The 72,089-nt window shown below is 39.1% G+C and overlaps 1 long non-coding RNA gene across 1 annotated transcript; it reads left to right on the top strand.

Annotated features, from left to right (window-relative positions):
* Positions 1-51,852: 51,852 nt before the first annotated feature.
* LOC124273784 lies at positions 51,853-55,243 on the top strand. The gene is made up of 2 exons (XR_006897738.1): positions 51,853-52,757; positions 53,097-55,243. It is a non-coding gene; the product is annotated as an uncharacterized LOC124273784 (long non-coding RNA).
* The last annotated feature ends 16,846 nt before the right edge of the window (positions 55,244-72,089 follow it).

Here is a 72,089-nt window from a genome sequence, read left to right as displayed (position 1 = left end):
TTTAAGACATAACAGTCATTATCATGTCATAGTACAACATTGTTGGTGATCTGTTTTAAGACATAACAGTCATTATCATGTCATAGTACATCATTGTTGGTGATCTGTTTTTACAGACATAACAGTCATTATCATGTCATAGTACAACATTGTTGGTGATCTGTTTTAAGACATAACAGTCATTATCATGTCATAGTACATCATTGTTGGTGATCTGTTTTAAGACATAACAGTCATTAACATGTCATAGTGCATCATTGTTGGTGATCTGTTTTAAGACATAACAGTCATTATCATGTCATAGTACATCATTGTTGGTGATCTGTTTTAAGACATAACAGTCATTATCATGTCATAGTGCATCATTGTTGGTGATCTGTTTTAAGACATAACAGTCATTATCATGTCATAGTGTTGGTGATCTGTTTTAAGACATAACAGTCATTGTCATAGTACATCATTGTTGGTGATCTGTTTTAAGTCATTATTATCATGTCATAGTACAACATTGTTGGTGATCTGTTTTAAGACATAACAGTCATTATCATGTCATAGTACAACATTGTTGGTGATCTGTTTTAAGACATAACAGTCATTATCATGTCATAGTACATCATTGTTGGTGATCTGTTTTAAGACATAACAGTCATTAACATGTCATAGTGCATCATTGTTGGTGATCTGTTTTAAGGCATAACAGTCATTATGTCATTGTTAACATGCGGATGATTATAATATCTGTGTGTGCATGCTATGTTTATAAAACTTGGGTTGCAATTCATAACACTTATTTTGTGAGATCATTGCAACTCAATTACTAATTCTTTACAGTTGAAAACCATGGTTTCAAACTTCAAATAGGTAATAATCAGTTTCTGATTTAAGACCAAACATTCTGTACAACGTAAAAGGCAACACAGAGATGGAATGGTTATGAATGGATTACTGGAAATCAAAGCTGACACCAGGTGCACAGATATGTTAACTCTTAACATATTGGCACACATTTCAAGTAGCATTTGTAAAGTTTGGGATTAAATATCACAGATCCATCTCTCAACTGAAAGTTCAAATAATTATGATAAGGCCAGACCAATTTTTTTCTTGTTTTACGGATCTACTAGTCGTATGTTTTCAAGAATAAGAAAATAATAATAATAATAATTTTCCCTGCTCAAACAATTAAATCCTTACATTTTTATTGGCCAAAAATGTAAATTTACAACAAATTTTTTTTTGATTGTGTTTTGCCCCTTATACACTTCATAAACTGCCAGAAGCAAAATACTTTTAATATTTAGAGGGAATTTTACTTTAACTGGTGATTTTATTTATTTATTTTTTTCCCTCCTGCCTTTAGGTTTTCTGAGGAAAAAAATCCGTAAAACAAGAAATAAAATTGGCCTGTCCTAAGAAAACAATAAATGTTACAAACAACAAGGTGACATATGCCAATCAGGAAGCAGTGTTCTCTGATATACTGCACTGGTTTCAACTGGCTGCTTTCCTTCCTGCTTTGAAAACTATTTTGACAAACTTTTAGATAAGTGAACAAAAGAAGGTTCTTGCATGAATGCCATTCAGAAATTGGTAAATTTCAGACATTTAAGATGTGTTACATTCTTGAAGGTTTATGAGATGTCAGAGATTGCAGTATTTCACTACTTCCCATGCAATCGACAAAATGTATTCAATTCAAATATTATCTCATTAATGTTAGAGTTAGATGATGATTTGATGGAATCAGTCATACAGTCCATATCAATCTGAACGTCCCATCGGAACCTTTTGGAATGAGATTGGCTGGAAGCTGAAACCCAGTGACACACCAGTCTTGAGCTGTTTACTGTCGTATGCAGTCAACAAGCTGTAAAAGGTGCAGTATTGCATTCTTCAGATATCTAGGAATATTCATGATGGCCATGTTCCATGCTTTGATGACTTTTGGAATATTACAAGTGAATGTGTCTGTTCAAATTTATGATTATTTGTTATCAGAATATTGACAGTATTCTTACAAGATAACTCTTTTAACGACTGCTTTTGAGGACATTTTGAGCTGCCTAGTAGAAGGTGAGCTACAGTGATCTGGTTCTATTCCCAGCAGCATATTACTTGTTGATAAGAAGCATTACACAGATTTATAAGAATTTAACGTTTCTGCGTTGCATGTTAGAAGTTGGGAAGTACAATATTGACCAGCTTTATGGATAACAGCTTCAATTACTTTGGGTGTGCAACATTTCGATACAGATTCCATTACTGTTGTCAAGCAGGAAGCATGTTGAAGATGACTGGTTATTTGGAATGTTCTTCTCTTTAATAAGTTACATTATCTTTTGGAGGAAAATGAAAAATATATTTCCTTGCTTTCATGGTGCATTTTGTCAAAGCAGAAGTCATACTTTATGAAAAGTCTTGGTCTTAAGTGCCAAAATTGCAGTCTGAAGGAATTGAGAGTGAAGTAATAAACATCTGTTTACATCATAGTGATGATGCTGACACACCATTAGTTATAACCGTGGCGATGATGCTGACACACCTATAGTAATAACCGTGGCGATGATGCTGACACACCTATAGTAATAACCATGGCGATGATGCTGACACACCTAGAGTAATAACCATGGCAATGATGCTGACACACCTAGAGTAATAACCATGGTGATGATGCTGACACACCTAGAGTAATAACCATGGTGACAATGCTCAGACACACCTAGAGTAATAACCATGGTGACAATGCTCAGACACACCTAGAGTAATAAGCATGGTGACAATGCTCAGACACACCTAGAGTCACCATGGCGATGATGCTGACACACCTAGAGTAATAACTATGGCAATGATGCTGACACACCTAGATTAATAACCATGGCAATGATGCTGACACACCTAGAGTAATAACCATGGCAATGATGCAGACACACCTAGAGTAATAACCATGGTGACAATGCTCAGACACACCTAGAGTAATAACCATGGCGATGATGCTGACACACCTAGAGTAATAACCATGGCGATGATGCTGACACACCTAGAGTAATAACCATGGCAATGATGCTGACATACCTAGAGTAATAACCATGGCGATGATGCTGACACACCTAGAGTAATAACCATGGCGATGATGTTGACACACCTAGAGTAATAACCATGGTGACGATGCTCAGACACACTTAGCGTAATAACCATGGCAATTCATAGACCCTTAGATAATATAGGACCTTAGATAATGGTCATATTTCACACCCTGAATAGAGATAATCAACTTGCAGAACAAAAAGACATGTATGAATGTCTGAGGTTCACAGACTTTCAAAAAAATGTCCTTACTTTTTCGTCAGTAAGACTGATTCTCGGCCAGCGACACGATCAGTTTCTTCTTTAGTCATAAAAACAGTTTTTTGCCCATGTCTTAGGAATAGATTTAATTACAACTGCACTAGTTTAGTGGATTGGCTGCAAAACCACTTTATAACATTTGGCAGATGTCTTATATCTATAAAAAAATAGCATGAATTCGAGACTGAGTCTACTTCATGGAGTCTGGTTGGTACTTAAATGCAATGGTATTTTCCTGAAGCCTTCTAAAGGTATATTTGTGATCTCAATCAGACTTTTTAAATCACCAAGATATACATGTATGTGTCTGCATTTCTTGGTTCAGAATCACACATTGAAATATAGATTTTGTGTCTACATTGTGCTGTGACTGATGACTTTAAGTCAGTTACAGTGTAGCCAGGATCACAATCAGGCAGTAACCACTTTGTGTAATTGGAAGACTTTTCTCCTCGCAGTTTCCGGGACAAAAATAATGTTTGTGAAAATAATCAAACGTAGGGTTCCTAACCTGACTATTGTTCTGCCACTTTGTTTTCTTTCTTGGAGAGATGTTGGTTTTGTTTTTTGAAGATCGAGCGACTCGGCTCATCAGGTCGTCGACAGCAATTTAGAAGTGATGCATGTAAAAGGGGAAAGTTAGTGTATACCCGGAAGCATCTTGTTTCACGTATAGCAGACATTGTCATCCATAAACTTCCCCTTAAGTCTCATATTGTTGATACAGATAGAAATACATAACAGTAAAATAGTCTCAGAACATTTTTAACAAATTTTTCCAAATATAAAATGTCAGTGCCCAGAGAACAAGTTGTCTTGATAATCTGCTGACACTGATTCCAATGGCCATAAAAGACAGAATGGTATTGTAAATTATATGACCCTGAAGGTCCCATGTAACACTAATATGCCATCAACTGATTGTTAGAGGTTCATCCTAATTTTCAGAGGAGTTCTAGTTTTAATATTTTTGTAGTTGAACTGTTCAAGGTATCTGAGACATTATTTGTCACGTTTTCTAAGCATGAATGTACGGTACGACACATTTTATTTATCTCATCACGTAAAAAATTATGGATATCTTACATGGTGTTTTTCATCATCTTAAGGTTCTTTGGGATGGGAGGCAGGCAGTTTGGTAGACTAACATCTTGTCTCTGAAATGGACATATTTTACCCCAAAAAATAAGTTCCTAAATTATAATCATAAGATATTATAAAAAAACAGCCCAGAGACTTTCTCCATTTTTAGACTAATGCCACATAATCTAGACTTGCATAGGCTTTCATGGATATATTTGTTTCAGGGTCTGTATGACAGACTGGGGGTTTGGTAATGAGGCAGTTATGGCTTTTAGAACTTTATGGTGAACATGTTGAAAACATCTCCAGATTGAAACAGACACATTTGATGTCAAATGTCATTCCCAATTCAACTTTACCATATGTTCACATGTTATTTTCACGTGAACAGTTGACTTACCTTTAAATGTGTTTGTGGAGGGTGCCATTGTTTGTGGGGCAGTATTGGCTCACCATTTCTGAGAGAGATTAATAACCTCATGCTTGTGGTATAGTTGGAAAACGAAATAGGCTCTGATTTATCAGGGATATTTTGTGATACATTTATAAATAATATTATTCATTCTGTCAACTGTATTTTGTTTTCTAACTATGATTATCGCCTATATGCCGTTACTAGTTTACTTGGGCACTTTGTTTCTGCAGAACTGTCACTGTGTGAGGGAACACACTCACCTCGGTAAACACTCTCAGACAAGAAAATGGCTTGAAATTTTACCAGTACTATAACAAGCTTACCTTGTCAGGCGAAACAACTTAATCACAATTTTGTCCAAAATAGCCCATTTTTGTAATTGATGGAAATATCTGTGGATTGGCAATGTGAGGCTAATAATACTTTGATAGAGATGTTCAATCATAGGGATGTGGCAGGGTTATTCAGTTCGTTAGTGGCTGGTGCTAGTGTCCGTGCTATCTGGTGATGCTATCTTGACGAGGCAGAGCAAGCACAGCTTATCTGACAGTTGCGAGAGATGTCCCATCCCTGTGAACTCGCTCATGTCATGTACAGGTAGTTAACAAGCTGCGCGGCCAACTTCTTGCCGCTACAGCCGGTTCCAGAACTCCAGAGTTTGTCAGGGTTTCGCTGGTTCTATTTATATTTGGTACTTTGTGTAAATTGTATATTTTTTCTTTGATTACTTGTCTAACCTGGTGGAGTGTTTATTGAGCTATGTAGTACTGGTGTACTAATATACACCTTGAAAAAAGTGAAGCACCTCCTTTCTGTATTTTAATATCACGATAAAGTGCCAGAGAATAACCAGACTCATTAGGAATACACAACGCCATTTAGAAAGTGGTCAAATGTAACAAATGTAACATTTGTTACAGACTCATTAGCACCAATAAACAGTTTCCATTTTGTTAAAGGCAAACTGGTGGTGAAAACTTTATGAAAAGATCACTTTTCAATAATCAGAAATAACACACAAATATGAAAACATAATTCTTTTGGGAAAACAGCTTGTGATTTATTCCATTTAGCAGTGTTTCAATTCTTACTCCAGCTTGAAAACCAATAATCTACTTTGAAACATCAATAATGCAATAAACAAGTTGTTATCCATAAAGTTTTTGTTTTTGTAATTTCTCATCAACTTGACTCACCAATACCTGTCAGAAAGTCAACAGATGTTTAAGTTGTCATGGTTACGAGGATACTTTTGTTGATCCTGGTTATCGGAAACATTATTAGACAGAACTAAACAATACCCTTCATAAAATATATATCACTGCAAGCCAGGATTTCCCTTGTTCACACAAACTAAAGTTTTCATGAGTTACACAGAGATACAGAAATGTGATATTGATTTTGAAATATTACAAGCATTTCATTGTTTGAAATTGTGTTCAGCGTTGTATCCTAGAGGTAGTTCACGTTAGGGCCAGAGAACACATCCCCGTATATATAACTCTCAACATTTCCAAATGAGATCTTGAATTCTTATATATTCATTTGCCTGTATGTGAACTCTAACTTTTATACTTATGCATCTAACATGATTAAAACTGTGAATCATGTACATTTTTGGTGAGTTCTATTTATTTATTATTTTTATGTTTGCCTAAACAAGGCATTTATTTTTACAGTTTGCTTTGCAGTGTGAAACAGTTTGTAGCAGTGCTACTGCAATGCTGTGAGAAAATGGTAAATGTTCAGAATTAATGTCTCAATGGGATGCTTGGTAATCTTATCATCCGTTCGTTTTGTGTGACAGACACATTGGAAGTGTTTTCACTAAAGTAATGGAAACAGTTTCAAGCTGACCTCCCACACAAATTAGACCGATGAAATAAAGACAGATGGAAGTAAAACCCAACAATACATCTCTTTGTTAAAAATGTTCTGAAAGCAATCTGACTGTCCATTCAGCTTCCTCCCCATCTTGGATGCAGAGCCTCCATTGACAAGTCTCTCAGCATCATATATGTTCTACTGGGATGCTCCTTATTAATGGCTGTTTCCTGAAGGGAGTCGAGGGCTAATCCGTACTTCCTCAAGAAGAATGCTGACCAAAGTATGCACTCATACTGCTCCTGTATTACCAACACTTCTAATAACCAGATGTGCTCACGTCCCAAGGAATCGATATAACAATCATTGAAAGACCACCCCCAATCGTCACACACAAATACCGGTTGTCAATTAATTGGATTCTTGCTGAATAAACACCTTGGAGATAGCTCAGTTTCAGGATTGTCCCGTCCAGTCCTACCACTTGACCAAACTGCAGGATCATACAGACTGCACATGCTGCCTATATGGGTGTTTGCCTAGGGATGACCGTGTCACTTGGACTGTACAGTGTATTGATTGAGTGGCTTGTTTATCTGACTTCTGTTGAAAATACATATGTTTACCATTTGTTACTTTGAATGTTATTTTATCAAAATCTGTCAAACTGTCATCAGTTTCTGTCATGTTTTTGTGTTCACAGATCAATGTACCTGTTGGTCATTGTAATTCCTGTTTTCTGATTTAGTCGTGAGATGATAGCATTCATTTCCCAATAAATGTAAACAGTTGGGTCCCACCCAAGGAGCGCTTTCACTGTACTAAACAGAATGTCATCGAGTTTAAGTGAATTCCCTTTCTACTCACCTGTTTTTCATGAAGTTATCAATCCTAGTAACACTTTAGTGGTTGGGGGGCATTAGACATACCAAGGCCATCTTCCACTAACACAGTCATTGCACTCACAGTTCAACAAATTCAGGTTCATTTTCAGTTATCAAGACTTCCATTTTTCCAGTTATCAGAAGACTAATGTTTGAATCTGGCAATTACTGAGCATGTCATCTAGCTGACCTATCGTTCTGACTTGTAACAGTTGCAGTTCTTCTTTCTTGCCTTAAGTGACAGCCCCATTTGACTTTGTCATTACTCTCCATTGATTGGTTACTTCCTTTGTTGGCATGTCAATTTGTGTGTATAAATAAAGCAATCATCTGATTCGTGTCGACCTAAATTTGAGGCGGTGGTCTAGCTTAGTAGTTACAGTGTTCACTCATCATGCCGAGGGTCCGGGTTCCATTCCCCACATGGTTACAATGTGTGAAGCCCATTTCTTGTGTACAACACCTTAATATTGCTGGAATATTGCTAAAAGCGGCATAAAACTCACTCACTCGTCCTAACTTGTATATTCCTACACCCAGACTGTGTATCAATGTTATGTCTCTTGTGTCTGTTTTGTTTTGCATAATGATAATAACACATGTATTGATTGTCAGAGTTTTAATTTTTTTTATAGAGTTTGCACATTTGCAGTTTGATTCATACTTCAAAGATACACAGTCAGTCCTTGATTTCTGTTAATGTCCTTGAAACGGATTTTTAAGCATAATTATTTTAAAAATCTGTCACTGTGATAATCAGATGCAGCAATGATTTGCATAAAATAGTGGTTATACTTTGTTGATGTTGCAGTCTACAATAATCCATATATACTGTTAAACATTTGTAAGGACCAAGGAGTTTTGGAAAAGATATTTAATTATGTAAGTAACATGATGTGTTCCAAGTATCAAGCATCCCGCAGGCCTGTTAGAAGGACACTTCATATAATAACAGTGGAATCAACCCCTTGTAAGAAATTGTCTTTGCATAACAGTTATAGTGGCCATTCAGGGCCAACCTGAACATACAGGTGGTGACACAACACAAGTCAAAGTCATGTCTATGGTCTCAGTAGCAGACAAGATGACCCCTACCATGAACTACAGCTTGACAACACCTCCATGCTGTCAGTGAGGTGCTGGATCTGCTGCTGTGGGAGATGTTGCCAATCCTCCATGAGTGCTGCTTTGAGTTTCTGTTTGGTACCAGGTTGAACCACTCCATTTGACAATTCTTGTTTGAGCAGGTTCCATATATGTTCTGTGGGATTAGGATCAGGGGAATGGGCTGGGCACTCCATAAATGCAGTTGTTAGTGTTTGCAGATACTGTTCCATGACACTTGCATGGTGTGACTGTTCCTTGACCCTTGCTTGGTGTGACTGTTCCATGACCCTTGCCTGGTGTGACTGTTCCATTACCCTTGCTTGGTGTGACTGTTCCATTACCCTTGCCTGGTGTGACTGTTCCCTGACCCTTGTTTTGTGTGACTGTTCCCTGACCCTTGCTTGGTGTGACTGTTCCATGACCCTTGCTTGGTGTGACTGTTCCATGACCCTTGCTTGGTGTGACTGTTCCATGACCCTTGCTTGGTGTGACTGTTCCATGACCCTTGCTTGGTGTGACTGTTCCATGACCCTTGCTTGGTGTGACTGTTCCATGACCCTTGCTTGGTGTGACTGTTCCATGACCATTGCTTGGTGTGACTGTTCCATGACCCTTGCTTGGTGTGACTGTTCCATGACCCTTGCTTGGTGTGACTGTTCCATGACCCTTGCTTGGTGTGACTGTTCCATGACCCTTGCTTGGTGTGACTGTTCCATGTCCCTTGCTTGGTGTGACTGTTCCATGACCCTTGCTTGGTGTGACTGTTCCATGACCCTTGCTTGGTGTGACTGTTCCATGTCCCTTGCTTGGCGTGACTGTTCCATGATCCTTTCTTGGTGTGACTGTTCCATGACCATTGCTTGGTGTGACTATTCCATGTCCCTTGCTTGGTGTGACCGTTCCATGACCCTTGCTTGGTGTGACCATTCCATGACCATTGCTTGGTGTGACTGTTCCATTACCCTTGCTTGGTGTGACCGTTCCATGACCATTGCTTGGTGTGACTGTTCCATGACCCTTGCCTGGTGTGACCGTTCCATGACCATTGCTTGGTGTGACTGTTCCATGACCCTTGCTTGGTGTGACTGTTCCATGACCCTTGCTTGATGTGACCGTTCCATGACCCTTGCTTGGTGTGACTGTTCCATGTCCCTTGCTTGGTGTGACAGTTCCATGACCATTGCTTGCAGTGAGCTGAATCCATCCCACACCATGATGGACCCACCTTCATGTCTGTTACATGTTACAGTTTATGAGATCTAAATTTATTTACTGGTTCTCGTGTTGTATCTCTTATTTCATTACAGCCTATTAAAACCTTGAGGAATGTCATAGGGCGGTGAGAGGGGGTTTCATTTGTCAGCTCATCAAGAGATCGAATCCTCTTCACTAACACATAAAGATCATATCTCTTACCTCACTACAGCATACCAAAATCTAAACAAACAGTTAAGAATAATGTCATAGGGTTTGGAGAGCTGCATTTGTCAGGTGTACAAATAAAAAGTGAAAAATTTGGATTTTTGCAAAAGTAAAATTCCATTCCATCCAACATGACCTTTGTAGCAGGTCTTGCTGCAGTCTGAAGGTCATTTGATCCTTTTGTCATGGCTTCCTGATGTTCACGACCAGACATGTCAACACACATTCCACTGACAGCAATGGCATGTCTCCATTTAATACGAGTGGCACCAGCTAAGGAATATGTCTTTGACAAGCCACATAACTGGACATTGCACTTTCAGACGCAGTGCCGAGCTTTGATGTCAAGTGCACTTATTACAGGATGGTTCCGCACACTTCCAGTGTGCATCCACTTATGTAATTTTCGAGGTATAATATGCATCATACTTGCATTCAGGAATAGATCCGGCCTAATATGTACGTGAAATGACTATCCGTCTAAAAGGTTGAGTCATCGTTTGAAGTGAGAAGGCCATTGCAAGACATTCACAGCTGAAGTGGACAATTCTCCTGAAGGCATTCTGTGTCAGGGCATGGTACATTGTCTTTGTGTGTCTGTGGACTTAATCAAGCACATTCTCGAATCACAGTGAAGAGTTCTGCTGCAGCTGTGTGTATTTTTCTTTACAGAGATCAACAGCTTGGTAGGGCTGTAAATGAATGGTCTGGGAATTTATTCATGGAAGTGAGAAAAACAACCAACCCTTAATTATCCCCTGCAACGCGTTTTGCGGGTTTTTTAAAATGGGCTCTGTCCGTGCGTCCGTCCGTCCATCCATGCACTTTTGTCTTTTTCGGAGCAGAACTCTAAAACCGTTCACTATTTCTTCACCAAACTTGGCACATAGATAGATCTGGTGGTGTACTTGTTCCTTTTGGTAGTTTTGGAATTGTGAGTAAAATATTTATGGCGTTACCATGGCAACAATTTCGACTTAGACTGAAATTAGTGGTAGTGCTCTTTTCCGGAGCAGAACTCTAAAACCGTTCACTATTCTTCACCAAACTTGGCACATAGATTGGTCTGGCGGTGTACTGGTGCCTTTTGGTAGTTTTGGAATTCTGAATAAAATATTTTGGCGTTTCCACGGCAACAAGTTCACTTTGACTGAAATTAGTGATAGTGCTATTTTCTGGAGCAGAACTTTAAAAACCTTTCAGTACTCTCCTTCCACTTTTCTATATACACACCTAAATATTTGACATAATCATAACTCGTAGACATAATCATGAAGAGTATTTTGCCATTGCGGGGGATATTGATGACTTTGTCTTCTTGTTTATGAATGCACTGTTTATTCAATTGGGAAAAAAAGAAACCAACAAAACTAAGAAAACCAACTAATCCATGAAAACCAACTAAACCAGTAGTTCAGTGTTAGCCCTCTCACCTGTCACACTTGAACATGGATTCCCTACTGAGACACAGTGTACTGATTTGGAGTGAGCCAGTCATTCATTTCCCCTCTTAGGGCTAAGAGGAAACAATTCACTTCATCTTTCATCATATTTTGGTTTGACATAAAGGATCAAACATCTTATCTTGCTTCCTCAGGGCAGATGCTCTATCTACTGAACCACCAGTCACATTATGTTAACATAAGGATGTAACTGACATACTGGTCAATTCAACTCATCCAAGAGCCCACCCACCAGCTCACAACTGTATACCCATCCACCTACAACTGCTCACTCTCACCCTGGGCGGAGGGGTAGCCTAATGGCAAAAGTGCTTGCTCATGCCGAAGGCCCAGGTTTGATTCCCCTCATGGTACAATGTGTGAAGCCCATTTCTGGTGTGCCCGGCGCATATTGTTGGCATATTGCTATTGAAAAGCGGTGTTAACTAAAGTCACTCACTCACTCTCACCTTAAACCCAGCAACCCAACCAACCTATCCACCCCACTAACAGCTCCCTCTATCGACCCTTTCACCCACTCACCACAAACCCAGCAACCCACTCACTCACCCTTGGTGTACTAGTTGTACAATGGTGAGGAAGCCCTGGACCTGATTTCTTGAAACAAACTTAAGTTTTTACTCAAATTTCAAACTGAGTTTGACAATTTGAAACAGCTGAATGTCTAACTCGCGTGTATTTCGAAAGTCAAACTCACCACAAACCCAGCAACCCACTCACTCACCCACCCTGGGTGTACTAGTTGTACCATGGTGAGGACACCTTCTCCTCAATCACCCCAATCCAGATAATCTGCTGTCTGTATAAATGCTCCCTCCATTCCAACATAAATAGAGATAAGCTCACAGTGATTGCAGTGGCAATCTTGAAACAGCATCATAGCGCTGGCTGATGTTGTTATTGTTTATTGAGTTGTGTCCAATCTGTCTGCTGAATGTTGACATACAGTATTAGGCTAAGCTCACATTCCGGGTCAATTAACACATAATTCAATGGAGCTGTCTATCATTTCACATTAAGCACCAATTTGCCCTCACACTTCCAAGCTCCAGCGCGTCTTCATCTGTCACTAAATCCCATACTCCTAGTTCTGCCAACATTCCCAGAACTCAGTCACACATTTACTTCAGTCCCCCCAGTGCCAGTCTTGATCATTCTTCATGCACTCACTCACTCCAAGTCTTTATCATTCCTCCATTCTCTGACTCACTCCCACATTTCCTTCCTCATTTCTTCTATCCGCGATGTTGCTGGAATATTGCGGCGCCAAACTGCTTCAGTCCATCTCCTCCCCTTACATCTCTCCCCACTCCCTGCAAAGCCAGCAACCCACTCACTCACCCTGGGTGTGCTAGTTGTGATCAAGCTGTGGGGTCACTCACAACAATTTGACAAACCCAGCAACCCACTCACTCACTCTCTTTGCTTAGTGAATTGAATATATCATGCCTTGACTGATGTGTTGTTGAATATATCATGCCTGGGCTGATTTGTTGTTGAATATATCATGCCTTGGCTGATCTGTTGTTGAATACATCATGCCTTGGCTGATCTGTTATTGAATACATCATGCCTTGGCTAATGTGTTGTTGAATATATCATGCCTTGGCTGATCTGTTGTTGAATATATCATGCCTTGGCTGATGTGTTATTGAATATATCATGCCTTGGCTGATGTGTTGTTGAATACATCATGCCTTGGCTGATTTGTTGTTGAATATATCATGCCTTGGCTGATGTGTTGATGAATACATCATGCATTGGCTGATCTGTTGTTGAATACATCATGCCTTGGCTGATCTGTTGTTGAATACATCATGCCTTGGCTGATCTGTTGTTGAATATATCATGCCTTGGCTGATCTGTTGTTGAATACATCATGCCTTGGCTGATCTGTTGTTGAATACATCATGCCTTGGCTAATGTGTTGTTGAATATATCATGCCTTGGCTGATCTGTTGATGAATATATCATGCCTTGGCTGATGTGTTATTGAATATATCATGCCTTGGCTGATGTGTTGTTGAATATATCATGCCTTGGCTGATCTGTTGTTGAATATATCATGCCTTGGCTGATCTGTTGTTGAATATATCATGCCTTGGCTGATCTGTTGTTGAATATTTAAAAATCATGCCTTGGCTGATGTGTTATTGAATATATGATGCCTTGGCTAATGTGTTGTTGAATATATCATGCCTTGGCTGATGTATTATTGAATATATCATGCCTTGTCTGATCTGTTGTTGAATATATCATGCCTTGACTGATCTGTTGTTGAATATATCATAGCTTGGCTGATGTGTTATTGAATATATCATGCCTTGGCTGATCTGTTGATGAATATATCATGCCTTGACTGATCTGTTGTTGAATATATCATGCCTTGGCTGATGTGTTATTGAATATATCATGCCTTGGCTGATGTGTTGTTGAATATATCATGCCTTGGCTGATGTGTTGTTGAATATATCATGCCTTGGCTGATCTGTTGTTGAATATATCATGCCTTGACTGATCTGTTGTTGAATATATCATGCCTTGGCTGATGTGTTGTTGAATATATCATGCCTTGGCTGATGTGTTGTTAAATATATCATGCCTTGGCTGATGTGTTGTTGAATATATCATGCCTTGGCTGATGTGTTGTTGAATACATCATGCCTTGGCTGATGTGTTGATGAATATATCATGCCTTAACTGATGTGTTGTTGAATATATCATGCCTTGGCTGATGTATCTGAATATATCATTTCTTGGCTGATCTGTTGTTGACAAAAGAACTGAGAAGATTAGTCAGAGGTACCAATCTCTTTGTTTTGTGTTTGATTCAGTTCAATCTGTTTTTAGATCTGTTTTTACCGATGATTCAAGTCACAATCTAAAATTGCATGTGATATTGCGTACACTTTTTTCAAATGAAACAGCCATATTAGTAGTGATGTCTCAAAGATTTTTCTTTGGAAAATGGTTGAATTTTATTGAAGGCGTCACATATGTGGTATGAAGCAGAATTGGATTTTTTACTTACTCATCCCTTGAAACATTAGCAATTTTAATGCCATCTTAACTGTTCAAAAACAGGGTATCTGAAGACATGTTTATCCTGAGCTTCATTGGACTCAAACGTCCAACTGTTCCACAAGTTGATTTCAGCACTACCTCAGTAGTGGTAGTAGAAGTAGCATCTTACAGTGTTGTAAATAGGAAGTTGTGTATTTTGTGATTGTGGACCTTTTGAAGAATATAGAAAGGTACCGTAAAATAGATTCTTCAGAGCATCCCTAAATATTTGTATGTCAAGTTATTATGTGTGTAGTCTGCTCACAGAGAGGATGTACACTACAAATGGCATAAACTACTTCAGTGTACATTGGAACCCATTGGGAATTCAGTGTAGGAGTTTACTTCAGCTCTTATTTGACACATCGTCATAAAGAATAAACCTGTTAGGAATGATGACAGACTCTGATGACTCTGTGTTTGAGCCTCATTAGTCTCCAGTGAACTCTCACAGAATGGAAGTCAATTCTTATTGTATTGTTATTTCATATGACGTACAGGATGTGTGATCTTAATAACCTGTGTCGCTCACTCTTTCTCTCCCTCCTCACTGTAGTCCGAGGGGAATTGCTGCCTGGTGGAGGGAGGTGTTTGAACTAGTCATCAAGCATCTCTCATTATCCAGTGTGATATATTGCCATGTTATTATGATTCGTATCACCATGTTGTAATGATTCATATCATCATGTTGTAACCCAGCTGAAATGAGCAGGCAAAAGACCATGGTATACCATGGTATACCATGGTAGACCATGGTTCACAGACCATGGTAGACCATGGTGTATCATGGCTTACCACGTCCGGTAAATGGCACCACAGTTTACCATGGTCAAAAGAGACCATGGTCTACCATGGTCTACCATGGTGAAAAAAAAAGACCATGGTGTACCATGGTCAAAAGAGACCATGGTATACCATGGTCTACCATGGTAAAAAAAGACCATGGTCTATCATGGTTTAACCACGTGCGGTAAATGGCACCACAGTTTACCATGGTAAGATAAGACCATGGTCTACCATGGTCAACCATGGTAAAAAGAGACCATGGTATACCATGGTCTACCATGAATTACCATGGTAAAAAAAGACCATGGTGAATCATGGATTTATAAACCACACGGTAAATGGCACCACGGTTTACCATGGAAAAATGAGACCATGGTGTGCCATGATCTACCATGGTAAAAAGAAACCATGGTGTACCATGGATTACTACTGAAAAAAACTGAGACCATGGTCAGTATACCTGTTCGGTAGATGGCACAACAGTTTACCATTAGAATACCATTATTTAGACTATGGTAAGAAACCAACCGCGCCATACCACAATATATACATTGTAGTCACATACACCATGGCAGAGAGATCAATTAGAATATTGGGTATTGAAAAATTAACATTAAACAAATTCACGCACTGAAAACAAACTGTTCAAATTATGAAGACACATTTTATTGCTGACACTGACAGATTTAAATGAAAGACAACTTGAGGACAGTTGTTGGGAAACCCACAGGGATTGAGGGATATGCTGTGCAACAAGTACAAGTCTAAAGCAAACTAGAATTACATATCCAGTAATGCTGCTAGGGACGAATGGCATGTGGACATGTTCATCATTTTTCAGAGGATATTCTTATCTGTTATTTTAGTCTAAAAACATCTTTAGGGCAGCTTGGATGTCAGTCTATATCCAGGAAAATTAACCAATTCAGAACACCATTTCATGCAGTAATATACAATTTCAGAAAGAGTAATCACTTTAGTCTATATGGTTTAGAAGTAGACATAATAAATGAGAGTCACAACCAACAGAGAAATTACAACAGGGCCTTAAAAATCTACCTGGAAGTTGTACAAAGGGGCATCACAATTTCTCTCAGAAGAAACAGGATGCACACAAGTCTGAAGAACCTTCAGGAAGAGCAGTGGTGACATCACCGAAGATGTCTATATTGGTTCAGGGATATTGAGTGAGTGAGTTTAGATTTACACCACTTTTAGCAATGTTCCAGCAATATCACGGTGAGGGACACCAGAAAGGGGCTACACACATTGTACCCATGTGAGAAATCGAACCCAAGTCTTCAGTGTGAAGAGCAAACGCCCGCTCAGGAATAAACTCATCTTGCAGAACTTTATCTTCAGTGTTTCAACATTAGGACCATTTCTTCAGAATCGTCCAGTGGAAATCTGAAAAACACACCAACATTTAATCACAATCATTCTATTTCAAACAGTCTTAAGCAAATATCAAAAAAGTGTTGTTGTTTTTTAAATATATATTTACAGTTGCTCAAAATGTTATATATTTTTAACATATTGCAAATATTTTTTCACCAGACTCTAATTATATTATTCAAAATAATTTCTTTACACTGATGGCAGATTACTTTAAATTATTTTTGTAATGTGAAGTGTCTATGCCAAGTAACACAACATGTATTAGAAATTAAAAACACAAAATTGGCTTCTAAATCACCATTCATAACCAAATATAATATTCTGAAATGTTTACATTTCCCATTACTTATAATAATCAACATATCACAACATAGAAAAACGCATCTTACTGTAAGTGAAGCTATTTCCACGTTAGGTGAATAGCTAAACGTTTTGGCACAGTCATTTTTGGTTTACAATCAGTAGTTATTCCAAAACTGAATACAAATACGATAGAAAGAAAATGAAATATCCATAAACGTGCCTGTAGCAATTATCTCCCTTTTTATGACCCTTTGAATATATTTTGCTGTCTGTGTAATCTAAGCAAACAAACTGAATCTTTCAGGCTGACCTTTACAAGCCCCGTGAACTTTGACACCATTCCATCACTGATAACTTAACTACAAAAAAGTCATAACGGTCATTGTTGTTTTTAAAGTACCGTTATATATTGGTCGTGTGTTAACATAGATATGTAGAACATATTGCACAAAACCCAAATTAACACTGACTTTCCGTTTGAGAGATGTACATTGTATATAAAATGAACACTGCTATATCTTATATCGTCTTTCCGTCATTTTCCTCAAAAACTGTTGCTTACCGTCACCTATGTTCAGATATTCAGAGTATTCCCGAACATCAAAACAATTTCAATATATCTTCACTCAAAACAATTTCAATCTTGCTGTTATTTACTTACCGCTTCATGCTTGTGTCCACTGAATTCAACTTGAGATGTATCCATCGGCACTAAATCTTGTCTATTCCTTTATCATGAGTTCTTGACATATCCATCAGCCGGGATTATCCTCGAAATCGTCATTGCTAATATATTAGGGATATTCTTGGCTTGGATCGTTCAGTAGTCTATTGCCAGTGTTGACAAAGTTGTGTTTAGCCTATCACTGGTTTTATGCTGGCGCTCACACATCCTCACGTGAGCAAGTAGCAGCTATGGCATCGGATTAGTGCCGAGAAGCGATCGTCTCCGTATCGTGACTATTTACATTCGGCTGGTCCCGAATGGCCGAGTTGGAAGTTGAAACATATTTTTTAGAAAAGAAAAATTAATTAGTACGACTAGGGATGTATTGTAATTATGTATGTAAAAGGCTGTATGATTAGTGCTATCCGTTCTTGAAGTCGCAATAAGATTACGTAAGCACGAAGGGCGTGGCCGTGTTTGCAATCACGCGATCGAGGTACTTCATAACAACACTACGCAGTCAACAGTGGATAATTTCTCATCTTATTAACAAATAAAGGCAAGAATTACAATATCTAGGCATCACATCAAAATTAGAATTCATAAACAGTAATATTGTCAACGACGGAATCGTTCAAAAAATATATTCAGTGTACACGCCTCTCAGCCGATCATAATAACGGAAGAATAGTTTTGCACATATCTCGGCAATAATTTAAATTTCATTAATCTACTTTGATGTAATCTCTTCCGGTCATATTGCACGTGCTGAAACAGGAAGTGACAGTGAAATGTGGTTCTAAAATCGGAGCTTCACCATTAACATTGCGAAGACGTACTTATGACAAGTATGGGCATCGCTTTTGCCGATCGTGGATCACTCAATGGAGAAATTCAATGAAATAAGACGATTTTGACATTGTACTCCCAAATTTTATTTTTATGGAGTAAAGATGAAAAAGAAAGAGAATTAAAAATCTTCCACAGCACTAATTGGTTACGCTTCGTTATTGACAGAAGGTAAGTTTTACGCAGAACTGTCTATGTTTCTAAGATCGATCGTGTTAGGCACAGAATATTGTTTCTCAGCTTCTGTCGCAGACATTGTTTTTGTTGCTGTTTTTGGGGAATAAAACAACAACTAAAGGCAACCAGGCTGAAAATCTAGTAAGACCACGCAGAGACGGGCTTTACACAGTCTCGATGGACAACTTTAGCAAAGGGGACTAAGCAAAATTATTTTTATTTCAGATGCAATGGAGGGTTAATTTTGTTTTGATTTTCAAGTGTATAAGACGCCCTTTGTACCTTAAATGTTTGTGTGTTTCTGCAGCAACAATGAGAAAGTTAAACTACATGCGGAACTGTTCCCGCTGATAATTGTTTTTATGACATTGTGTTCTTGTATTTTTTGCATTAAAACACGCCTACTTTTAACATGTCTCTCACCGACGGGAAGTGTTCAATTTTAGCTGTTTAATGCACACAGACGAAGAACAAGGATCTGTAAGATATCTGTCATGAATATTCATTAAAGGCAAACTAACTCAGGAAAAACATTTTTTATCTGCCACTCTAGATGTTTTACACACGCCCTTTGTAATGCTATTAGTATAATGCTTTTGTAACACTTCATTGAATGCTCCTGTTATTTTGTTATTCATAAATGAAACACAAATGTCATGAAACAGTCAGGATTTTAATTTTAATTTTTTATTTTATCACAGTTTGAAATGTAAAATTGAGTCTGTCATGACCATGGTCTACCATAGATTTGTATGTGATGACCATGGTCAAGCATTACTTTGTATGAGAACAACACCATGGTCTCATCATAGTTTTGTCTAAGATGACCATGGTCTACCCTGAGTTTCTGGTGACCATGGTCTATAAATGACTCATGGACTGCTGTGGTATACCATGGTCACCATGGTAGACCATGGGGAGAAATGTTGGTGACCATGGTCTACCATGGTTTCTGGTGACCATGGTCTGCTGTGGTATACCATGGTGACCATGGTCTACCATGGGGAGAAATGTTAGTGACCACGAAGTTTAGCATGGTAAACCATGGTAATACCATGGTTTACCGTGGTAAGTCGTGGGTTGACCATGGTCAACCATGGTGCCTTTTCAGCTGGGCTTGTCTCAGTATTTCCAAGTCGCGAGTGGTACTTAGTGGTATTATGAAAATTTACCTCCATTGTGGTAAAGTCTGATGTAGAATTAAGTTCCTTGTTCCCATTGTACATGTTCACTCTCAAGTGGGTGAATTTAACTTGTCTGTGCTGCAGAACATCGAGGTGGCTTTTTTTCAGCCCACAGTTTGACTGTGATTTGTTCGTTATTCTTCTGTTACATGGATGGTTCGCTTTCTAACCCAGAGGTAAATCTAGGATAGGTCTGTGCAAAGGAGAATATTTTTAAATAGTATATGTGTATTAAATTGATTAATTTCTTTACATTGAAATATTGAACACTAAAGTAAATGTTGGTTTTGAAAAAAAAGGAAGAAACTGATCACTCTATTACATAATAATAATTATAACAATATTGGCAATATTGGGATTGAATCGTCCAGCCGCAGATTGTGCAGTGAACGCACATTTGCTAAAATCACTAAATCTCTTTCCTGATAACAGGTACCATGCAACATTAAAATTGGCACATTGTATGTCTGCTTGAGTCACTTTCATTGCCTAACTAAACTGACATATAAACATGTCAATTTTACAGCTACAAATATTTTCTTTGAATTTCTAACCTTTACATATGGGTATTTAAAATATGTGTTTCACAGAGTAGAAACAAAATCTGTCAACATATTCATGATTTGAAACAACTTTTGCTGAATCATCAACTCAGTTGTAAGTTGTGAGATGTTTTAGCTCTTCTGTACCACGTGAAAAGTTACTTATATGTTCACATCTTCCAGGTCGTTGTATTGAATTTGTCTGATAAAGTAGATATGTGACATTTACAAGTTAAATAAAATGAAGATAAAAACCTGATCACTTATTGCATAATAATAATTACAACAATACATTTGTGTGGAAGCAAAATGTTTGTAACACACAACAGGAAACTGTCATGTGGAAAAAGCGATTTATTTAGCTAACCTTGTTACATTGTTGTACAAAATATGTACCACATGAATAAGTTACTTATATGTCCACATCTTTCAGGTCATTGTATTGAATTTGTCTGATAAAGTAGATATGTGACATTTACATGTTTTTAAAAAAAAAGAAAGAAACTGATCACTTATTACATAATAATAATTATAACAATATTGGCAATATTGGGATTGAATTGTCCAGCCGCATTGTGCAGTGAACGCATTATTTCATGTAAATCACTAAATCTCTTCCTGATAACAGGTACCATGCAACATTAAAATTGGCACATTGTATGTCTGCTTGAGTCACTTCTCATTGCTCTAACTAAACTGGACATATAAACATGTCAATTTTACAGCTACAAATATTTTCTTTGAATTTCTAACCTTTACATATGGGTATTTAAAATATGTGTTTCACAGAGTAGAAACAAAATCTGTCAAATATATTCATGATTTGAAATAACTTTTTGCTGAATCATCAACTCAGTTGTAAGTTGTGACATATTTTAGCCTCTTCTGTACCACTTGAAAAAGTTACTTATATGTTCACACATCTTCAGGGTCATTGTACTGAATTTGTCTGATAAAGTAGATATGTGACATTTACAAAGTTGAAAAAAAAAAGAAGATAAAAACCTGATCACTCTATTGCATAATAATATTTACAACAATATATTTGTGGAATGGAAAATGTAACATACAACAGGAAACTGTCCAGTGGAAAACGATTATATTTAGCTAACCTTTGTTATGTTGTTGTACACAACATGCAAGACATGAACAAGTTACTTATATGTCCACATCTTCAGGTCATTGTACAGAATTTGATAAGTTTGACGTGTGACAGTTACAAGTTTTAAAAAAGAAAACATTCAAAAGTTGCAGCATTCAGAGTTTTACATTTAACATTCAACAATAAATATTCATTTAGTCCACCCCAATGGCTAGGACTGTAGGTATTATTTATCAACTCATGTCATAATGACACGGGCAGAAATGGACAGAGAAACTGGCCAACAGCATAGCCTGGTATTAAAATTGGTGTGCATCTTTAAGAGTGACACATCTCTGCACATGCCATTGTTAGAGCACATCCCTCAATGGCGCCACATATTGCTAAAGAAACCTACCTTTATAGAAAAGTATCACTTATGAATGTGTCGCTGATTAAACTCGGATTTAACTTATTTATGCGCCTGTAACACTCTGCAAACTAACAACAGAATGTTTACGCCACATCCATTTTGAATGTATTAGCTCTCCTGTACCACGTGAAGAAGAAGTTACTTATATGTTCACATCTTTCAGGTCATTGTATTTGAATTTTGTCTGATAAAGTAGATATGTGGACATTTACAAGTTGGAAAAAAAAAAGATAACAAACTGATCACCCATTACATAATAATAATTACAATACATTTGTGTGGATGTAAAATGTAACACACAACAGGAAACTGTCATGCGGAAAAAACCACATACATTAGCTAACCTTGTTACGCTTGTTGTACACAACATGTACCCCATTCCCGCGAAAAAGTACTTATATGTTCAAATCTTTCAGGTCATTGTATTGAATTTGTCTGATAAAGTAGATATGTGACATTTACAAGTTCTGGAAAAAAAAAGAAGGAAGAAAAAAAAATGATCACTCTATTGCATGATAATAATTACAACAATAATATTGGCAATATTCGATTGAATCAGTCTGAATGCGCATTGTGCAGTGAAGGCTCACTTGTAAATCACGGGATTCTTTCCGACATGGTGCATAAAATTTTATAGCCGATTCTCAATGGTGCTTATTTCTAAAGAAACCTACCTTCATAGAAAGTGTTACTTGTTAATGTGCCATTGATTAAACCCATGATTAAACTTATTTTTCGCTTGTAACACTCGACTAACTAAAAACACGATGTTTATGAATGAATCACAATGAATGACCTGCATGGGCCCCTCGCGCTAATGAGGTTATCCACCATGCCTCTAAGGCCAGCCCACTTGAGGCCAACTTTGCTGACTAGATGCCCCCTTTGCCGACTAGATGCCCCCCCAGGCAAGGCCCAGGCTACTAAGTTGCGTCCCGAGATGTTTCTGTAGCCTCGCCATGTAGCTGGAGCCAATCACCCATGATGGCCCTTGTGCATTGGATGACGGGGCCAGCCGGAGTGGTTGTGTTTGTGGTGCTGGTTGCTGCAGCTTGGGAAACTGCTGGTTGTGGGACCTGACTGGCCTGAGGGGCAGCTCTGTGGGGACAACACCAGTCACAAGCTGCGTCTTTTGTTTGTCGCTTGGCCACTTTGGCCTGTCTCTTGACGACTGAGTGATTTAAGGCTGCTCTTCTCTTCGGTGGCATGATGGTGAGAGCATGTGGTGAAGAGCTTACACTAAATCTGTTAAATTAATTGAATGAAGAAGGAAAAGAAAGAACTGCTAACGGAAAGCGAACACAATTGCTGGTATAAGTGTAAAAAATGGTATATGTTTGTTATGTAGAGATAATGTATATACGTTTCAGATATATATATGTTGTAATAATTAAATACAAACCTTCAGGGTTTTGTTCTTGAAGTTCTTCAGTAACTGAGGTCCTGAGTTCTTCAGTAACTGGGGTCCTGAGTTCTTCAGTAACTGGGGTCCTGAGTTCTTCAGTAACTGGGGTCCTGAGTTCTTCAGTAACTGGGGTCCTGGATGGAAATAATATATTATGAATTAGTTTTGCAGCAGTTCTGTAAATATGTAATTTGGTATAACGGATTATATTTAATTGAAAATTGTAATCAATTGTTACATATACAGGTTAATATGGTTTATACATTTGGGAATATTTTGTGTGTATAAATATGATCATGATTTATTCACATTATATCTCCGGAGTCTTCTGATAGAAACTGTATAGCTGTATAGTGAGCCATGTTAAACTTAGAACAACACAAATGATGGTAATGGAGGTCTTTTTGAGGGTACAGTATGGATTAAAATATTGCATTATTGCAAGTAGGAGTAATGAACACTACTAGACCTGTTATACCAAACATTTAGTACATTGGAATGAATTGATATGATGTATACAATACAGTTAAATGATATGTGGATGTATACTTACATTGATATGATGATATTGTCCTCCATGGAAATGTGAAACTCTTGTGTGTTGTTAGAGTTTTGTTAGGGGAATGCCTTGTTCAGTATTTCCAAGTCGCAGTGGTACTTAGTGGTATTATGAAAATTTACCTCCATTGTGGTGTCTGATGTAGAATTAAGTTCCTTGTTCCCATTGTACATGTTCACTCTCAAGTTGGGTGAATTTAACTTGTCTGTGCTGCAGAACATCGAGGTGGCTTTTTCTCACTTCTACAGTTTGACTGTGATTTGTTAGTTGTCTTCTGTTACATGGATGGTTCGTTTTCTAACTCCAGAGGTAGATCTAGGATAGGCCTGTGCAAAGGAGAATATTTTAAATAGTATATGTGTATTAAATTGATTAATTTCTTTACATTGAAATATTGAACACTAAAGTAAATGTTGGTTTTGAAAAAAAAAGGAAGAAACTGATCACTTATTACATAATAATAATTATAACAATATTGGCAATATTGGGATTGAATCGTCCAGCGCATTGTGCAGTGAGCATACATTTGCTAAATCACTAAATCTCTTTCCTGATAACAGGTACCATGCAACATTAAAATTGGCACATTGTATGTCTGCTTGAGTCACTTTCATTGCCTAACTAAACTGACATATAAACATGTCAATTTTACAGCTACAAATATTTTCTTTGAATTTCTAACCTTTACATATGGGTATTTAAAATATGTGTTTCACAGAGTAGAAACAAAATCTGTCAACATATTCATGATTTGAAACAACTTTTTGCTGAATCATCAACTCAGTTGTAAGTTGTGACATGTTTAGCTCTTCTGTACCAATGAAAAAGTTACTTATATGTTCACATCTTCCAGGTCGGTTGTATTGAATTTGTCTGATAAAGTAGATATGTGACATTTACAAGTTAAATAAAATGAAGATAAAAACCTGATCACTTATTGCATAATAATAATTACAACAATACATTTGTGTGGAAGCAAAATGTTTGTAACACACAACAGGAAACTGTCATGTGGAAAAACGACTTATTTAGCTAACCTTGTTACATTGTTGTACAAAATATATGTACCACATGAATAAGTTACTTATATGTCCACATCTTTCAGGTCATTGTATTGAATTTGTCTGATAAAGTAGATATGTGACATTTACATGTTTTTTAAAAAAAAGAAAGAAACTGATCACTTATTACATAATAATAATTATAACAATATTGGCAATATTGGGATTGAATTGTCCAACCGCATTGTGCAGTGAACGCACATTTGCGAAATCACTAAATCTCTTTCCTGATAACAGGTACCATGCAACATTAAAATTGGCACATTGTATGTCTGCTTGAGTCACTTTCATTGCCTAACTAAACTGACATATAAACATGTCAATTTTACAGCTACAAATATTTTCTTTGAATTTCTAACCTTTACATATGGGTATTTAAAATATGTGTTTCACAGAGTAGAAACAAAATCTGTCAACATATTCATGATTTGAAACAACTTTTTGCTGAATCATCAACTCAGTTGTAAGTTGTGACATATTTTAGCTCTTCTGTACCACGTGAAAAAGTTACTTATATGTTCACATCTTTCAGGTCATTGTACTGAATTTGTCTGATAAAGTAGATATGTGACATTTACAAGTTGATAAAAAAAGAAGATAAAAACCTGATCACTTATTGCATAATAATATTTACAACAATATATTTGTGTGAATGGAAAATGTAACATACAACAGGAAACTGTCCAGTGGAAAAACGACATATTTAGCTAACCTTGTTACGTTGTTGTACACAACATGCAAGACATGAACAAGTTACTTATATGTCCACATCTTTCAGGTCATTGTACAGAATTTGATAAGTTTGACGTGTGACAGTTACAAGTTTTAAAAAAAGAAAACATTCAAAAGTTGCAGCATTCAGAGTTTTACATTTAACATTCAACAATAACATTCATATAGTCCACCTCAATGGCGTTAGACTGTAGGTATTGTTTATCAACTCATGTCATAATGACACGGGCAGAATGGACAGAGAAACTGGCCAACAGCATAGCCTGGTATTAAAATTGGTGTGCATCTTTAAGAGTGACACATCTCTGCACATGCCATTGTTAGAGCACATCCTCAATGGCGGCGTCATATTGCTAAAGAAACCTACCTTTATAGAAAAAAGTATCACTTATGAATGTGTCGTTGATTAAACTTCGTGATTTAACTTATTTGCGCCTGTAACACTCTGCAAACTAACAACAGAATGTTTACTGGCCATTTTGAATGTATTAGCTCTCCTGTACCACGTGAAGAAGTTACTTATATGTTCACATCTTTCAGGTCATTGTATTGAATTTTGTCTGATAAAGTAGATATGTGACATTTACAAGTTGAAAAAAAAAGATAACAAACTGATCACCCATTACATAATAATAATTACAATACATTTGTGTGGATGCAAAATGTAACACACAACAGGAAACTGTCATGTGGAAAAACGACATATTTAGCTAACCTTGTTATGTTGTTGTACACAACATGTACCCCATGAAAAAGTTACTTATATGTTCAAATCTTTCAGGTCATTGTATTGAATTTGTCTGATAAAGTAGATATGTGACATTTACAAGTTCTGAAAAAAAAAGAAGGAAGAAAAATGATCACTTATTGCATAATAATAATTACAACAATATTGGCAATATTCGGATTGAATCGTCCGGCCGCATTGTGCAGTGAAGGCTCACTTGCGAAATCACGGGATTCTTTCCGACATGGTGCATAAAATTCTTATAGCGCATTCTCAATGGTGCGTTATATTTCTAAAGAAACCTACCTTCATAGAAAAGTGTTACTTGTTAATGTGCCATTGATTAAACCCATGATTAAACTTATTTTCGCTTTGTAACACTCGACTAACTAAAAACACGATGTTTATGAATGAATCACAATGAATGACCTGCATGGGCCCCTCGCGCTAATGAGGTTATCCACCATGCCTCTAAGGCCATCCCACTTGAGGCCAACTTTGCTGACTAGATGCCCCCCCAGGCAAGGCCCAGGCTACTAAGTTGCGTCCCGAGATGTTTCTGTAGCCTCGCCATGTAGCTGGAGCCAATCACCCATGATGGCCCTTGTGCATTGGATGACGGGGCCAGCGGAGTGGTTGTGTTTGTGGTGCTGGTTGCTGCAGCTGGGGAAACTGCTGGTTGTGGGACCTGACTGGCCTGAGGGGCAGCGCTCGTGGGGACAACACCAGTCGTGACGCGTCTCCCTTTGCTTGTCGTTTGGCCACTTTGGCCTGTCTCTTGATCTAATCGAAAGTGATTTAAGGTTGCTCTTCTCTTGGGCATGATGGTGAGAGCATGTGGTGAAGAGCTTACACTAAATCTGTTAAATTAATTGAATGAAGAAGGAAAAGAAAGAACTGCTAACGGAAAGCGAACACAATTGCTGGTATAAGTGTAAAAAATGGTATATGTTTGTTATGTAGAGATAATGTATATACGTTTCAGATATATATATGTTGTAATAATTAAATACAAACCTTCAGGGTTTTGTTCTTGAAGTTCTTCAGTAACTGAGGTCCTGAGTTCTTCAGTAACTGGGGTCCCGAGTTCTTCAGTAACTGGGGTCCTGAGTTCTTCAGTAACTGGGGTCCTGAGTTCTTCAGTAACTGGGGTCCTGGATGGAAATAATATATTATGAATTAGTTTTGCAGTAGTTCTGTAAATATGTAATTTGGTATAACGGATTATATTTAATTGAAAATTGTAATCAATTGTTACATATACAGGTTAATATGGTTTATACATTTGGGAATATTTTGTGTGTATAAATATGATCATGATTTATTCATATTATATCTCCGGAGTCTACTGATAGAAACTGTATAGCTGTATAGTGAGCCATGTTAAACTTAGAACAACACAAATGATGGTAATGGAGGTCTTTTTGAGGGTACAGTATGGATTAAAATATTGCATTATTGCAAGTAGGAGTAATGAACACTACTAGACCTGTTATACCAAACATTTAGTACATTGGAATGAATTGATATGATGTATACAATACAGTTAAATGATATGTGGATGTATACTTACATTGATATGATGATATTGTCCTCCATGGAAATGTGAAACTCTTGTGTTGTTAGAGTTTTGTTAGGGAATGCCTTGTTCAGTATTTCCAAGTCGCAGTGGTACTTAGTGGTATTATGAAAATTTACCTCCATTGTGGTGTCTGATGTAGAATTAAGTTCCTTGTTCCCATTGTACATGTTCACTCTCAAGTGGGTGAATTTAACTTGTCTGTGCTGTGGAACATCGAGGAGGCTTTTTTCGCCCCACAGTTTGACTGTGATTTGTTCGTTGTCTTCTGTTACATGGATGGTTCGTTTTCTAACTCCAGAGGTAGATCTAGGATAGGCCTGTGCAAAGGAGAATATTTTAAATAGTATATGTGTATTAAATTGATTAATTTCTTTACATTGAAAGATTGAACACTAAAGTAAATGTTGGTGTAGTTCTTTAAATACATGACCGCCTCCGTGGTGTAGTGGTTAGAGCGTCCAGCCCGAGAGTGGAAGGTCGCGGGTTTGATCCCCGACCGCCTCATACCAAAAGACGTTAAAATATGGTACTTGTTGGTCCCTGTCTGGCGCTCGGCATTAATGGGTACAACAAGGACTGGTCGGCTCGGAGTCAGTATAATGTGTGTGAGTGGGGTATTCATGCTTCACTGCGGCATGGTATCTCAGTGGGCTAGCACTATAAAACCAGCTTCAGTCTGGGCTAGTACAAGCAGCCGCACATACACATACACACACATGCACGTCGTCATATGAGCGAAATATTCTCCTCTTTAAATACATAAGATATTATTTGAATAGGGATTTTGGTAGTAACATAATCAAAAATAAAGTGTTGGTTAAACAATAACCTGGACAACTATTCCCATGATTGACAAACGTGCGTTTGTTGGTGCAATTAGGGCTTGGGTGATGGTGGTTACTGGAGGGTTGAAGTATGTTGATAACATCTTCATTGAAGTCGAATGGGAGTGTTGACAGGATCTGAAATGTTGTAATATATTTTATAGCTGTTAATAGGAATAGACAATACAATGAATACATATGTGAATATTTAAGTGAATACTATGGGGTTTAACATTTTCGCTCATTTAAGTAACAGGAGAAAATTTTGTGTTAAACATGCAATAAACATTTTGAAGCAAATAAGTTGTGATAGGTTTTGTCAGTTATTGATTGTATTATGGTATGTAATAGTTTATATTTCTAGAAAATGTTATTGATGTTATGTGTAAATTACAATATTTATATATGAGAAACATGCAAAGTAAGTTAAATGGTGTATTTACTACATTTTTAATACTTTTTTCTTAATAATTACAGAGTCTCACCAATGTGACAGTTGGTGATATATGTAATGGATTTCTTTTGATGAAGATTTTATGATATTCATTTTGTATTATACTTACTTTCGTGTTCGTCCCAAAGCGCATGGTACCATCGGGCGTAAAGTTTACGCTTGTTGCCATGTTGAAGCCATTCTTTAGAGTTGGGAAGTTGGTTGCCATTCTGACATTTGTAATTTTGTCCGGCTGGGTGCTCAGAATGACATATGCCTCTTTAATTTCCCCAGATCTTGATCTTAGTGTTGCTGCCTCTGTAAAGTTGTAAAACTTTACATTCTGGTTGGTCTGAAAAAATAAATGAAGTTATTTAACTGTCCATACATTATAAAAGTTTAAAGGTCACATGCAATGCAAAATACAACTTTGCAGATTCTGATACATTTCGGTATGGTTTTACTGAAACAAATCATCAAAAATGCAAGTTCTATTTTTAAAACTGAAAAATAACATGATTAAAAAAGCACCACGAAATTGGAGTTTAAACAATTCACTAATTTCACCTTAGAGTTGGGGTGAAAAGTGGTTTCAACAGTTATGCTGGGTTTCAGTTATAACACATGCACAGTTTATAGGTTTGTGGAACTTGAAACAGGATTTATGCCTTGAGTCAAGAGTAGTATATTTTTGGTTGTGTACACAAACAAGTATATAATGCACTCATTACATAAAAAACAAGTGATTGTAATAAGTAGTCTCTGTCACAAATTGCCTGTTTTTAAATTGGTGTTATGACCTTTTCGGTTTTAAAATGACAATGTAATAAATATATGCTTTATTGAAATAACACTCATTCGGAGTATGTATTCATTTTGATGTCAATGTATTTTAAGTTTTCAGTTTGTGTTATAAAACCCAGTGGTTTCATGAACAGTTTTGAGTGTAATTAAAGCACCTGACAATGTTGTATATATTAAGCTGTAGTTATTCATTATTTTTCTAAACTATTTTTTTAGGTTTTTAAACTTTTAGTGGTAAAGTTGTAAGTATCAATATTAATGTGGATAATTTTTATGCATTAATGTTTGCAGATGATGCGTCTGGAAATGTTGACACTACTACTGAATTAATTAAATGTAGTTGTTTTGTAAACATATTTGCAAGAAAATTAATTTAGGTAAATCTAATATCATGGTTATTTTGTAATTGTTGTCCTTTAAGTCTTTATAAAAAATTGTTTTGTGAAGGTTAATATATTGTGGTTGCTACATTTAATAAATATCTTGAGAGTGTGGATTAAAGCCCAATATGAATCTTGTCTTAAGCAAATAAAGGATTCATGTTTATGTATTTTTTTCAAAGAAACTTTGGTTTTATGACAGTGAATGCTCCTTTTACATTTTTTGAATCAGTTATTTTACTTATTTTATGTTATGGGTTTGAGGTATTGGAAAATTTTCTGTAAGATAAGTTAATAGAGAATTTAGAAAAGAGTTGAAAAACAACGCAAGTACAAAGAAATAATTAAGCATAGGCAATATGGAGACCGAACTGGAATTTGTAATTGAACTTCAAGTATTTTCATTTCCAAATGGTAGGAATAATCTTCTTGAACCATTTCCAAAACTTCATGTTCAAAAACTCCCTCATCAAAATAGTGATTCAACACAACTTTCAAAATCTGAAATTTCCTCATAGCAGGTTTGGCCTCAAGTTTGAAATGTGCAGAAATCTGCAATAAAAATAATTTGCCTCAGACATATATACACAAGTTTCAGATATGTCCACATCTTTCAGGTCATTGTATTGAATTTGTCTGATAAAGTAGATGTGTGACATTTACAAGTTAAAAAGAAGAAGAAAAACCCAACTGATCACTTATAACATAATAATAATTACAACATTACAAAATATTTCTGTGGATTCAAAATTTAACAACAGAAAACTGTCATGTGGAAGAACGACATATTTAGCTAACCTTGTTACATTGTTGTACACAACATGTACCCCATGAACACGTTACTTATATGTGCACATCTTTCAGGTCATTGTATTGAATTTGTCTGATAAAGTAGATGTGTGACATTTACTAGTTTTGAAAAAAGAAAATTTTCAACAGCTGCAACATTCAACAGTGACATTCATTGAGTCCAGCACAATGGAGTTCATCCTCGATAATCTCCAGGGTATACGTTACGATCACTCTCCACTATACCCTGGATGCATCCACGGCTTGGCCCGATAATCATATTACCTCCCTTTGCTGGCTCCGCATTCTCAAAGTAGCCAATCAGCTAAGCCGCCGTTACATTCGAGCTTGCCAGTGTCAACAAAGATAGCGGTTGCAGTCGCGACGGTTTGTTCGCAGTGCGACTCAGATTTTGGGGGAAATCATACAGACAAATTGACAGATCTGAAACTTTACAAAAATATATGAAAGAACTCCTTCTACCTCTTTCAGAGTACCTCTGCATCAACTGTGTTGCTAAGTTTAAACAGTTAGATAATTTAAGAAGCGACAGTGAGTTTTGATTGGTTCGTTCAACTTCCCAGCATAGACACCTGATTGGATAAAAAGCCAGCCAAGGGAGGTAATAAACTCATCGGGCCAAGCCGTGGATGCATCCCGGGTATAGTGGAGAGTGATCGTAACGTATACCCTGGAGATTATCGAGGATGAATGGAGTTAGACTCTAGTTATTGCCTATCAACTCATGTCATAATAATAACTCAGAATGGACAGCTGCATTCATCATTCAACAGTGACATTCCTTTAGTCCAACACAATGGGGTGAGACTGTAGTTATTGCATATCAACTCATGTCATAATGATATAGGCAGAATGGACAACATTAAACACAGGAAATTTCTTTAAAATTGCTAGTGTACTCCGGTACAGTGGCACATGTAAAATCACTTGCCCTGATAATTCTTCCACTATACCGGCCGATTTTCTTGTTGATTTTTAAAATAAACAACATAATTAACATTGGAAAGTCAACTGGACAACCTGTACAGCATGACATACAAATTTGCTAGCCCGACAGAAAAAAACACTGGACTGGGACGTCGGGCAATGGGTTATTTCCACCCCTGCAACATTTTACATTCAACAGTAACATTCATTTTCTCTAGCCAAACTCAGATTTGCAAAGTTTAAACCTCACAGTTGAAACTTCCAGAAAACAAAATTAGTATGAGTCATTTCTGCATAGTAAAGAGCAGTCTGCTCCTTTTCCTCCAACAAGTCAGTGCACCTGAAAAGTCAAATTCTCACAGATCACCTCATTCAGTCTTTACTCGTAAGAGCTTGTCGTGTGTCTCACAGGTTAGACGGTTTCTGAGTGGTGTCAGCACACTGTTCTGTACGGTGAAACCCCTCTCACATCCAGCCGTGTGTACTGGGCACAGATGAGCCAACTTGAGGATGTTAGGGAACTCCTCTTTGTGGAGCTCTTTCACAAGTGACCACAGATTGACTGTGTTATCCCTTGGGAACATCTGACCTGCTTCCATTCAATCCTGGTGGCTTCTGGTTCAATCACAGGCTGGCTTGTGGTCTCTTCCTCACTGCCTTGGTCAGTCCACTTGTGAGTCTGAGGATACCCAAAGTGACCAATGAGACACTCCAGTTGCTCACACCTGGAGTCATGCCGTTCACCCCTCTACCACAACCGGTCGTGACTGTGGCACCATCTGAGCCTAGCCCCATCACTGTTCCACTATCTATTCCCCTCTTTTCCAATTTGAGCCAAATGGTATCAGCAATAGCCTCCTGTAAGTGAACATTTGTCAAAAACCTTGTAGATGGCATCATTGTGATAGGATCCAATAATTGCATGTAAATACAGAGGCGTTTTTTGACAGATATCTGTACTTTCATCTGCTAAAACAGATACAACTGGGGACTATCAGAGAGAGGTCAGTAGTGTCAGATATGGCTTCAAGCAACTCAGTTGCTGCATATGATAATGTGTAATTAATTCCATCAGAAGCCTTCAAATAGCCAATGTCTGAAACCTTTAGTTCCTGAAAAAATTCACTAAGAGACATGAATTTTGACAGAAGTATGCGTTATTTAGTGAGCCAGTAAGCTGCTTTCAATCCAATGACAGCCCCTCTTTCCTGGTCACTATGACTTTTATTCTTAGCTTTCTGGACCTGGTTGTATCAAACTTTAATAAAGCTTTTATTGTTAATTAAACTATGATTAGTTAAATCTCTAAGCTGCTGGTCGTAATACGGACCGATTACTGATAAGTGCTACAGCACTTATATACCCGACCCGAGTGAATACCCGGATGATGAAAGTAAGGCTATCAGTGATTGGCCTACAATACTGATACCTCTCCAATCAGAGCGCTCCTAATATATACGCTCTAGACTGAATAGCTAAAACATGTGGCAACTAACCACAACAGACGGACTGATGGACTGACTGACTGACGGACTGACTGACTGACTGACCTAGGATACATCCGAAGTACTCACTTCCACAACCGGATCATATACGAACTGCAACTCTCATAAGCACAAGTAAGTACTGACGGATCACACAAGCTGAAAACCCCTTTTTACCACATACCTCCCTCCTGAAGATTAAGGTTACCCTAACTTTATCACCACTCTGTATCAGGAGATGTGTACCGTGAAAAACAAAACATAAATTTAGCACAATCATATAAGTAGCGAAAAGCAACATAATCAATTCATCAATAACAAAATTGAACAAAGTCAGGTCATAAATATCCCGTATTGGGGACCGCCTCCGTATAATAGTGGTTACAGCGTCCGCCCGGAGAGCGGAAGGTCGTGGGTTCGATCCACGACCGCGTCATACCAAAAGACGTTAAAATATGGTACTTGTTGGTCCCTGCCTGGCGCTTGACATTAATGGGTACAACAAGGACTGGTCGGCTCGGAGTCAGTATAATGTGTCTGAGTAGGGTATTCATGCTTCACTGCGGCATGGTATCTCAGTGAGCTAGCACTATAAAACCAGCTTAAGTCTGGGCTAGTACAAGCAGCCGCACATACACATACACACGCATGCACGTCGTCATATGAGCGAAATATTCTCAAGCACAACGTTAAACCCAGTTTCACCTCACCTCACCTCATGTATTGCCCCCCCCCCCCCCAAAACCCCCCCCAAAAAAAATCAAAAAAATCAAAAAGTCCAAGAATGGTTCTGTAACTGGCAACACACTGCCAAGAGTAAAAAATTAAAGTGAAAAGTTCAAGCACTGTTGGGAGTTGGATGGCCAAAGACCCACTACCTCTTTCATCATCTTGCTCCTCCCTGCTCCGCCACCGACACGGTAGACGATGATCCTCTGTGCCCGAACCCTTGATGCCACACGTTCCGGCTTTGCTCGTTTACCACTAGGTTGTTGTTTGCTTCGTTTACGCGCCTTGTTAATGACTGGCGCGGATTTTCCCTTCTTAAATGACATCGCGGGTACCGGACCTTCTTTACTCATGTTTCTTTGTCTCAGCTATGCTACAGTCGAGCGCGTATCACAAAGATTCTACCCGTTATTCACCTCTTGCGACAGCTGGAATATTGTTGAGTGCGGAGTAAATTAAACTCACTCACTACTCCGGTGGACTCCTGCAAGGAAGGAAAAAGTAGTTAAAACCGATCTAGTGGTTTAGACGCAAACAATACAGTATTGTTATACGTTCAGTCAAACATTGCATGATGTTAGATTTCCACACAACATTTACAACCCGTTGAAAGCACGACTCTCTCGAAATGATGCTTATAGTTACTGTGAACCGATTCTCGTGGAGAAGAACCTCTCATTTATCTTATTGTACACAGCACCTTTCAGTTTGCTGGCGTGTTGTATGTACTTACCCTATTAAGCTGAGCGAGTATGTTTTCGTTCTGAGGATAAAGGGGTTGTTTTTGTGGGATGGATTTCTGAAATAATGAATGACAATATAAATTTTATTCACTTACCTATTGACAATGGGATGTTGTTTACTGTTTCCAGAAGATATAAACTTCGGTTCATTCAGATTATTCATTGTGTTAGTGTATTATTCTATTTGGTTATTATTGCTACGATTATTGAATTAAATGAAAGGCGCATAACTTAATACACTTTTTGTGAATACAATTGCTGTAATGAACATTTCTAATACTTGTTTTGATCACATTTATTTAAATATACCTTAGACAGTAGAATTATATTTTCATTGAGTGAGACATATATTTCAAACAAGTTCTGTAGATATGTAATATAGAAACCTGATATGTCGTACCTGTTGCAAGTGTTGCAGAAAGAACATTCTTGTTTCTTCTGTTTTCTGCGAGTCCTCTAAAACATTATTCATCAGATAAATTCTAGTCACAGAATTGTATATGAGGTTTCATACAAACAACGCGATCTACGATGCTCATTATATAAATATACGTATAATAATGATATATAATATAACATGAATATTACCTTTCCACCAACATTAACGTGTTCCTCGGATATCCTCTTCAATACAACTTTGGGATATAGTTTGTTTCCTTTCAGAAAGAGTCTATTCGCTATTGCGTTAATGTTATCTATCTTCCTTTCTCTGCTGATTGACTTCGCGATTTTCTTCGCTTCCTGTATTTGGAAGCTAATTTTCATGATTTCATCTATTTCTTTCAACTGGGCCTTTTTTTTTCAAAAGTAAGTATAGGCGGATTAGAGGGAGGAGGGAGGAAAACATGCGTACTTACCACAACTGATTCCATTCACGTCGATGTGACTGATCGGACTTATGATATCCGAACAGACGACAACACCCCCTCTGATTGTCAACATATCTGGAAACAGGCTGCCACGAATTGTCAGCCCATCTCCCTTCCCCAACTCAATGCGCAGGATACCCGCGAACGGGTCCCCGTTCATGTGGATATACTTCACATTTGTCTTAGGGCATGACAAAATGAACCCGGCACCGATTCTACGACATATGACAATGTCTGATCATGTACATATCCAACCCAGATTGCTCTGTAAGCACAGTGTCAAGGGAGAACAAAACTATTATCAGGCACTTCATCCACATCATGGCCATCTCGTGTGTCGCATCCCCCGCTCTAACCCGTGTGCTCGCATGTGACTGATCAGCTTTAGATGAGCATGTGCAGAAGATGCTCGCAGAACTCCGCATACAACTTTTTCATGATATTTTACCCTATGTGGTCCCTGTGTGGAGATGCTGAAAATTAGTTTTCAACTGCTTATCAGTCGATTTCATCTGTTCCGTTCCCAAAGGCGATGACATCGTTAGGAAAAGGAATGAAATCTATCATTGATGATTTATAAATGAGTGTGATTTGCTTCAGTTCGCTCATATCATCTCGATAACGATGCAATAATTACTACAAGGTTAAGAATTTCAAAACAATTTTATTAAACATATATCTATGAAAATATTACATGTGTTTCATCACAGAAGGTACTATATACATCTACATAATAGTATATTTTAGGTTTGTCCATCATACAAATATTTCCTGACAAAGAAGGTTACCATAATTATGCCATTGATATGATAAATAACCACTGACCCTATCCAATGTCTACAATGATAATACACTTATCAATTATCTTTGCTTTGAGGTTGATGTGTTATCACTCCATTATAATGTCCGTGATATCTCTGTGGTTTTAAAAAAATGTTTTACAAAGTAATCACAGCGAGCACGTACAAGAATGTTTCACTACCAGTTTCAACAGGCATCCCACTGAGGTCGACCAGGTCAACCTGGTGTCGCCCCATTGGTGTTTTTGACATCAGCAGTTTCAAATTTGGTGCATTAGTGAATTTTGGGTGTAACAGCTGCCTATCATCCTGCTTGTCAATAAAATCCTGGATGGCTTCTTGGGAAATTCCAGCATAGTACTGGCTGATCATTGTTCTTATCTTCTTAGAACCTGAACCCAGTAACTGTGTAGAATTTTGATATCACGTTGTCAAGTTCACACCTTCCAATGACTATCTTCCTGTCTCCATCAGTTATTTCTAGTCTGTACTCTCCATGTACAGGGTTGTGAATCTCTTCCAAAGATAAATTAAACTTCTTTATTTTCCTGCAGACATTGTAAAACTTGTCAGTCTTACTTTCCTTTGGAATGTCAACACCTTGAAGTTTGGATTTAATCCAGTATTAATGTTCATCTGAAAGTACACGAACACTTCTGTGTCTTGATGGTTGTGCCTGAAATGCATTAAAATCAACCAGGTTCACATGTACTTAAAATATAATGTCACGTATAGCCATTCTTTGCCATCTCAAATTATGTGATTATTATGAATAATATATAAAATATGTAAGAAAACTTCACAGTACTAAAGTATGGACACTCATCCACATTCTGCAGACATATACATGTAGTATGTCCGGCTATGCCAAGCATGAGAAAAACTACATGTTCGGGTGCAGAGACATAATATCCAATAATTGTCAACAATGGCCTTTAGCTTACTTGTAAAGTTGTTCAGTATATTAAGTGATTACATTTTTCTACATTATCCCATACACCATACTGACTATAGAAGAATGGCTACGAGTCATATGTCCATGATATCTCTGTGGTTTAAAAAAAATGTTTTACAAAGTAATGACAGCCAGCATGTACAAGAATGTTTAACTACCAGTTTCAACAGGCATCCCACTGAGGCTCGACCTGGTGTCGCCCCATTGGTGTTTTCGACATCACCGGTTTCAAATTTGGTGCATTAGTGAATTTGGGATGTAACAGTTGCCTATCATCCTGCTTGTCAATAAAATCCTGGATGGCTTCTTGGGAAATTCCAGCATAGTACTGGCTGATCATTGTTCTTATCTTCTTAGAACCTGAACCCAGCAACTGTGTAGAATTTTGATATCACGTTGTCAAGTTCACACCTTCCAGTGACTATCTTCCTGTCTCCATCAGTTATTTCTAGTCTGTACTCTCCATGTACAGGGTTGTGAATCTCTTCCAAAGATAAATTAAACTTCTTTATTTTCCTGCAGACATTGTAAAACTTGTCAGTCTTACTTTCCTTTGGAATGTCAACACCTTGAAGTTTGGATTTAATCCAGTATTAATGTTCATCTGAAAGTACACGAACACTTCTGTGTCTTGATGGTTGTGCCTGAAATGCATTAAAATCAACCAGGTTCACATGTACTTAAAATATAATGTCACGTATAGCCATTCTTTGCCATCTCAAATTATGTGATTATTATGAATAATATATAAAATATGTAAGAAAACTTCACAGTACTAAAGTATGGACACTCATCCACATTCTGTGACATATACATGTAGTATGTCCGGCTATGCCAAGCATGAGAAAAACTACATGTTCGGTGCAGAGACATAATATCCAATAATTGTCAACAATGGCCTTTAGCTTACTTGTAAAGTTGTTCAGTATATTAAGTGATTACATTTTTCTACATTATCCCATACACCATACTGACTATAGAAGAATGGCTACGAGTCATATGTCCATGATATCTCTGTGGTTTAAAAAAAATGTTTTACAAAGTAATGACAGCCAGCATGTACAAGAATGTTTAACTACCAGTTTCAACAGGCATCCCACTGAGGTCGACCTGGTGTCGCCCCATTGGTGTTTTCGACATCACCGGTTTCAAATTTGGTGCATTAGTGAATTTGGGATGTAACAGTTGCCTATCATCCTGCTTGTCAATAAAATCCTGGATGGCTTCTTGGGAAATTCCAGCATAGTACTGGCTGATCATTGTTCTTATCTTCTTAGAACCTGAACCCAGCAACTGTGTAGAATTTTGATATCACGTTGTCAAGTTCACACCTTCCAATGACTATCTTCCTGTCTCCATCAGTTATTTCTAGTCTGTACTCTCCATGTACAGGGTTGTGAATCTCTTCCAAAGATAAATTAAACTTCTTTATTTTCCTGCAGACATTGTAAAACTTGTCAGTCTTACTTTCCTTTGGAATGTCAACACCTTGAAGTTTGGATTTAATCCAGTATTAATGTTCATCTGAAAGTACACGAACACTTCTGTGTCTTGATGGTTGTGCCTGAAATGCATTAAAATCAACCAGGTTCACATGTACTTAAAATATAATGTCACGTATAGCCATTCTTTGCCATCTCAAATTATGTGATTATTATGAATAATATATAAAATATGTAAGAAAACTTCACAGTACTAAAGTATGGACACTCATCCACATTCTGTGACATATACATGTAGTATGTCCGCTATGCCAAGCATGAGAAAAACTACATGTTCGGTGCAGAGACATAATATCCAATAATTGTCAACAATGGCCTTTAGCTTACTTGTAAAGTTGTTCAGTATATTAAGTGATTACATTTTTCTACATTATCCCATACACCATACTGACTATAGAAGAATGGCTCTGAGTCATATGTCCATGATATCTCTGTGGTTTAAAAAAAATGTTTTACAAAGTAATGACAGCCAGCATGTACAAGAATGTTTAACTACCAGTTTCAACAGGCATCCCACTGAGGTCGACCTGGTGTCGCCCCATTGGTGTTTTCGACATCACCGGTTTCAAATTTGGTGCATTAGTGAATTTGGGATGTAACAGTTGCCTATCATCCTGCTTGTCAATAAAATCCTGGATGGCTTCTTGGGAAATTCCAGCATAGTACTGGCTGATCATTGTTCTTATCTTCTTAGAACCTGAACCCAGCAACTGTGTAGAATTTTGATATCACGTTGTCAAGTTCACACCTTCCAATGACTATCTTCCTGTCTCCATCAGTTATTTCTAGTCTGTACTCTCCATGTACAGGGTTGTGAATCTCTTCCAAAGATAAATTAAACTTCTTTATTTTCCTGCAGACATTGTAAAACTTGTCAGTCTTACTTTCCTTTGGAATGTCAACACCTTGAAGTTTGGATTTAATCCAGTATTAATGTTCATCTGAAAGTACACGAACACTTCTGTGTCTTGATGGTTGTGCCTGAAATGCATTAAAATCAACCAGGTTCACATGTACTTAAAATATAATGTCACGTATAGCCATTCTTTGCCATCTCAAATTATGTGATTATTATGAATAATATATAAAATATGTAAGAAAACTTCACAGTACTAAAGTATGGACACTCATCCACATTCTGTGACATATACATGTAGTATGTCCGGCTATGCCAAGCATGAGAAAAACTACATGTTCGGTGCAGAGACATAATATCCAATAATTGTCAACAATGGCCTTTAGCTTACTTGTAAAGTTGTTCAGTATATTAAGTGATTACATTTTGTGCAGCTGGAGAAGGGCAAGAAGTCTGAAGTCTATCCACCATCCAATCAAACACTGCCTCCATGCCTAAATGAGTTTCGGAATGAGATTGGTCCGACATCTCCGGACCCTCCATAGATTCCTCATAATCTAGTCGGAAATCTTTCTCGGAGCAAGGTGAACAGAGAGAAGACCTACTTCTGTCAGAACACGTAGAGCCCTTATTGTCCCTCTTAGACCACCGTGAAGACCGATCTGAAGTAGTTGAAGGAGGCGGAGGAAGTGGAGTAGACTGAACGACCACATCCGGTGTTATAGGGCGAGACTCTTGAGGGGATGATGAAGGCAAACCAGCCGGCCCCGGGCAGGCTGGTGGTCCCATCTGGGAGTGTTGCTGCGACTGTTGAAACATCGAGTTCATAAAATTATATATGACACTCGGGTCAAAACCCTGAATAGGAGGGGCACCATAATCCTGCGGTATACCAAAATTCTGGAACATAGGTGAATAATTCCCCACATGGTGAGTCACACCTGCCTGATAAAAACCTCTCTGGTTCGGTAAACCACTACACAATGGAGTAGAGAACTGTTGCGGTACGCCAGTCATAGGTTGTAAACTACCTTGTCATTGTGCGCCAGTCTGAAGAGGTGCGCCACTGCCAGTTGATACGCCACCGGTTATAGGTATGCTCTGTCCAACAGGTACAGCTTGTCCCATCAGTGTGCCCTGTCCAACAGGTGCGTCGTTGAGAGAAGGGTCCATCCCCGTAGGTAACGCTGACGAAACCTCGGTTGACACACGGAGCGTAGCATTCAAAGGTGACGAACTCAAAGGTGTACCAGTAGGTGCGCAGGACGAAATCGGGGTAGACGCGGGAACAGGGTGCCCCTCCAAGTCTTCCACAGGAGTAGACGACATTCTCTTGCATAGTCTCTGTTGCGTAAGTCTCTTCTTAGCTACACGCAGATAAGCCTTGAAGAAATCAAGGGATAGCCGATCGCACTCCGAACACCTGGAGTCCCAAGTGCACTGAGAAGTGCAATTCAAACACCGAGAGTGCTGGTCCTTGTACGACTTGAGACCGTTACACTTTATGCAATAAGGCCGTTACATACAGCGCTCTAAAACATAAGCAAAACAAAAATTTATTGATAAGCAACAAGAGAAAACATGTACGAAAAGCCTGGGGTGGCAGAAACAAACACGTCGCAAACACGACCCCGCTTAATCCACACAGGTAGACTAAACCGGCTAATCACGTGGGACCGCCATCTTGGCAGTAACATACGATGCAACGCAGGTCAAGTTGATAAACAAAATAAACAAACGCGAAAACTCCTACCCCACCGTAGGAGGGAGGAACGGGAAACCGAAAAGAGATATACAAGGACACAAGTCCAGGATACCCCAACACGAACCACGCTCTCCACTCGAGAAGCGAGAGAGCTGAAAAAAAACAAGCGAGCGAGAAAAAAGAAAACAACACAAGAACGAGAAACTGAACTCCGGTGAGTACGTCCATCTCAAAGTTAGCAAACTTAAAACATACCAGAAGTAAAGTAAATAAGAACCACAGGGGAAAAATACCCAGCAGTCAAAAACTACAAGTATACACAGCAAAAATAACCTGGTTTCCGCAATGCGGAAACCTGATAGAAAGTGGACTGAAACTTAAGTTTCCACCTAGTATCCAATGAGTTTCCGTTCTTTTACATTGAGTTTCCGCTGCAACGGAAACTTACAATTACCCACTTTCTAAGGGTTTCCGCAAGGTATCCGTTACCCACACTCCAACAGGTTTCCGTTGAGTTTCAGTTACCAACAATCCGACATAGTTTCCGCACAGTTTCAGTTACCACCAATCCGACATAGTTTCCGCAGCAACGGAAACTTACAATTACCCACTTTCTAAGGGTTTCCGCAAGGTATCCGTTACCCACACTCAACAGGTTTCCGTTGAGTTTCAGTTACCAACAATCCGACATAGTTTCCGCACAGTTTCAGTTACCTTGAGGTTTCCACAGCAGTTCAGTTGCACAGGCTTTCATAGAGCCAATTTGTGTCATGTTACTCTTGTTAAAAACAGTATACGCTGTTTGTTACAATTATAACGTTAAGAAGAACAGAAGATTTAATAAGATTCACTGTTTTATTTCATAGATATTGACAAATATAGATCAAACATACAAGTAATAAAAAATATAGCACTAAATAACAGATCAAAACATTTAAGGCATAACTATACTTATATTTCTAAAAACTCTAGCTAACATTCACGTTCACGCCTTGACATTCAGCCACACACTCTCTAACACACCCCAGTCACAACTATCGCCAAACATCCACACTAAGATCTCATACTATAACACATAGCTTGCAATACAATAAGAAATAACATACAATAAATAATTTAGATTAAATTTAAAATAAAATTGCATTGAAAAATGTACTGAAATGAATACAGTTGCATTAAAAATGAAATGAAATATATATTTCATATATATTTTACTAAATTATTAAATTGAAAATAAATCAAACTGAGTTGGTCATGTACAATTATTCAATAGCCCACTCAGAGGCATCCTTGGTCGGCGATCCTTCCGTTATTTTTGTTGGATGCCTCATCCTCGTCTTCATGTTGGCCTTAACGCGGGCAGTGGCGCTGTGAATCCTTGCCGAGTCCAGGGTCGACTTGTAGGTCCTGAGCCTGCTGGACTCCCAGGCAAAGGGGATCGAATGCAGTAAATTGTTATCCTCTTCATCACTCACCTCTGGTGAAGTCATGTCCAGGGTGAGTATTGATGCAACTTTTTCCTTTCGGCGATCTGGCCAATCGATGGTCTCGAGGCATTTCAGGTGCTGTGCAAGTTTCTGAAAATGACAGGTAGTAATGAATTAGTATAGGTTATTTTTTTATATATTTTACACAAAAACCGTCAATAGAAACCGTCAATGCCAAGAATAATTTCAAATAATTAATCCAAAAGGAAGTTTGAATTATAAAGAACTAACTTGAACAATTACACTTGGCAGTGTTTTCTCAAATTATGCAATTCACAATGGATGAAATATCCTATGTACTCACTGTGAAAACCAGAAACTAATCGAATCCGTCCACGATTTTATCAAGACACAACGCTTTAAATTTTCACAGAAAACTAATTAACTTATATTAACAAATATCTTCTCATTGTTCTATAGGTGGCTTGTTAGACACTAAACCATAACTCTCTATTTATGTTTACTAAGATGATAGTTGTATTAATATTTGTATTTGATGTAATATGTATGCGTGTGTGTATATATATATATATATGTATATGTATATATATATGTGTGTGTGCATATGTATATATGTATGTGTGTGTGCATATGTATATATGTATGTGTGTATATGTGAACATATGTATATATATATATGAATGTATTATTTATTAAATAGTCAATATCGGTGATGACACACGCTTCATTTAAATTTTGTAGTATATGTTGTATGGGAGCGGTGTTAATATAAGCTGTAAACCCAATCCCAATTCATTTTCTATCAATAAATATATGTCTAAACCACATATCCTATGTTATATTGGACACACATTTGTTCTGAAGCTACTTGATTTCTGGGCCAGAGGTAGTAATATCTATATTTTCATTTACTGCTTTCTGTGTAGTAATAGTACTAGGTTTTCATCAAAGTGGCTTGTAATTTGCTCTATTTCAGTTCCCATGCACAATCATCTTCACCTAGTTGTGTGTGTAGAGACTGTATAGATTATGCAATTATGATGATTCTTATCTTAAGAATCATGAAATAATCTTCTGAATCTTGGTGTTATATATTTTAATAATATAAGAAGCCAAGATGTTCCTAAAATTTGATATCAATCCATACTGAAAATGTTAGATGCAAACGTTTAAATCTACTTTTGCTGAAAATATATAAAAGCAAAATGTCACTATAGTAGCAATCCTCCTTTAACATAGAAAATATTCTTTAAATTTGACGACACATAATATTTGTTTTCCCATGTACATTAGGTTGTTCATAAATTCTCTTGACTGAACAGACTGGTACTTAGTATCTGTCATCAGCCCTTGTGAATATTTTTACATTAAGTGTTATTTTTCAAAAAGATACTTACAGATTTAATTCTTCTGTTATTCTTTGCTGCTGTCCTGTGCATTGCCTTTTTTCAACTTTCTGCCTCTTTCGATCATCACGCCTGTTCCTCCACACTCTCCAAAAAACTTCTGTGCAATAAAAGGGAATTATGTTTCAGGTTTTAAATAAATGTTTTCAGCTCCATGTGGTGTGTTTCATGTATTTTGGTTAGGGAAAGTCTCTGCTATGTGTGATTGTTAGTAAACAAGTATGTTATGCTTGCACAAGTGGTTGTGACATACATACATACATACATACATACATACATACATACATACATACATACATACATACATACATACATACATACATACATACATACATACATACATACATACATACACATACACACACATACACACATGCACACGCGCACACACACACACACACACACACACACACCCACACACCCACACACCTGTATCATAACACCTACTGTGTTTGCTGTAAAAAATGTAAATAAATCTAATAAATGTAATAGTGATAAACTATGCGGAAACTATGCGAAAACTCTCCTCTGTTTGAAACCGAGCGGAAACCCACACTGCCCAGTATCCAGTAGGTTTCCGCAAATACGGAAACTAAGTCATTTTGCTGTGAATGTTTCAGCGAACTGAAACTAAATGGAAACACATAATGATAGTTTCAGTTGTAGAAACTTGACGGAAACCTAGATTTGTTAGTCTCAGTTTTGTAAACTATGCGGAAACTCTCATTGTCTGTTTCCGGATACTGAAACTGAGCGGAAACCTACATCACCCAATATCCAGTAGGTTTCCGCAAGAACGGAAACTAAGTTTTTTTTGCTGTGATAAGGATCTCGATCCACGTCTGATTCGGAACACGAATAAGAAAGGAATGAGTTTATCACTTGGCCACGTGATAGACTGCTGTGACCTTGCCGGTCACCCGGATGTCTTCAATCAAACCACCTTCGCGAGTTATAGGTTAGCAAGCTTTCGATCTTGACTTCTGCAGTCTGTTTTCGAAGAGTAAGGCAAGTATGCATATAAGATGATAAGAGGTAAATCTGTAAATATCTAAAATACTTTAATTTTACCAAAATTCCAGCATAGTACTGGCTGATCATTGTTCTTATCTTCTTAGAACCTGAACCCAGTAACTGTGTCGTATTTTGATATCACGTTGTCAAGTTCATACCTTCGAATGACTATCTTCCTGTCTCCATCAATTATTTCAAGTCTGTACTCTCCATGTACAGGGTTGTGAATCTCTTCCAACAGATAAATTAAACTTCTTTATTTTTCTGCAGGCATTGTAAAACTTGTCAGTCTTACTTTCCTTTGGAATGTCAACACCTTGAAGTTTGGATTTAATCCAGTATTAATGTTCATCTGAGAGTACACGAACACTTCTGTGTCTTGATGGTTGTGCCTGAAATGCATTGAAATCAACCAGGTTTACTTGTACTTAAATATAATGTCATGTATGGCCATTCTTTGCCATCTTAAATTATGTGATTATTATTAATAATATATAAAATATGTAAGAAAACTTCACAGTACTAAAGTATGGACACTCATCCACATTCTGTGACATATACATGTAGTATGTCCAAGCATGAGAAAAACTTCATGTTCGGTGCAGAGACATAATATCCAATACCGTATATTACCGTCTATAAGACGACCCCATGGATAAGACAACCCCCAAACTTGACCCTTGACAGTAACATCGGTAAAAATGTGTGAATTTAGATGGCTTCCGTATTTTACCCCATTCCATGTGTGTACAACTTCTGCTTACCACGTTCATGAGGGTCCATATAACCTTAGTGTTGATTATATATATTTTACATAAAAACTGTAGTTAAAATTACACAATGAAAGGTTATATTTCTTTGGGTTAAATAATAGTACTCTGTATTATATTTTACTGAGACCATGTCTCTGATAATGAGATGAAGATCATCGTATTGAATTGCTTCCGACTTCTTCAGTGAGGTGGCAATGAATTGTGTATTTTCACAAAGTTTGCAAAGGCATGTATTCCTGTCACTTGGTTTTGGAAACACTACCCAAAAAGTCGCAGTTGACAGAAAGTTGAGAATCCAATCCTGACATCTGTTTGAGAGATGTTTTTGAGATATATGTTTCTCAAGCTGTCCTTTAGAATCCTTCTTTGCTTCTTTTCTCTCTTGCATGTTACTGTCTGTTTGGTTCCTGTCATGATCCTTGAGTTGTCATCTCTTTCAAAGAAAGATTGGATCTTGTGGCATTCTCTCAAAGACAGATATGTGTGATGACTAGCTTTGTGAAGCAAGCATGGCTTAGAAATCTGTATTTTCTCAATACTGCACCACTTGAAATCATGGAAGCAATGTCTTTTTTTGTTTTTCCTTGATTTCTTCCTGTATTTGGACGGGTTGGCTACGAATGTTTCAGTAGTGAAAATGACTGTCTAGTCGCTAATAATATTTTTCGAAAGGCTATGTCTTTACAAGATTATGAGGACTCAAAACATAGTACGTCCGTCTCTATTAATGGTGAAGATTTGTTGAAAAGTTGGCAAAGGGATCCTCCTCATGACTGTAGTCAATGCAAACAAGATGACAATGAAGAGATGTGGATTTTGTTTCTTGATAAATACCAATAACCAAAGATGTGTTTCTTCATTTGAAAGTGGAGCGGGCAGCATTGAGCATCGTTATGAGTGAACTTCTTGAAAAACATTTTAATTTTTTACTAATGTTAGAACAAGCTAATCCTGCACAGAGAAAAAGCTTTGCTGTCCCACGCATCACATGGGCAGTTTAGAACAGTGATTACTTTGATATTTAACATTTTGAGAGGAAATATACCTTTAGCAGAAGAAGACAAAATACGACTGTCTCGTCACACAAGAAGTGCATTCAACATTGGCTAGCAAGACAGTAAGTCCTCATCATAGACGTGTTTTGATTATTACACATCAGGTGGTTCTACCTATTTGCATAAGAGCCCATCAAGCCTACCTATCACCTTTACAACATGAGCAAGCCTATGATTCTTTTGACAAGAGAGAATTATCAAAGGTTAATGAGCAACAACCAGGAAGTGCAAAATCCTCAGACAGTGAATCAGACGCAGAATCAGGATCATCAGACAGTGAATCAAGATCCGAAGATTATGAATGATAATAACATTGGTGATGGTGATGATATATCCCCCAACCAGAGTGCAGAAGTCAACACGGACATAATTCTTCGAGTTCTTGACCAACTTATCAGTGGTGTTTCATTGACCAAAGCCATTGGCAAGTTGACGGCTTTGTGGATATTTGTAAAAGACAACATTACAACCGGACAGTTGGGACTAACAGGAAATTTAGAACTTGTTCTACCTAATGGAAAGGTGCTGCATAATTCGAATATTGTTAACTTGATACACTTTGTTATCATGTCTCCTGATGTTAAAAGTCACCAACCAGTGGGTTATAACAATTGTTTTGTAAACTTTTAAGACAGTTACATGTTCCCAAACTTCTTATGAAAAGCTTTATTAGTAAAGGAAAAGACAAAAGACCAACAATGGTTGTAAACAATTTATACATGAAATGAAAAGCATCCAGTGGTGTTCTAGGCACAGCAAAATTATGGAAAATAGAGACATTCTAATGTACATCCTATTTCATACATCTTTAAACTTACTGAATAAAACGTTTCAAACAAATTAGATATGCGATATGTTCGCAATCGCAACTTCAACATCTCCTTTCGAGGTGGAGACACGAAACACTCATTCATATAGTCAACTTTTTCGTAACAGGTTGTATACCTGTCTTCGGAATAAAGTCCAAACTGTGCTTTGAAGTCTCTCGCTTTTTGCAAGACTGTCAAGTGATGTATACTCCCTAGTGCATCCTCAAAATACACATCAATCTGTTGATCACTGTTTATCATAAGACATTGATGTTGAGCTTGGGAGGGGGTGATCGACCTCACAGCATAGCATGCATCCTTGTACAGTTGAACCACCTTTCTATGGAGCATATCAAGATATATCATGTCCATAATGGTCTCAAGACACAACCTTCTTTGTCTCTGAAGGAAGTTACGGTAATTGTTTTGTACACTTGAGTGCACTTCACAATCGTCACAATCACCTTTTTCCTTAACTGAAAAGTTAGATTGCATTTGTTATGCAAGACGTGACGGAATTTCCCTGACAAGTGATCATGATCTAATACTCTATCTGATCCGCCAGGAGCCCCCAACACAACCCACAATGTGATGTATTGGCTATGGTTTTTTTATCTTGATCAGTGAGTTGCATGGGTTTGACAGAATCAAACAGTTGTCATCCTATTCCCTTAAAATACTTTCAATGAAATGTTTTGCTGTGTTTTCACCTACATAAGTTTGAATTGGTTTAGAATATTGTTCATCAGTGCACACCACCTTGTAGGCATAGCTGCAGGGGACATGACAGTTCACACGTGAAGTATAATCTTCTTCAGGGATTAACAAGCTTTCAAAATCAGCTACAATCAAAAACTTGGCTTTTTCAGTTTTGCTTTGTGACCTTAAACTAAATTGATAAACTGCTTCCTCTGGTTTAGGTAAAATAACTCTTTGAGCTTTGTCATATATTTAGTCTTTGGGAGCTTCTAGCCGTTCCTTGGTAGAGTAAGTCCATAAACATTTTCTACAAACAAAGCACATGTTTGTATTACCTTTTCTGTTTCTCACTAATCTATTCAGTTTATTAATGAGACAATAATGTGTGTTAGGTGTCTTGTCTACATCCACGGTTTCTTCATGATCTTCTAACCCTAACACTCCCTCAAAATCATCTGGTTCACTTTCTTGTGACAGTAGCAATAAATCTGTTTGTCTGTTTTCTTCTACATCTAACACATTACTGATGTACATTGGATACAAGGTACCATCTTCAAAACCATACACATTGATGCTCAACTGGTTAAGTTGTTCAAAATGAGGAATTTGTTTGAATGTCATAGGAAAAGTAAACGCAAAACATAAATCATTGTCTTTGTTTTGAATATTTATAATACAGTGTGCATATTTAGCCAGAGCTGTTTAGCCAGAGCTGGTGGCAGTGGAATATAACTACCTCCTTTCAATGGAGTAAACTTCACCACAGTGAGTTTCAAATGGACAATGACAGTGACATTTAATCCTGAATGAACTCCCTCATAATCATCTAGTGTTTGAAGCATTTTGTTCAATCAAATCACTCCCCTCTGTAGCTATCTGCATGCTGCTTCTAAAGTATTATCATCTTCACTTGGTTTTTCCATATTGATGTGCAAACATAAACTCCATTTAATTGATTTTTTCTCACCTATTTCTGATTCAAGAGTTGAAATAACATTACTCTGTTCTCTGACTAGAAATTCTAGTGCATCAGTAGCATTTCCACCTTCAAAATCATACTCTCTGACATCGCCATTTAAGGCTTGACTAGAACATGGTTTTGAAACATAATCAGCTGGAGAAGGTTGATGTGAAGGGGGTGAGGATGTGGGAGGTGAATCGGAGGGTGGTGCAGATACTGTAGTGGTTTTAGCTTTCTTTGCTTTCCCTTTCCTATCATATCATGACCTGTTTTACTTTTGTGCAGTCTTAAAGCTTTAGTGGTAGGAAAGGATTGGTGACATGTATGCTCAGTAGCTCTGTTTGTCTTACAGTTGGTGACATGGTTTTGATACTCTGGTTCATTGTGAACATATTGAAAGCAATGTAAACATTGTCGGCAATAATCAACTTTGTTTTTGCAGGTTTTGACATGACGTTTCAAACTATCTTTTCGGTTGAAAGTCTTTTGACAAAACTGACATTAATACGTTGCATCTTCTCTCTGACATAGTTGCTGATGTTCTTGACAAAATAACTTTTCCCAGGCCCTCTTCCCAGTTTCTGTCAAGTCGTCAAGGATTTCTTTGAATGTATCAAGTGTTATCAAAAGTCACGTAAGTCACATTTCTTGTCTTTATCGCCTTGGGTCTATCTATGATGTTTTTTCAGCTGATCAGGTTAGAAGTTCTTTATGCAAATGTCACATTGGGCAGATTTCTTCCCATGTGATGATTCTTGCTTCTTTAGTGAAGCCATTGTGGTACAGATTACCACAATCTGTGCACTTGTGATTGGGTGGAGCATAAAGGGCATTATGTGCTCTAACACTGTCTTGTGATGACAACCCTTTACTGCATATCTTACACACACAAAAAAGAGCCTTGAGATGCAGAGCCAAGTGCTCCTGTAATCGCATCTTGGTGAGGTAACCTTGATCCCACACGGAACATTTGAATAGGAAGGCCTTGTCATGTTGTCGCTGGTGAAGCTTCCAGCATTCAGTGCTCCTATAATCGCATCTTCGCACATGGAGCAGCATACCACAGGTTATTACTTGACTGACACATTCTTCAGGAGTTACTTGAAAATGTTTAAAGTAGGTTTGGAAGAACTCACTACATTCAGGCCCTTGAAGATAATCACCATCTCTAAAAAGTCTGAAAATTTAATAATATCTATGTCATCACAACTGAACTTGCTTTAGCCACCTGCATGCTCCAGACATATCTGCTCTATTATGTTACGGCATCATAATTCTTGCTTGGGACATGATCCTTATCATACCCTATGATGTTGCTATTGGTAAATCATTGACCTCGAATGTGATGGTATCTATTCAGCCCCTATACATTTACTACTGCGTTTGCGTTCAGATTGATAATTTTTTACTAAAAGACAGTAACAAAGGCCTAAAAAAATTATGTGTTCTGTGAGTGAGTTTAGTTTTATGCTGCACTGAACAATATATTGGTATATAGCGGCGGTTTGGAAATAATCTAGCCTGGACCAGATTATCCAGTGATCAACAACATGAGCATCAATTTACGCAATTGGGATACGATTTAATTAATTGCATTCAAAATTGATTCATTGTTGTTTAACGCCGTATTCAGCAATATTCCAGCTAAATGGCGGCAGTCTGTAAATAATCAAGTCCAACCAGAGAATCCAGTGATTAAAATAATGAGCATCGGTCTACGCAATTGGGATACTTATGACATGTGTCAATCAAGTCAGCGATCCAGACCACCTGATCCCATTAGTCGCCTCTTAAGACAAGCATTGGTTACTGAAGATCAATTCTAACCCAGATCTTCACAGGTCATGTTCTGTGAATATGCATGAATTTCACACAAAAATTAGACCACGGTTATAACTTTATTGGTTGATATTTCTTTCTTCCATTTTGTCAATGTGTTTACCAGCATTCGGTCCAGACTTGGGGTTGAAGAATGTCTCTGGGTAAGTCTATGTATAGCCCTGATTTAAGTAGACGATTTGGATTATAATGTTAAAATCTGATATCGATTTATGCACATGCATTAAAATGTTTATCCTTTTGTTGGTAACTACCCAGATAAATATTGGCACTACAAGATGGGTTATTTATAACCAGATTGATGTTGTTGTTGCCATAGTGTCAGTCAAACTGATTCTGTTTGATCAACAGAGCATTTTTAGAAGCATTTATTTCACCTGTTTTATTTTAGTCCATTATTCAACAGTTTCATTGTTTTAATGTTTGTCTTTGTATGGTTTTAGATATTCATGATACAGACAAACTTAATGGTAGGAGTGAAACGGTATGCCACGGTATTAGTAGAACCGCGGTATTTTGTCTTCGGTTCAGTATGGAAAATTGGTATTTTCTGATTTTGTACCATCATTTCTATCTGGTCATAAAATGACAGTTTTGTTCATTCAAAATAACAAAGATAATGGTTATTTGTTTTCCAGGTTACTAAACAATGTAAGGTTTGGCTCTTGTCAATTTTCTGCATTATGATCATATCTCATATACCGAACAGAAACGGACCGAACCGGAGGCCTTGTACCGCAATACGTACCATACCATTGTAAGAGCGTAGCGTTTCACCCCTACTTAATGGTTGAACAACTTCTTTACTCAGGTGATACAGATTCTTGTATCGTCAAGCAGGTAAGAATCACTTCTTTGATGGGCATTTTAGAAGTTGAGTTGATAAAGAATAATGACAATTATTATGGACATACAACTTCTTTTATTCTGTGGAGGCGACGTTTCGACATAGGTTCTAATCACTTTACTCAATCTCTCATACAAACGTTGTACATCAATCTCATCTATTGTAGAAACAACTCATTCCCTATCTACTGTAGCAACAACTCCTGTATATATTCTCTCAATTTGTTACTCATGTATCACTTGCTCGACAATGACATTAGAACCTATGTCGAAATGTCGCCTCCACAGAATAAAAGAAGTTGTATATCCATAATAATTGTCACTATTCTTCAGGTAAGAATCAGGTAGAAAAATATTAGGTGATAGAGATTCTTGAATCGTTGTCAAGCAGGTATGAATCAGATAGAAACACATGTACAGTTTAGAATTACCAGAAACAACAAGAAGATGATTGAGAAGTACAGTGACAATATGATAACAAAGGATTCAATCCAGAATCCAGTGGGCTGTACAGAGCAGGAGAAGTTGAACATTTTACACAAGCAGTTAGGGTTGACTGATGAGTTCATCGTATGCAGAGGGGATGAAATAACCGTGATCTCGATCATATCACTTATCATCATATTGTTACTGTACTTCTCAATCATTACCTCCTTGACAATGATACAAGAATCTGCATCGAAATCTACATACCTGAATAAAGACGTTTTTGATCCATAAAGTATGTCCATATCTGACTCTCCAACTTCTAAAAAATGCCACTTTAAGAAGTTTGTACATGCATAAGCAATGTCTTTCATATCCTACTGCGCCGACCAATCGAGACAGGCTGTGACTTTTTGTCTCAGATGGTGAACTTTCAAAACTATCACTTCCTATAGTCTGGCATTTTTTCAGATTTATTTAATGAAATATAGGATTTAAGCTGAATGATAGGAATTTATAAATAATTATTCTCATATGTAGTTATTTTTCTGTAACATTCAGTCCACACAGAAAATGTTTTAATTACATGACTGACAATCTATTTGACAAGCCAGCTGGCCAGAATATATATGTGAATTTTATACACTGGTATATATGTATAAATATCCTCATCTATAGGTTTTTTGTCTCTTAGCTTCTGTCCAGAAGAAAACCTATCAATAATACTTGAAATTTATTAGATCAGCTAGTCTGGATGGAATGTATGTGAGTTTATATACACTTTATAGCAACTGGTATATATTATGTAGAAACAGGTAGTGTTTAAGAGTTTTTTGGTTTATCCCTTTTGAGTTTTCCATGGTTCTACAGTAAACTGTGATTATCATGAACTCAAAGTGATCTCTAATTTTAGTTTGTTATATATGTAGTTCATTATATTAACTTTGACTAAAATAGACAGCAAGCGGACAGGACCAAATATTGTTTTGTTATATCGGTCAGTTCTTTTTAAGTGTGTTAGATATAAACATAGTTTACTGTAATATTCATGATGGTACAGCAAATATTAAAATAAAATCATTGAGGTGAGCTACAGAGCTATGATGGAGTTGTTTTGTGCTACAGGACAAATTTGTATAACACACTGTACCGGTGTCCAGTTGACCTTCCAACGTTAATTATGTTGTTTATTTAAAAAAATCAACAAGAAAACAGCCGGTATAGTGGAAAAATTATCAGGGCAAGTGATTTTACATGTGCCACTGTACTGGAGTACACTAGCAATTTTAAAGTTATTTCCACCCCTGGTTTTACTTGAACTTGGTGTTATTTGTGAAAGCGAGATATGTACCATAGCATATATCTATGTCAGGAAGGATAATAGTCCACAGTCTTCTATATATAGTTTGGTCATTGACCACATCACTATCATTGTCATGGTAACCTCTCACTGTCAACAACATCAAAAGAAATGCATTTGCAAATTTCCCATCTTTAAAGGATGACTAGTATGTCAGGAACATAAATTTCCTGGAGTGTTTAAGATAAATTCAATCATGACTTGGAAGGAGCTTGTAGTGCTTATGAAATGTAACAGACAAAACCAACCTTGTGAAAATATTATTTATACAATTAATCGTAGCACCACTACTAGGATATAAAGGTAATATTTACAGTAGCCAGTAGCTGCTGACAACATGATACTTGAGTGTTTCAAGGGCATTGGTCTCGCCCCACCCTGAGCTGAAGCACATTTGGGGTCTTATTATCAGAGTGACTGTTGGTAATATGCATCTATTCACCCAGCAGTGAATGGGTATCCAGTGGGACGAAATGGAAAATGTGACTTTTAACCTTCTAGTGCCTCACAGGTAACCTGGCTTATTTGGAGTGTAATATACAACTGCAAACTGATCCATTGAATCTGAATTTTGTGAGCTTTGAGCAAAATATCCAGCAGGGAAATGTACCATACAAATTATTGTCATTTTTGTTATTATTATTTATTGTTATTCATATCAGTGCAAATAAACTGCTATATTCTTATATAAGGACTGTTGCGTTTGTTATTTATTATCACTTAACTGAACTATATGTGCAACTGAAAGGCATATTATGTGTCCTTTGGTTGTTAACTTTTTTTGCATTTTTATTCTCTTCTCTGAAATTATGAAACTTGCTTGTTGTTTGTTTGATGGTTGTTTAATGTTGCAATCAGCAATATTCCAGCTATATGGCAGCATTCTGTAAATAATTGAATCTCGGGGTAACATCAACATTATGAGCATTGATCAAAGCAATTGAAATAAGATGTGTCAACCAAGTCAGCGAGCATGACCACCAAATCCCGTTAGTCTCCTCTTACAACAAGCATGGGTACCAGGATCTTTGAAGCTTGTGATGCTGCTACTGTCTCTGGTCGTGCACAGACTGCCTCTGTAGTTCAGTGGATAGAGTGCCTGACCTATAGGTCGATGGTTCATTCCATGGAGGCTGTACAGCGTTTTGTTTGCTTAACACTGCATTCAGTAATATTCCAGCTAAATGGCTGTGATTTGAAAATATTCGAGTTTGGATCGGACTGTCCTGTGATCAACAGCATGAGCATCGCTCTACGGAATTGGGATAGGATGACATGTGTCAACCAAGTCAGCGAGCCTGACCACCAGATCCCGTTAGTCGCCTCTTACGACCAGCATGGGTTACTGGAGATCAATTCTAACCCGGATCTTCATGGGTCCAATATTCGATAGGCAGAAATCCAGACAAGTACAAGAAACCCTCCCTCTCTCCCACTTACTCACTCACACACTCAGACAGATCTGGGCATGTGACTATGATAGTGTAAAATTTGAACACCACTGGTACCGTTGTGGACACAGAAGAAACAAACCCCTGCTGGTCTTTAAGTGTGGTTAAATTGGAAAGTTCGTCATATTCTGTGACTGGAATGTCAAGAAACCATCTCTCTTGTCCTTGTAATGGCTGTTACCCACCTTGTTTGAAAGTAACCCACGCCATGGAGACTACCTGTATGGTTTGTCTTGTTAGATTCAGTTGTCGAGAAGTCAGGAATATTTTAGAATGCAGTCACAGCTACATTTAGCAAGTGAGTATGGTTTTATGCCGCTTTTAGCAATATTCCAGCAATATCACGGCGGGGAACACCAGAAGTGAACTTCACACATTGTACCCATGTAGGGAATCGAACCAGGGTCTTCAGCATTAGAGTGAACGTTTTAACCACAAGGCTGGCAACAGGTGAGGTGAAATTGGGTTTTACGTTGTGCTTGAGAATATTTAGCTCATATGACGACGTGCATGCGTATGTATGTGTATGTGCGGCTGCTTGTACTAGCCCAGACTTAAGCTGGTTTTATGGTGCTAGCCCACTGAGATACCATGCCGCAGTGAAGCATGGATACCCCACTCAGACACATTATACTGACTCCGAGCCGACCAGTCCTTGTTGTACCCATTAATGCCGAGCGCCAGACAGGGACCAACAAGTACCATATTTTAACGTCTTTTGGTATGACGCGGTCGGGGATCGAACCCGCGACCTTCCTCTCTCTGGGCGGACGCTCTAACCACTACGCCACGGAGGCGGTCGGCAACAGGTGAAAGCACGTGGTGCATGGTTTTAAGGCAGTGAGACTGTTGTGTTTTTTTAACTGGTCTTCAGCAACCCATGCACTCTCCTACCCGAAGTTCCACTGGCCAGCAGAATACCTCCGCCACAGGATGCCGCCATGTGACAACTCGTCACATCTTACACATTCTATTCCATAAATTGTATATTTTTTCAATTATTAAATTTGTTACCCGTCTACTCGTCTAAATATACATCTATGATAGAATTCTTTTACATTCATTGAAAAAATATATTTAAACGTTAAACACTCTCCATTGGCGAAGCTGTCTTGTTTACATTTGCCCGACAGCTACACGTGCTGTCATGGACGCCCCCGCGGAGAGCTAGCGATACAGACACTTTGATGTATAAATATGTATTGTCACAAACCTCACAGTAGCAGTTGTAGAACATCGGTGTAGTATCACAAAACAATTTATGAAGTGCACCGGGAGGTTTTCATGAGGCCAGCGTTGTTCATTTTTTTCGGAATCAGCGCGTTCACAACCAAGAGTAAAGTCTGGTCACGTGATATGCAAATCAGATCGTGACAGTGCGCACACACTGCGCCGGAGTGGGCATCCCGTGCTTGTAACAAGCAAATGGCTTGTCAACGTGCACTGTACCGTATATTGATGTTCCTGATGTCGGTCATAAGCTTGTTGTATATGTAGACTCGGGGTATTCTAAAAAATCCGTATCTGCTGGAATATTGCGGAATGGGCGCCAGCAAACAAACGAACAAATCACCTATAACAAATAAGCGAGTGAATTGTTTTAACCCACCTTACCCGTAAATCGTGATTTGGGAGTGAAGTGTGTGAGTGAGTTTAGTTTTATTCCGCTTTTAGCAATATTCCAGCAACATCACGGCGGGGGACACCAGAAACGGGCTTCACACATTGTACCCATGTGGGGAATTAAACACGGGTCTTCGGCGCGACGAGTGAACGCATTAACCACTGCCCCTGTGAGTGTAGCCCGATGAGCTTGATTCGACTCAGTCTTTGCTCAAGTAGCCGTAAGATCCGGTTTAGAATTGGTTTCAGCAAATATGTTTGTTGTTAGAGGCGACTAACGGGATCATGTGTCAGGCTTGCTGACTTGGTTTATTTGTCATGGTATCCCATTTGCGTAAATCGATGCTCTTGCTGTTGATCACAGGATTGTCTGCTCCAGACTCGATTTTTCACATGTATAGCTGAAATATATCACATGTGCGTAGATTGATGCTTATGATGTCAATCACTGGATTGTCCGGTCTAGATTCGATTATTTACAGACTGCCTCCATGTAGCTGGAATTGGGCGTTAAACATTAATCAAACAAATCTTTCCTCAAATGGTTCTATCATCAAAGGACCGCCTCCGTGGTGTAGTGGTTAGAGCGTCCGCCCGGAGAGCGGAAGGTCGCGGGTTCGATCCCCGAGGCGTCATACCAAAAGACGTTAAAATATGGTACTTGTTGGTCCCTGCCTGGTGCTCGGCATTAATGGGTACAAGGACTGGTCGGCTCGGAGTCACTATAATGTGTCCGAGTGGGGTATTCCTGCTTCACTGCGGCATGGTATCTCAGTGGGCTAGCACTATAAAACCAGCTTCAGTCTGGGCTAGTACAAGCAGCCACACCTACACATACACACGCATGCACGTCGTCATATGGGCGAATTATTCTCCAGCTCGACGTTAAACCCAATTTCACCTCACCTCTATCATCAAAGACACTGATAACTATTGGAAGAAGATTCGTTAATATGATGTGGGGTTTATTTAACAATTCAGTCTTAGAACAAGCATATGCATCACTCTCACCCAGGATGCACGCCACCGTGTGCAGATCCAGATGCAGCTCGAGTGGCAGTGATGGGGATGATGATGATGATAATGATGATGATGGATATAAGATGAGGGATTAAACTGGTCTGAAAAACTATTGCCTCAGATAATACAACAAAAACGAAACTTGTCCACAAAACACAACAAAAATATATATATTATGGTCCCGCATTTCACACAGCTCTAATATTTGTCTTCAAACAGAAATAAATGTATGTGTTAAGGCAGTGACAGAATATCTGTTTCTGTCTCTCACACCAATCCTGATCCTCCAAGAATGCTCGGTCCCTAAGACGGACTGGTGGTGAATCTGTGAATGACGTCTAAGTGAGCGAGTTCAGTTTTACGCCGCTTTTAGCAATATTCCAGCAATATCACGGCGGAATGACGTCAGAGCAGGGTGGCCTCAGACATGTAGGCCATACGGTATCCCAGTGTTTTCCCTGCAACAGAAAAAAATAACATTGTCTTTAAAAACAGCATAAATGTAGAATGTCATAAACTAAGAGGAGTCGGTGAGGTAGCCTAATGGTTAAAGCGTCCGCTCGTCACGCTGAAGACCCGGGTTCTATTCCCCACATGGGTACAATGTGTGAAGCCTATTTCTGGTGTCCCCCGCCGTGATATTGCTGGAATATTGCTAAAGCGGCGTAAAGCCACACTCACTCACTCATAAACTAAGAAGCTGAAATTGGATATGGCAAAGTGCTTTATGCATTAGAACATCTACAGGGATCTATTGGAAATCTTCGTCATTTTGAAAAGATATAATGGCCGTTTTTTAACTCCGCACTCAACAATATTCCAGCTATATGGCGATTGTCTGTAAAAATCGAGTCTGGATCAGACAATTCAGTAATCAAGATCATGAGCATCCACTTACGCATTTGCTTAAGGTGTACAAAACATGTAGCACAGTCACAGCTACTCTCAGTTACTTTAGCAACTCTCCATTCCTTATGGGGGCGGTAGGGTAGCCTAGTGGTTAAAGCGTTCGCTCGTCATGCCTAAGACCCGGGTTCGATTCCCCACGTGGGTACAATGTGTTAAGCCCATTTCTGGTGTCCCCCGCCGTGATATTGCTGGAATATTGCTAAAAGCGGCGTAAAACTAAACTCACTCACTCACTCACTCACTCCATTCCTTATGACCCGGGTTAGAATTGATCTTCAGTAACCCATGCTTGTCGTAAGAGGCGACTAACAGGATCGGTTGGTTGACACATGTCATCCTATCCCAATTGCGTAGATCGATGCTCATGCTGTTGATCACTGGATTGTCTGGTCCAGACTTCATTATGTACAGACCGCCGCCATATAGCTGGAATATTGCTGGAGTGAGGCGTAAAACTAAACTCACTCACTTCATTCCTTATAAATATTAAACTGCTAACACAATAGAACCACGTCACAAATATAATTTCATTGCAGCGCACTATATCTCCGACTTGTCACACATCAAGCGTTTTAATAGATTTACATAGCTATATGTTATTTGATAATAACTTATTCCACGTGGAGAAGAAAAATGAGATTTTCATGGAAGTCAAGATGGCGATCCCATGAAAACACCACTGTGTGTTTTGTCTTCGGTCTGAATTCCTGGTTCAGGAAGCATTTATGTGTGGATAGAAGGCAGGACATATCTTACTGGCATTAATGTGACAAGATTTGTTACTTACATATGTAAGGTGAAAACTATCACTCCTAAAACAGCGTTGATCATCAAAGATAAACAGAGCAACAAAAGGATTATGACGTCATATCCGGTAAAACACTCCTGCAGAGTTTGACCTGAAGTGAAAGAAAACCTAAGTTGTCTCTGTAATGTGCAATTGACTACATCATAGAAGGAGATCCCTTCATGGAAGATGAGGATAACTGTTGAGGTGCTGTGAAACACACATCTGGTGTATATAGTACACTTTCCTTTGAGCACTCTAGTATAAGAACCAACAAAAGCATGGAAAATCTACACCTATTAGAAGTTAAATCAGAAGAAAACCAACAGGTACATTGTAAGTTTGTCCTTGAACGTTGGACATTTTCACTTCATACTTCAGGGTGATAATAAACCACAAAAACATCTAGATATGGTGAGGTGAGGTGAAATTGGGTTTAACGTCGTGCTGGAGAATAGTTCGCTCATATGACGACGTGCATGCGTGTGTATTTGTATGTGCGGCTGCTTGTACTAGCCCAGACTGAATCTGGTTTTATAGTGCTCGGACACATTATACTGACTGAGCCGACCAGTCCTTGTTGAACCCATTAATGCCGAGCGCCAGGCAGGGACCAACAAGTACCATATTTTAACGTCTTTTGGTATGACGCGCGGTCGGGGATCGAACCCGCGACCTTCCGCTCTCCGGGCGGACGCTCTAACCACTACACCACGGAGGCGGCCATCTAGATATGGAATGCACAGACAGTAAGCGCTGATTGCCCCAGTGATGTGACACATGACTCTCTGTTACGAGCGTCAACATACCCCTGTTGCTTATTACCTTGAACATTACACATGGCTGGTATTAGCGTCAACAGACACGTGGTACATGTAACCTTGAACATGACACATGGCTGGTATTAGCGTCAACAGACACGTGGTACATGCAACCTTGAACACAATACATTTCTGGTATTAGCGTCAACAGACACGTGGTACATGCAACCTTGAACACGATACATTTCTGGTATTAGCGTCAACAGACACATGGTACATGCAACCTTGAACATGACACATGGCTGGTATTAGCGTCAACAGACACATGGTACATGTAACCTTGAACATGACACATGGCTGGTATTAGCGTCAACAGACACATGGTACATGTAACCTTGAAGATGACACATGGCTGGTATTAGCGTCAACAGACACAAGGTACATGCAACCTTGAACATGATACATGGCTGGTATTAGCGTCAACAGACACATGGTACATGTAACCTTGAAGATGACACATGGCTGGTATTAGCGTCAACAGACACGTGGTACATGTAACCTTGAACATGACACATGGCTGGTATTAGCGTCAACAGACACGTGGTACATGCAGCCTTGAACATGATACATGGCTGGTATTAGCGTCAACAGACACGTGGTACATGCAACCTTGAACATGATACATGGATGGTATTAGCGTCAACAGACACGTGGTACATGCAACCTTGAACCTGACACATGGCTGGTATTAGCGTCAACAGACACGTGGTACATGTAACCTTGAACATGACACATGGCTGGTATAAGCGTCAACGGACACATGGTACATGCAACCTTGAACACGATACATTTCTGGTATGAGCGTCAACAGACACATGGTACATGCAACCTTGAAGATGACACATGGCTGGTATTAGCGTCAACAGACACATGGTACATGTAACCGTGTACACGATCCATTTTTGGTATTAGCGTCAATAGACACATGGTACATGCAACCTTGAAGATGACACATGGCTGGTATTAGCGTCAACAGACACATGGTACATGTAACCGTGAACACGATACATTTCTGGTATTAGCGTCAATAGACACATGGTACATGCAACCTTGAAGATGATACATGGCTGGTATTAAGCGTCAACAGACACATGGTATATCGCAGTTGAATGGGTCATATCACTCAACTATTCAATTCAACAGACACGTGGTACAACGTGACACATTACTCTGGTATTAGTTTCGTCTTGGTACATCTTACCTTGAACATGTTCAGTTGGCACTCTCGCATATGAATCCCCAGACGGAAGCTGTACAGTCATCAACGTAGTGGTACTGCTCCAAGCATAATCATGTTCTGACTGCCGTAGATCCATAACCGATACCATGCTGTCCGAATTCAGCCCATCACCTGAACTCTCATTAATCGAGGTCTGAGTATCTTCAAAGTGAACACTGGTCGAGTTGGTTGTATTTTTGCTTTCGGTATTAGTCGAGTTGGTTGTATTTTTGTTTTCGGTATTAGTCGAGTTGGTTGTATTACGAGTAGCAACACTAGCATAGCTTGATGCGCTATCAGCTTCAACAGCAGCCGGGTTTGATGTACTGTCGTGTTCCACATTTGTCGAGCTTGATGTAGTGTATTGTTTGACATTTGTCGAGCTTGATCCACTATCAGGTTCGACATTAGCGGAGCTTGATGTACTGTCGGGTTCGACATTAACGGAGCTTGATGTACTGTCGGGTTTGACATTAGCGGAGCTTGATGTACTGTCTGGTTCGACATTTGTCGAGTTTGGTGTACTGTCAGGTTTGACATTTGTCGAGTTTGGTGTACTGTCAGGTTTGACATTTGTCGAGCTTGATGTACTGTCAGGTTCGACATTAGCGGAGTTTGATGCACTATCGGGTTCGACATTAGCGGAGCTTAATGTACTGTCGGGTTTGACATTAGCGGAGCTTGTTGTACTGTCTGGTTCAACATATGTCGAGCTTGGTGTACTGACGGGTTCGACATTAGCCGAGCTTGGTGGACTGTCTGGTTCAACATATGTCGGGCTTGGTGTACTGACGGGTTTGACATTTGTCGAGCTTGGTGTACTGTCGGGTTCATCATATGTCGAGCTTGGTGTACTGACGGGTTCAACATTAGCCGAGCTTGGTGTACTGTCTGGTTCAACATTTGTCGAGCTTGGTGTACTGACGGGTTCGACATTAGCCGAGCTTGGTGTACTGTCTGGTTCAGCATTTGTCGAGCTTGGCGTACTGACGGGTTCGACATTAGACGATGTACTAGTATAGTCAACACCAGACGCTCCAGTAATCATTTCTTCTCCGAAATCCAAGGGTGAAATGCTGGTATTTTCTTGCCTCTGCGAATGCTCCAATGGTAGTTTGGTGCTTGAATCAACGTGGCTCCCAGGCACCATGCTACCAGAGTCCACACCAAAATTCAGACGAGTGTTCTGTGTTTGAACTGCCGACATCGCGGCTCGTCTTCTCCGGTTCCTGGAACAATCCCCTCTCTGTATAGCTGCGAAGAAGACCACACTAAGAGGATCTACATCAGCATCTGTAGCACGGATCTTCACGACGTCATGGCGGAACGGTTTGGTCCAAGGTTTTTCACTCTTGTCAATGGTCAAACTAAGTCCTTTGCTGCCGCTCTCAAGTTTATACTTGAACATCGTTTTGCTAATTTGTTCCACTTTAATATATTTTTTCCCGATGTCAGCGTCATTGAGTTTAAAGTCGGCGATGTGGTGACCGGGCTTGACGTCACAAGGTAGTCGTGTGAGGACCCATGGAGGTGTGGACGTCGGGGGGTTGTCGTTAGTGTTGGTCACTGTGATGGTCAAGTTCATGAAAGTCGTTTCTGTCAGTGTCCGGTAGTCGGCGATGTAGATGGTCAACGTGAATACTGTACAGCCACCGCGATCAGCGTTCAGACGCCTCGCTACTGCAAGCTCCCCGGTCACAGCGTTCAGCTGGAAGTGTTCCTTTGCCCCCTTGCCATCTGGACACACTGGAACACAGACAAGGTGGAACACAACTGATGAACATCACATACTCTCGATTTATTTATGGGGCGGTGGGGTAGCATAGTGGTTAAAGCGTTCACTCGTCATCCGAGACGTTACATGGGTAAAATTTGTGAAGCCCATTTCTGGGGTCCAAGCCGTGATATTGCTGGAATATTGCTAAAAGCGGCATAAAACTCAACTCATCTAATCCCATTACTAATCAGCTCTGTCAATTCTTTCTATCAACCTATTTAACCAACCTGCTCTATCACCATACCCTACTACCAACTTTAACAGACCTCTCCACCAACCCTTTCAACCAACACACATAACCAACCTACTCTCACAAACAACTCTGAACAAACCTACTTCACAATCACCCTCTCCAACAACCCAGTCGATTAATCCTATCTGCTATATGTCCACCAGAGCCCTGTACAAACCCATCATACCGGTCCTCGCTACCCAGTTGAAGTCACACAAACTGAGCGAAGTATCGTAAAATCTTCAGGATGAAGATTTCTTCAGAGTATACCGGATGTTGGTGAATCCAACATCCGGACATGCGTCTTCGTGTCAAGTGATTATATTTTGGTTACCATTGTACAAAAAAGCCCTGGCTTACACATGATTGTTGCTGAAAAGGTTGGGCAAGCCCTCAATACTATCTAAATAGAAAGATTTGCAACCTATCGGGCTTAAACGAAAATAATTGTCTTCCCACGCGCCTGGTACTGTACCCATTAGTATTTACCTGTAGTAGACTTTGAATTATTTGTAGTTTGGGATCCCTGTATGTGAGTTGGATTGCATGTGTATATCGAAGTACAGCAATAAAACTATTTTGAGGACAGTTGTGTTGTGACGCTGGTTTGAATGAAACCTCTCAATCAACATGGTTAACCAGCCCACCAAACCATCCCACCTTCCCAACTTGCCTGACCAACCCACTTTACCAACCTGTGTCTGATCTGAAGTGGAACTGTTGATGTGCTGTCTCAGGACTCATGTCGTAAGATTCAGGGACGGCGACAGTGTGGACAATTCCCTTAGCATCCTCTGCAACACTGATCTGCATGCTCTTGACGCCTTTTGGGTGCTGTACCGTGGTGAAGTGGTACTGAATAGCTGGCACGGGTTCCTGGTAGTCACGGGGTTTCTGTAAGATATATTTGAAAACTGACAATCACAAATAGTCACACATACTGGTGAATCACGCTGTCATAAATACTGCTGAGAATCACACAGTCAGACATACAGATGGTCAATTAACTGTCACACATACAGGCGACAAGTCACAATGTCAGACATACAGATGACTAATCTTACTGTTGACCAATCATACTGTCAGAATTACGGTTGACCAATCACACTGTCAGAATTACGGTTGACCAATCACACTGTCAAAATTACTGTTGACGAATCACACTGTCATAATAACTGTTGACCAATCACACAGTCAAAATTACTGTTGACTAATTTCACTGTCAGATAAAGGGTGCCCAATCACACTGTCAGATATACAGTTGACTAATCACACTGTCAGATATACAGTTGACCACTCACACTGCCAGAATTACTGCTGACCAATCACACTGCCAGAATTACTGCTGACCAACCACACTGTCAGATGTATGTACGGGTGGCCAATCACACTGCGAGAATTACTGCTGACCAATAACACTGTCAGATATACGGGTGACCAATCACACTATCAGATATACGGTTGACCAATCACACTGCCAGAATTACTGCTGACCAATCATACTGCCAGAATAACTGCTGACCAATCACACTGTCAGATATACGGTTGACCAATCACACAGTCACCCACGCAGGTGACCAATGTCCACTCACCTGGATAGTGATGAAGACGAAGGCTTTCGTGGTGAGAGGTTGCCCCCTCTGTGGCCGATCTGTAGCAGTGATGGTGACAAGATGCTGAAAGTCTTTGTTTTTCAGAACGTGGAGGTCCATGAGCATCTCCAGGTTAGTCTTGAGGCGCAGACCCTCCAAGCGGAATACATTGTCTTCATTCCCACCAGTTATATTCACGAAGCAGTGACATGTCCCAAGCCCTTCGTCAGCGTCCGTCACGTCGAAGCTCGCCAAGTACTCATCTGTGAGTGAGTGAGTGAATGAGGGACGGAGGGATGGGGTATGTATATAAGTAAGTGAGTGAGACGTATTGTGAGGTACGCTTCAGGTATACATGTATATGTTAGTTATTACTGAAGAAGTGAGTGAGTGAGTGAGTGAGTATATTTTTACGCCGCTTTTAGCAATATTCCAGCAATATCACGGCGGGGGACACCGGAAATGGACTTCACTCATTGTACCCATGCGGGAGTCGAACCCGGGTCTTCAACGTGACGAGCGAACACTTTAACCTATCGTATTACTGAAGGAAACAACGGAGAGATGCAAACGTCTTAGACATATGACAGCGGATCATAGGCTTCTGTCATACCAAAGTGACGCAACTCTGTAGAACGAGTTGCCTCGATAGACACGACTGGCTGACCCATGCAAACGTGAACATCTTGAGGTAAACATGTGCAAATGACCACGGTTGTTTTCCCTCTGTTAAAGCATATTATTTACAGAGTGAGTTAGGTAGGTTTTTGATGTTTTAAGCAGAAATTATTTTCTTATATCACAAAATGGTAACTTAAAAAATAGTGTTAGAGGAATGCCCAGAGTGTTTGGGTCTTATATGTCATTATCTTTGCTGAAACAACGAGTACTCGGAAAGCAAGGGACATATATTCATGTCGAATTTGGGATTTCATCCCTCAATGATTGGGTCGGATTTCGGCGATTTGTTACAAATGACTACTACATTTAGACTAGCATTTATAGCATTTGACAGTGGGTGTGATTTAACGCCGTTTTAAACTGTATCTCAGTTATACTGGGCCTTACAACAGAGAAGAGACCGTGGGTAAAAGGTGAGGTGAGGTGAGGTGAAATTGGGTTCAACGTGCTTGAGAATATTTCGCTCATATGACGACGTGCATGCGTGTGTATGTGTATGTGCGGCTGCTTGTACTAGCCCAGACTGAAGCTGGTTTTATAGTGCTAGCCCACTGGGATACCATGCCGCAGTGAAGCATGAATACCCCACTCAGACACATTATACTGACTCCGAGCCGACCAGTCCTTGTTGTATCCATAAATGCCGAGCGCCAGGCAGGGACCAACAAGTACCATATTTTAACGTCTTTTGGTATGACTCGGTCAGGGATCGAACCCGCGACCTTCCGCTCTCCGGGCGGACGCTCTAACCACTACACCACGGAGGCGATCCGTGGGAAAAAGACCGCAGTGATAGAAGTAAGCCTCACACCACTTTTGTCAACCCCACGAACACGGATATCGTTCTTCGAAACATAGACACATTATTCTTTAACAATTCCCGTTAGCTTGGTCCTTAACAAAGTGGCGACTAACGGGCGATCGGATTGGTGGTCAGGCTCGCTGACTTGGGTGATGCACCCCATGGTATGCCAGTTGCGTAGGACCCGTGAAGATCCGGATTAGAATATTGGCCTTCAGTAACCCATGCTTGTCGTAAGAGGCGACTAACGGGATCGGGTGGTCAGGCTCGCGGACTTGGTTAACACATCATCGGTTCCCAATTGCGCAGATTGATGCTCATGCTGTTGATCACTGGATTTCTGGTCCAAACTCGATTATTTACAGACCGCCGTCATATAGCTGGAATATTGCTGAGTGCGGCGTAAAACTAAACTCACTCACTCACCCAGTTGCGTAGATCGATGCTCATGATGTTGATCACTGGATTGTCTGGTCCAGATTTGATTATTTACAGACTGTCGTCATATATAGCTGGAATACAGCTGGGTGCCGCGTTAACAAATTTGTAAACGAACTTGAAGGAACACGCAGGCTAAACTGTCAGTGGTGACAAAACATCTGAACATGGAATGCGATACTACAAGAATCGTCTATCGCAGTTTGTTTGTTTAACGCCGCACTCAGCAATATTCCAGCTATATGACGGTGGTCTGTAAATAACCGATTCTGGACCAGACAATCCAGTGATCAACAGCATGAACATCAATCTACGCAACTCGGATACGATGACATGTGTCAACCAAGTCAGCGAGTCTGACTGCCCTATCACGTTAGCCGCCTCAGTGCGACGTTTCGGTACAGATTCTTGTACCGTTGTCTAGCAGGAATGACACAAGAGTATGTATCAAAACGTCAAACTCACTTATCCATGAATTTTGTCTTTGTTCTACAGACAAGTGTTACTAACCTCGGTGACTCATCGGCAGATGTAGTCTTTGGAAATGATTCTTGAATAACGGTTGATTGTCATTGACGTTCAAGATGTTCACCTTCAGCTCTGTGGTTGCCTCGTGACCAGCCTTGTCCTTGACCTTCACAGAGACTGTCAACAAAGGCGTCTTCTCTCGGTCAATTCTACCCTTCGTGGTCATTTGACCCGTGCTCTCATCGATGCTGAAAAGATCTGCATTCGGACCTAAAAATAAATTTAAAAAATTATTTCAGTGAACTGGTTGAGTCAAAGCGGCTTTTAACAACATTTCAGTGACATAGCCTGTCATTTTGATGGAGGGGAGGGACTATTTGTCCTACCAGACATAGAGTAGGTCAACGTATCTCCCTTGTTTTTAAAATACCAAACAGACACGCAGTAGATCAACTTATCTCCCTTGTTTTTAAAATACCAAACAGACACGCTGTAGATCAACTTATCTCCATTTCTTGTGTCCCCCGCCGTGATATTGCTGAAAATTTTGTTCTAAAAGTGGTGTAAAACTCACTCACTCACTCATTCGACTTATCTCCTTGTTTTTAAAGTACCCACCAGACAAGCTGTAGATCAACTTATCTCCCTTGTCCCTGTCATATGCAAGGAACCACGGACCAACAGGACTTCCGAGTGATAGTTCTTCGATCAGAACTATCCCTTGTCGTCTGTAAATGATTGGTTTGTCGTCTTGTACATCTATGACGTCGATGATGACGGTCAGGTTCACTCCAACGGATTCATTTTTACAGCTGAAACGATCCGCACATGTGTAAAAGATCTATTATGACCTGCTTCCTTGTTTGTCGTTTAACGCCACACTCAGCAATATTCCTTACATATGAGCTATTTCACAGCAACATGTATTGTAATGTTGACATGTCTAGTTTGTATGCGACCGATTTAATTAATAAATTAATTGCATTTAAAATTGATTGATTGTTGTTTAACGCCGCACTACAGCAATATTCCAGCTAAATGGCGGCGGTCTGTAAATAATCGAGTCAAACCAGACAATCCAGTGATTAAAATAATGAGCATCGGTCTACGCAATTGGGATACTTATGACATGTGTCAACCAAGTCCGCGAGCCTGACCACCCGATCCTGTTAGTCGCCTTTTACGACAAGCATGGGTTATTGAAGATCATTTCTAACCCGGATCTTCACGTGTCTGCATTCAAGAACTGTCCCAAATAAACAGGGGCGGTGGGGTAGCCTAGTGGTTAAAGCGTTCGCTCGTCACGTCGAAGACCCGGTTTCGATTCCCCGCATGGTTACAAAGTGTGAAGCCCATTTCTGGTATCCCCCGCCGTGATTTTGTTGGAATGTTGCTAAAAGCGGCGTAAAGCCAACTCACTCACTCACTCTCAAAGAGACAGCAGGACTGGAAAACACAAATTACTTAATTTGCTCATGAATACACTGACTGAGTTTGGTTTTACGCCGCTTTTAGCAATATTCCAGCAACATCACGGCGGGGACACCAGAAATGGGCTTCACACATTGTACCCATGTGGGGATTCGAACCCGGTCTTCGGCGTGACGAGCCAACGCTTTAACCACTAGGCTACCCCACCGCCCCCTCATGAATACAACGCATCTTATTAACCATGTAAGGACTATATAAACATACATCATGGAAAAGGCATACGATGTTTTGCCCGAGTCGTAGTCAAGACGACGTTGCAACAGTAGCTGTGTCTGAGTGATGTTGACGACTAAAGAATCAAGTCCTTGTTTGAAGAATTGGTCCCCATAAACCTTCTTTGGGCGCAGGTGAGTGAAGGTGTGGAGTACAGTTCCCGGTTCGGCGTCCTCCGACACCTGCAGCGTTAGGGACCCCGCCAGAAGGGGCGGCAGATCTGTTAAAGTAATGATCTAAGTGAAAGAGTTTTGCCCCACTTTTACCACTTTTTCATCAATATTTCTTAAAAAGCTTAATATTGGAGGCTACCCTGTATTTATGTCAAGGAAGGTTATTGGGAAATTCATTAACACGTTGTCAAGGTCAAGGGAATGTTGATAGACAGTAATAACATCGGCGAATCTGGCATACGAACTCAGCGGATCCTGGCAAACCAAGGGGCGTAACTCCGTACATCCATTGCTTGGCTGTCGAACATCGTGCACCCAATATCATGAAGCTATTTCTCACAACAGCTACCTGTCCGTTATCTTCGTCTTCTGATACCGGGGCAGTGGGGTAGCCTAGTGGTTAAAGCGTTCGCTCGTCACGCCGAAGACCCGGGTTCGATTTCCCATGTGGGTACAATGTGAGAAGCCCATTTCTGGTGTCCCCCACCGTGATATTGCTGGAATATTGCTAAAAGCGGTGTAAAACTAAACTCACTCACTCACTCTCTTCGGCGTGACGAGCCAACGCTTTAACCACTAGGCTACCCCACCGCCCCCTCATGTATACAACGCATCTTATTAACCATGTAAGGACTATATAAACATACATCATGGAAAAGGCATACGATGTTTTGCCCGAGTCGTAGTCAAGACGACGTTGCAACAGTAGCTGTGTCTGAGTGATGTTGACGACTAAAGAATCAAGTCCTTGTTTGAAGAATTGGTCCCCATAAACCTTCTTTGGGCGCAGGTGAGTGAAGGTGTGGAGTACAGTTCCCGGTTCGGCGTCCTCCGTCACCTGCAGCGTTAGAGACCCCGCCAGAAGGGGCGGCAGATCTGTTAAAGTAATGATCTAAGTGAAAGAGTTTTGCCCCACTTTTACCATTTTTCATCAATATTTCTTAAAAAGCTTAATATTGGAGGCTACCCTGTATTTATGTCAAGGAAGGTTATTGGGAAATTCATTAACACGTTGTCAAGGTCAAGGGAATGTTGATAGACAGTAATGACATCGGCGAATCTGGCATACGAACTCAGCGGATCCTGGCAAACCAAGGGGCGTAACTCCGTACATCCATTGCATGGCTGTCGAACATCGTGCACCCAATATCATGAAGCTGATTTCTCACAACAGCTACCTGTCCGTTATCCTTCGTCTTCTGATACCGGGGCAGTGGGGTAGCCTAGTGGTTAAAGCGTTCGCTCGTCACGCCGAAGACCCGGGTTCGATTTCCCATGTGGGTACAATGTGAGAAGCCCATTTCTGGTGTCCCCCACCGTGATATTGCTGGAATATTGCTAAAAGCGGTGTAAAACTAAACTCACTCACTCACTCTTCTGATACCATCTCCCATACCAACTCCTTAGCCACACGGACAGTAATTATTAAAGCTATTCGTCTGCTATTTTGTAGGGGTGGGGTAGCCTAGTGGTTAAGGCGTTCGCTCGTCACACCGAAGACCAGGGTTCGATTCCCCATATAGGTACAAGGAAGCCAATTTCGCGATATTGCTGGTATATTGCTATAAGCTGCGTAAAAACACACTCACTCACTCTGGTATTTTGCATTGTTCTATGTTGTAGGGTACATACAATAGTGTGTGACAATCTGAGACATGGGATGATATTAATAAAGAGACTGTGTTCTATAATACCAGTGATGAATCTAAATTATCACAAATATACTTAAAAAATAATTCCATGGCATTTGAATGGCTGACCAGGCTGTTTACTCTGTTTTAATTTGCACATAATCGTAATTTAATGTAATGTATAGCACTTACGACTATCTTAGCGCTAAGGG

This window comes from Haliotis rubra, unplaced genomic scaffold (genome assembly GCF_003918875.1).
Source record: "Haliotis rubra isolate DU_JTF1 unplaced genomic scaffold, ASM391887v1 Scf184, whole genome shotgun sequence".
Classification (NCBI taxonomy): Eukaryota; Metazoa; Mollusca; class Gastropoda; order Lepetellida; family Haliotidae; genus Haliotis; species Haliotis rubra.
This window is presented reverse-complemented; position numbering and strand designations above follow the sequence as displayed.